At 36.0% G+C, this 72,089-nt stretch overlaps 1 protein-coding gene across 6 annotated transcripts; it reads left to right on the top strand.

Moving 5' to 3' along the window:
- The first annotated feature begins 453 nt into the window (after positions 1 to 453).
- On the top strand, positions 454 to 47,047 carry SREK1 (splicing regulatory glutamic acid and lysine rich protein 1). 6 transcript variants are annotated; one of them, XM_037801253.1, is made up of 15 exons: positions 663 to 748; positions 8,585 to 8,612; positions 8,690 to 8,718; positions 11,145 to 11,918; positions 13,884 to 14,007; positions 14,294 to 14,409; positions 18,634 to 18,798; positions 18,942 to 19,120; positions 20,335 to 20,465; positions 21,349 to 21,463; positions 25,654 to 25,773; positions 26,149 to 26,517; positions 29,452 to 29,547; positions 43,342 to 43,486; positions 44,543 to 47,047. In XM_037801253.1, the coding sequence occupies exons 6-15, from the start codon at positions 14,347 to 14,349 to the stop codon at positions 44,690 to 44,692; spliced, it is 1,533 nt and encodes a 510-aa protein (XP_037657181.1). In that variant the 5' UTR covers positions 663 to 748; positions 8,585 to 8,612; positions 8,690 to 8,718; positions 11,145 to 11,918; positions 13,884 to 14,007; positions 14,294 to 14,346; the 3' UTR covers positions 44,693 to 47,047. The 6 variants fall into 6 exon arrangements, with proteins under 6 accessions (XP_037657178.1, XP_037657177.1, XP_037657179.1 ...); XM_037801252.1 differs by having other exon boundaries at positions 11,145 to 14,007; XM_037801251.1 differs by lacking the exons at positions 11,145 to 11,918; positions 13,884 to 14,007 and adding an exon at positions 1,092 to 1,183 and having other exon boundaries at positions 618 to 748; positions 8,585 to 8,718.
- The last annotated feature ends 25,042 nt before the right edge of the window (positions 47,048 to 72,089 follow it).

Genomic DNA, 72,089 nt, shown 5'->3' on the forward strand with positions numbered 1-72,089 from the left:
GTACCTCCTTCCTTAATTCAATGTGAACCTACACGATTTGTAAAATTTTCCAAGCTCTTTCACGATTGGGATGCAGGCTTTTTTTTTTTTTAAACTATTTGGGAGGTGGGGGAGCTGCCTGTTTATAATAATGTGCTAAAGTTTGGTCGAGTATTTGAGTTGCTTGAGTCATTCCAGTCCCCACTAACAGGCCGCTTGGGTTCCCAGTCCGACATAAAGACCGGAAAGAGCTGGGACTCCCACGTTAATAGGAACACAAGAATTTGCTCGAGCTTTAGGGGTAAAAATTGATAAAAATTCTAACGGGGAGAACAGCAGTACGGATTAAATTAAAACTATCTCCCACGGCCCCAGTTACCCTGCAGCCCAAACCCACAACCGCGGAAGACCCGCCAAGTTTCCGAGGTGACGCTTCCGGCTGGCGTGGAGGAGCAGGAGAGTTGTGAAGCGGGTGGCTAGACCTGCCCAGTGCCGTGAATTCGCCACCGGGAGCGCGCTCGAGGCCGCGCGTCCTCCGTTTTCCAGGCTCCGTCGCTGACGCGTCGTGGACGTTTGGGGAGCGGAAAGGCAGCGGCAGCGGGATCGGAATGAACAGCGGCGGTGGCTTCGGTTTGGGCTTGGGCTTCGGCCTTACTCCTACGGCGGTGATTCAGGTGACGAATCTGTCGTCGGCGGTGACCAGCGAGCAGATGCGGACGCTTTTTTCCTTCCTAGGAGAAATCGAAGAGCTGCGGCTCTACCCTCCAGAGTAAGTGCTCGAGCTCGGTTGGGGGAGGGGTGCGGGCGCCATAGAGCCCTTAGGAACCAAGGCGTGGGGGGAGAGGAGCGCGGACGGGGGCGCGCGGTGTTCGTCACATGACTGCCTGGACTTACCTTGGTTCCCATATTTGATTAGGGCACTGTAGCCTGGGGCCCTGTGGTTTTGCTGTCATTGTTGGTCGGATTCTGGTGATGAACTTTTCCATGGAACCTTTACAGATGATTTAGAGGTTGCCTTTTTCGTGCCCCCGGGACTTGTGATGGTAGCTGCCAAGTCTTTGAATTCCGTGCTCACCCCCCCTATTTTTTTTTTTTTTTTTCCCGAACTTAAGATGGCCGCAGGTGGGCCTAGAATAGTCCTCATGGCGAACGACCGATGGCTTCTTTGCAATGTGAAAATCGCGGGGACTTCGCCTGAGAAACTGTACGTTTGTTAGGGTTTTAATATCAGGCCTTTATCTTTGACCAGAAAGCCTGCGGTTGATAGCAAGATGGAATTAGGGCTCTGTTTGTTCCCTAGGGTGTTCAGAAACTTAGCATCTTCTTGGTTTATCTAACCAAGCCCATCCATGCTCTTAAAGATCAAGTCTCTTCGCCCTTTTGGCAACATACTACGTTTTCCTCCTGGAGGGTTATACCTCTCAGGAAAGTATTAGTCGGTGCAGGATTATCCCTGCTGTATACTTTTAAAATCTAGATTTTAGCTGGCATTCAAAGGCTGCAGCTACTTCCCAAGTAGTGTAATTAGAAGGGATAAGATTTCCCTCGTACTGTATTATCTACTCAGAAAACTTGTAAGGGTTTTGAAGATTATTCACATTCTTACACGCGTAAATATTACTTAATTATATTAATATTTTTTAAGGTGGAGCTTAGAATCACAGTCTTCCGTATTTTGTTCGTTATGTCAAAATTCTTTGAAGGAAGGGGTAGTAGTTGCTCAAGTTTTCTCTTTTTTTTAATTTGCGTTTTATTTATTTGGTTTATTTCATAGTAATGCATCCAGACCTAATTTTCTTTAATTCTTTATTTTAAAGGATATCAGTGATACTGCATAGATACTGGTAAAAGTCAGTATTTAGATTTTTGAATTTTACTTTTTGAGTTTTTCTCTTTCTGCTTTGAAGTGTTCGTATGTACAGAAAAAGCTGAAAGAATAAAACATTGAACACCCTTGTTCCCTTCACCTGCATTCATTGGTTGCTTGCTTTCTGTCTCTTCACACTCCTACTCCCTCTGCCCATCCTTTTAAAAATAGTTGCAGACATCATGGCTCTTCATCCCTAAACACTTAAGCCTGTGTTTCTTAAGAACAAGGAAATTCTCCTATATAACCACAATACAGTTATCATATCCGGGAAATTTAACATTGATAAAATAATATGTAATAGGTAGTTCATATTTTAATTTTCCAAATTATTATAATAATGCTTTTTCTCTCTCCTTTTTTTTTGATTCAGAATATAATCAGAGGTCACCCATTGCATTTAGTTACATCATTTAATCTGGAGCAGAACCCTTTCACTTACTGTTTGTTTCATGACATTGAAATTTAGTCTTGAAGTTTTTTGTTTTGTAAAATGACCTATAATCTGGGTTTATCTGAATTGTTTCTTCGCAATTAGAAGGTAATACATTTTTGTCAAAATTACTGCGTAAGTTCACGCACATGAATGTTGATTGATTAGCAGTGGCATGTATAGCTTTGGATGTTTTGACCTTTGAAAATGCTTTCAGCCATCTCTTCATTTAAGCACTCAGAACATTTCTTAATAATTGAAAAGTATTTGGAGGAGTGTTATATCCTGCAAGAATTGGAATCAGCCAGTAAAATATTTTGTACACAAAGCTTTGTAAGTTAACCTTGCTTTTAGTTTTGTGATAGTAAGATATCTCAGAGATGGAAGAAATATATCATGGAATATTTTTCATTGCCATCATCATTCCACTTACATGGTTGAAATCTGGGTTTTGGGTGCAGTACACTGTCAGTTATTAACTGACACATAGTAATGTGCTATTTTTTGAAATGAAGTGTTCTTACCAGGTTGAAAGTCAAAGGGAAAAGAGTTATGCTCTTTGCTTAAACGTGTGGTGCATTAAAATGGAGTTAGGGTGCCACAAACTGTAATACACTTAGCAAAATTGTAACAGATTAAAACATATGGGCCAGGCAAAATCCTTAACCAGTTTTTCCCAAGTGCAATAGCAGTCTCCTTATCCTTTTTTTGTTTTTAAACAATATTGACATTCTTTATTAACATGTTTCCTGCTCTGTAATAAAGTGGTCATTATCTGATCCTTATATATGAAAGATATGTTTGCAAATTTGGGCTGAAATGGATAAAAATACAACAATAATAGTTGGATTAAGGATATAAATAATTGCAGTGTCTCATAAACAATATTTTATGATTAATCTTTGGAAACTTATTAGAAATTCTTTTGTTTTAGATTTGGCAATATATTTCTTTAATAGAATGTGAAAATAGTTTCTCATTAAAATTTTAAGGTTTTCATTGCTAATGTGAAAATTCAAATTTAATTCTTTTGACATGAGGCAGCGATTCATTTCGTTTTTCATTTTTAAAAATTAAGAATTTGTGTAAACATTCATTGTAAACATCAAGAATTCTTGTTTGTAATTTGTCATCCTTTTTGATGCTGTCACATACCAAAGAGAATTACTATCTTAACTTTTTGTACAATTGATGCATTTCAAATCGCCTAAAAACCTTTTTACAGAAGTAAGAAGTTTTTGTTATTTTTAAAGTAAATTTTTGTTAAAGTATAATGTGCATATAGAAAAGCACACAGATCATAAATGTTCAGCTTGATGAATTCTTAGAGAGTGAACAGATCCATGTAACCAGCACCCAGATGAATGTTATCTGCCACCCTAGAAATTACCCTGTGACCCCTTTCAGGTCACTAACCCCCAAAGGATAATCCTATCCTGATTTTAACACTGGAGATTTTGCCTTTGTTTTTTTTTTTGTTTTTTTTTTTTTTTTTTTTTTTTCCTTTGCTTGTGACTTTTCTTCACTTCTCTGGTCTTCAAAAGTACTAAGAAAGGTAAAATCTGTAAACTACTTATTTAAGTTTATTTAGTTAAAAAAATGAATATAACCGTTATAGCCACTTTATGAAAAAATAGAGGAAACAAAACACACCACCTATGATCCTACCATACTATCAAAACCTCTCCATTTCTATGTATTTCCCTCTAATCTTTTTCATATGTTTTATTTACGTATAATATAATCAAGACTCATATGTTAAGTTTCTGAACCTTTTTCCCCTAACCTGTAATAAAAGTTTTTCATAATACTGCATTTTATTTATAGTAGTATTTAAAGACTGTAATGTTTCTTAAGTATATTGTGTGTTTTTGAAATTCCGTTTGATATTTTGGTTGGATTTTTTGTTTTGTTTTTTTTTTTTGGTATTATAAACTAGTGGATTTCAGTCAGCAGCATATGGAAATGAGTATTTTTGATTTTCAATGATTGAAGGGCCTACTGGCATTTAGTTTGTGTCAGCAATTCATAAGAAAGTCTTACACAGGAAGAATTATGCCATCCAAAGTACCACTGCAGCCCCACTGAGCCACCCTCTTAAAAATAATGTCAGTATTTTTGTACATAAAACTCCCTTGATTTGGGTTGTATCCTTTTTGATACATTCTCAAAGGATGTATATTAATATAAAAACAAAATGTTGTATATATTATTACTAAATTGAGCTTCAAAATGGTTGTATAGTGGCATCATTGTGTTTAATGAAAAACAAAATAATCAACCAGTTAGGGTCCAGGAAATTTAACTGATGCTCAGAAAGTTGGTTCTGTGATTTCTGCATTGAACACACAGTAAGGAATTCTGTTTTTTTGTTTGTTTGTTTTTTGAAAAACAATTTTTTAAGGGTTTGTATTAAAAAAACAAAAATTGATTCAGCAAATGAGGTTGAAGTAAAATTTGCTGTATTTGGGTATTGCTACTTTTATGCAGAGGCATACATTTAGACCAAATGGAATATGAAGCCCCCGTTTTAAAAATTAAAACTATGGGTCAAAATTACATTTAAAAATGATAATCCCATTTAATTTTAAAAAAGTAAAACGATTTAATAGTTTAGATATACTAGAGATAAATACCTATATATAATATTTGGAAACTGATTTTGAAATGCTATTAATTTGTTTGCTGAGATACTTGTTATCTGCATTTAGGCTTGCCACTGTATTGTATTTTAGCTTATAATGTTCAAAGTGAAATAGTGTTACTGTGTCTCCTGAAAAGCTCAAATGTTTACATTTATTATAAAGTAAATTTAAGTTGATAATTACTGTCTGTTTAAAGAAGGAAAATCGGAGGTTAAGACTAAGAAAATTGCTTAAAGCCACAGAATGGTGTAGCTATTCCTGGTATCCGTATGCCCATAATAATGCTTTTTAGAACAGAACAGCATCTTTCATACAGTTCTTGTGCTTCTCAAATTTTGGTGGCATGTCTTAACATGTAGTTGCTTTACAAACCAGGCTCAGATTTCCTATTCCTGGGGATGTTTTAAATTTGAAATGAAGTGAGTTTCAGTGAGGGGCATTTGGAAATGTGTTGTTAGTTTTCAATGGTGATTATTTAGATTTTCATTCTTTCTCAAAAGGGTCTGTCAGTTTAGGAAATATATTTTCAGTGGTGGCTTTACTAGGCTCTTGAAGATTTCAGAGCCAAAAGAGAGTATTTGTGTTGCAATTGCTAGGACTAAGTGGTTCATTATAATCATAGATTTTTTTGGGTTGAAAAGGGTAGAAACAGTGCTATTCAGTCTAGCTCCAGAAAAGATATTTTTTACTGGGAAAAATGTAGGTTTCCCCTAAGTTAAAGGGTAAAGTCTCTTGTACAGCCAGACCTCATGGGAATGGGGGCTGGGAACCAGAAAGGTATCAGCAACCACGGTGACTGCTACTTTCTCTCAGAGGCCTTATTGTCAGCTCAGTTTGTTTCTATCTGCTTTATTTCACTGCTGATCTGCTCATCATCTGGCATATGGCCTAAATTCTGACTCTAAATGACTTTCCTGTCTGAGAGAAATCTAATTGTTCTTAGCTTATCGGTTCAAGTCTGGCTACCCAAATTATAGGTTGCTGGTTAGCTGGTGACATGGGTCCTTGTTTCAGGTGGCTGATCAGTTGTGGCTAGAAGCTTACAAGGACTGTTAAGGTTTTCACATAAGCAAACCATAATAAGGCCTGTGCTGAAGCTAAATAGGATGTAACTTGAGGAAAAGTAGGAATTACCGTTCAAAAAAAGAGGTAGAGGGGACATCATAGCCAAATAGAACGACATGTACAAAGAGACCCAGATATGTGGGGTATGTTTGGGGATCCACAAAATATTTAATGCCTGGATTTTGGGCTGCGTTTAGGTAATGAGGCGCCAACAGAAGGGTTCCTTTGAGGAGAGAAGTGGAATGACGTGATGAAATTTAGGATTTACAAAGATCACTCTGGCAGCTTTGTGGAAGACCATTAATAAGGTTGAGGTTGGAGGTAGTATGATTAGTAGGAGTTATTGTTACAGTAATCCTTGTGAGAAATGGTGAGGGCCTGAATTAAGGCATTGATAATGCAAATCATGAAAGAATGTGGCAGATATTTGGGAGGTAGTGTCAACAGGACTTAATGACCAGTTGGCTGAGGAAGATGGAGACGTCAAGGATGATATATATCAGTAAAGAGGGACCGGTTTTGCTTTGGAAACAACTCCCAAATCTCAGTAGTTTGACAGAATAGAAGGTTATTTCTTATATTATGTGCCCAGTGTAAGTTGACGAGGTTGCAGACTCTACTCATTATGGTCCCTTGCTCTGTGATGAAGCTGATGGATCAACTGCCTATTGCTTAAACCTTGCTGGTTGCTGTAGTAGAGGAAGAGCCAATCATTGTCTCTTAAAATGTCTGCCCAGTATTGAAAGTCAGTTCTGCTTTTATTTAATTGGCCAAAGTAAATTACATGACCACATCTAACTTCAAGGAACAGGGAAATGGAATTTTACTGTGTACTCAGAAGGAGACTTGGACATTTGGTGAACAGCACTAGTGACTCTAGCACTAGTGACTATCACACAAGTGATTCCCAAGTTTCTGACTTGGGTAATTTGATGGTGTCTTAAACTGACAGATGAAGTACAGGGCAAAAGGCAGGATTAGTGAGGAAGGAGGAGGATGAATTTTATTTTGGGTTTAATGGATGAAGGGTAGGGCCCCTGTGACAGTCAAGGTGTAATATTCCAGCAGGCATGTAGAAATGGGAGTATAGAGCTCAGGAGAGGCCTAAATTGGAGATTTGTTAATGTAAAGGTGGTGAGTTAAGTGTGGATGCAGATGTATTTACCTCAGTGACAATACATAAAGTACTTGGATTTAGATGTTCAGTAAGGTTAGATTGTTAGGGAGGGTTGGGGCAAAGCCTCAGTTGGGTGGCCTTAGGCAGAACTGAATCGTGTTGGGTTGGTGGCAGTGAGATAGAGTTTTATTTTTTTGCAACTTGAGCCTTACTTATTATGTTAATAATAATATAGTTTGAAGTTCCAATGTAAATATATTTTTGTTTTATTATCACAGTGTTTGGTTAATGGCATAAATGGGTATATTTAACCATTATTAATGTGATTATTCTGTGTTATTTAAAGATGGATTTGTTACTATATGCTGTGGTGTTACAGGGAAAGGTTTGGAATTTTGAAATTGACTAATATTTAGAGAATTAACAGTTAAATAGTATATTAAAATGACTTTAAAATTCTTGATCGGTTGAATGAGGAAGGTTGCAGGAGATTTGGAGTTAGACAATGAGACTTTAAATTCCATCTTTGCCATATACTAGTTCTGACACTGTGGTCAACTTCTATGATCTCTGTTTTGTAAACTAAAGTAAATTATTTTTGCAAGTCATGTATGATTTCTTTCAAGTGGTTTCTTCTTTTTTAGTGTGAAAAATCTTAGTGTTTTAAAGGATTGTACATTTATGTTGTATATTAGGTATATATTTAACTTTGGGTTTTTTTTCCTTGCTAAAAGCCCATTACAGACTTTCATTGAAAGTTATTATGGGCAGGTTGACAAAATGCTCACCGGGTCTATGAAGATAATATTTTTGGAATATAACAAGATGGATTCATATTATGGAAAAGTTGGTTTTCATCTGTGCTGTGTCTGGTTCCTTTTTGGTATAGGCCTGTTTTGATTGAATGGAATCAAGTAAGATTGGTAACACACACAGTGTAAAATTTTGTTTGTAACATCTTTTGTCTGGAAATCACATTGTTATCTATGGCATATGCATGAGGCCTTAATTCCATATTATTTGATTGTTTCTAAGACTGTTCTGAGGTCTTTAGTGATTTTAATGCCAGGAAAACACATTATTGAAGGGTAGGAAGTGGTTCGAAAGTTTGCGAAGTCTTGAAGATTGGGGCTTCTATAAAGGGATTTTGGTTGTTTATGATGATACATAACATGAACATCTTTGGGTAAAATCAGCTCTTTTTACATTGCACTTAGATTAAGAGCTGATAAATTTGAGTTTGAAGTTTTTATAAATAAGGCTATAGTCCTGCCTAGATTGCCTTCTGGTTTTATAGACAAATCACCATCAAATGATTAAGTTTTTCTATTTCGTGTCTTAATGATCCTTAACAACAAAAATTTCTTAAGTCTCAGTTACGTAAGATTATGTAAACATGTAAGGAATTTTACGTGAAAGTGACAAAACCAAGCAAATGTTTATTAGTTCAATTTTTTTTTTTTTTTTTTATCTTGCAGCAACGCACCTCTTGCTTTTTCCTCCAAAGTATGTTATGTTAAGTTTCGTGACCCGTCAAGTGTTGGTGTGGCCCAGCATCTAACTAACACGGTTTTTATTGACAGAGCTCTGATAGTTGTTCCTTGTGCCGAAGGTTGGTATCTCACTGTTTTTTCTATTGTTTTGATCTCTGTTCTGTCTGTTATTATCTTTGACATTTTCAGAAATTGGCAAGTAGTTAGTACTCTGTGTGTGTGTACATGTGTGTGAGAAAGCAATGAAATTTGGAGAAGGAAAGAATTTTTAACTAATATTAAATTATATTAAAATCATCAATTTGTTACTTTTGTATGTTGGCGATTTAATAGCTAAACATAAAAATTTCATGCATTATTTCACTTCTCTGGTTTGCTTTGGCATTCTGTTGTCAATTTGCAAATTATAGAGAAAGTTTTCTGAAATTAAAAAATTTAAGTTGGTTAGGGAAATTATAATATTAAATAAAGTGTACACATTCTGCCAAATTGGGTAAGTTGATGATATTTATGTTTATTAGAAAAATATTTATAATTTTCTAGTGTCCTCTTAAGGTAATTTGCCTTAATTGTTACTGTGTGACTATTATTTCATATTCAGTATAATTGTTTGCAAAGCAACTAGAATTTACTTTTTTTTCTTTTACTGGATTTTTTTGTGATTAAAAAAGATCATGGAAAGCAGTTACTCTAAAGCTTCCATCAAGGAAATAGTTGTTGAAGAAAGGCACAAGGCTAAAGGCCTTTTAGTTATTTGATAAACTTTATGCCTTTAACTACTTTTAAGAGCTAATGATTACTAATGTTTTTTAGTAATTTCTATTTACAGAGCCACTCAGATATAATAGGCTGTGCTGAGTTTGACAGTTCTGGTGTGTAATTAACTTTTCTTCAGAGCACTGACTGTAGCAAGTGTATGGGGATTATAAAATTGGGATATTATAATTTAAATGTCTTTAAAATATATTTTCTCTGGTGAATGGTGGTAACTGATTTACAACCTAAATGTTTTTCTGAAGCAATGAAATTTCATATGTGATGTTTTTAAACCTCTTTCAGAGGCCAGGTTAAAAGTTAAAGATAACAATGTATAAAAAACAGTTTGCTGCATTTTTAAGATTTTAGGCTTATTTCAGATTGCCTATTCTGGGATATCAAAAAACATTAAAATCAAATACAGTGAGTGCTATTTTGGTGTTTTTGAATTCCCAGACTAGAAAATTTTGGACTTTTTTAGATAAATTTGAAAGTACCTTTTGCATGCATGTAGTTAGGTAGGGTAGAAAAGGAAGAGTAAAAATGAATTAAAGTTGATTATCTGCTAAACATCCTATCTGCTGATCTGCAAGGGTGCAGTGAGCCCACAATTGGAGTATTAGGTGGGAAAGGATTTGGTTAATGGTTTAGTTCTGCATACTTGTACTGAAATTTCATACCAAGCATACTGCATGGGAGGAAAGAAATCAAGGAAGAAAATTTATTAAACTGGGACATTAATTGTATCATAAAATTATACCACCAGTGCACAGGATCTTGTATTATTTAGTTCATTACTGAATTGGAGGGAAGAATTTATCAGTTTCTTTTTATTGGAACTTTGCTGTCTTCCCGAAGAATTTTTTCATACACACACACACACACACACACAACTGGGAAGCCCTGACCCTGATTTTTCATAAATGTTCAAGGTATGGGCATGTAGAGGTCCCTTTTTTGTTTGCTTTACTTACTAGAGATGAATAAATGCACTCTGAATTATAGTTCTTGAACGTGAAAATATAAGTATATTTTTGTTGCAATTTATTAAATATTTTAGAACACTAACTTAGAAAATAGTTGGTATTAGACATTTAGAACACATTTTTCATGAGTTAAACTAAATACCTTAACAGAGATGAATTTATAGAACCTGAAGAATTTCACAGTGAGCTGTTAAAAATCTGATTATGCACTGCAAGCAAAGAAACAATTCATTATTTTACTGAAAAAGATAGCAAAGGAAGTCTGAAATAAACCAAAAGGAAAGAGTTCCAGTGGAGTGATTTCTCTATCAGATGTACTGTGGTGCTGCAAGCATTTTTCTATTAACTTCACTGCATTCTTTCCTTGATGCTATAGAAGCAGCATTAAGACAGAAATAAGAGAAACACGGAATAAGTTTTAAGAAAAGTTGTTTTCAGTTTCTTTCAAAGTTCTGTTTTAAGTGCACACAGTAATGTGAGAAGGTCCTAAGCTGTGAAAGTAATGTTTGATGTGTAACAGTTTCATACATATTAAGCATTAGCTATTGTTAATAAAATATGCCATTTCAAAATAAACTTTTGTTATACTCGTCCAAATGTGACCTTTTTTTTTTTTATTTGTTGCCTGCATCTCAGATTTCTTTTTATAAATGTTAACACTTAGAAAAAGATAAGGTCAAATGTAACAAGGGTGTCAGCCTAATCATCAGTCATAACTTTATGTCCACATTTTCTGGTAGTTGGATTTTGACTATTAATTTGGTTTTGTATGTTTTCTCTATGTGATATTTGTGCATTATTAGATGACTAGACTGGCCAAGGCAGACCTGTTACACTTGCCTGAGTTAGGCATTGTTTGCCATGCCACTAAACCTGCCGTCAAGTGAAATCTTCATTGGGGAAATGAGATCGGAGTCTGAACCGCAGAAGATGGACGCCCTGTCTCTGTTTTTTATTGTTTTATTTTAATTTCATTTCTTTTTCTTTATTTTGTCCCTTTTTTTGTTTTTTGTTTTTGTTTTTGTTTTGTTAAATCTCTTTCACTTTAACCTGTGAGCTGGTTTTCCAGTTCTTTGTAAATGGTATTTCATTAAGGTTCATAATATTGTGTTGCAAATTATATTGGGAGATTATTAGCAGAGCTACTTCGACCTTAAGATAAAATAAATTTTCATGAGGTAATTTAGGATTCAGTGTTGTAAAGCTCAGTGTGAGTCTTAATTGGTGTTTATAGATTGATCAGGTACATTTCGTTCTTGAAACACTGTATAAAACTGATTAAGAATCTTAACACTTTCTGATCTCAATGAAATATTTTTGTAGTTTTTTTTCCAAGTCTACGTCTCTGATACAAACAGCTCCCAAATTCCGTCATTTTCCCTAGAATTTTAGGCATACTAAATCATCAAGGAAAATAAGTAAATTTCTTATTGGGGTGGGGTTAGGAGAAAAGAAGAGGCTTTCACTTTTATGATGATTATTCATTATAGAAAAGAACTTATTTCCTTGACTTATGAAGACTTTGAGCTGCCTACGTCGGGAATGGATATTTCAGAAACTGTTGATTATTTATTTGCGTATGTGTTCTTTTGTTTGCTTGAATTTTTTGTCAAAAATTCTTCAGATGTTACTAGCTTCTAATGGATTCTGAGATTAGGACTTGTACTTTCATTCTGTGAGATATGTTTTTCCCCTTAGTTGTCTCTGAGAAGTATGGTTTGGGGAAAATGCCAAATGCTTATTTGTTTTATACTTGTATACTCTAGCATTTGGAAGGTAAATTGGATAGAACTCGTTTTTGAAAATTTTGCTATGGAACTTTTTTCTTGTTTAAAGTACCTTTCATGGTAATTAGATAAGAAAATAGTATTATGCTTACAGTTAGACTTATAGATTTATAATAATAGTCTATTACTACTGCGAGAGGGAGTCAGCCTACTGATACTTAAGCCAGAAGTGAAAGAATTTATAATATAAAGTAATCAACTTTTGGCCTGCATTAAATACCCCTTTTATTTGTGTAGTCTTTTTGCACTGTCTTCTATGGATAGTTTTGCTTATTAATTGACAAGTAATATTAAATTTGGGTCATTAGTAGATTGGAATTCTTAATTTCTTATTTAGCTACATAAATTAGGATGACAAAACATAAAATTTCCACCTAAAGACATCAGTTGATAAATCAAGATATGTTTAGGTTATAGAAACTTGTTATTTTAAAAATACCTGTTTATAACAGTTAAATCATATCTAATACCAATATAAATAGTGTAGTGTATATGTGGGTATACATAGATGTGCTAGTATTAGTAACTCATAAGCATAAAATAAATTGTTTTATCTTCAGTAAGGTCTTCCTACCTTTTGTCTATCTTAATGTTAAATCTGTGCTTCTGCAGAATTTACATTCATATAATAAAGTAACTTTGTTTTTGAAATTAGTAAATTAAAGTAGTATTAACTTAGATGCTGCAAAGCTTAGACAAATGTAGGGATTTGCTAAAGTTAATAAACTGATTTTCATTTGTTCCTATAAATAAGGCATAGCCATTATTTAAGGCACATTTTTAAATCCATCTTGAATTCTATCCATTTTTAGAGATATATTCAGATAATATTTAGAGGTCTATCCCTGCACTTAATGGTTGTTTTAAATAGGATTTTTACCACTAAAACCCAGCATATTGCTTTTGAAAATTTACTCCATATGCTATATTTCCTTTTAGCATGATTTTGTACACTATCTTAAGTCATTTTTAGAGAACTCATAAAGGAAATGTGTAGCCAACTGCCACATAAATATGAGTAGTTTTTCTAAAATGTTATATGTAGTTGACCTTTTAAGAAATTTTTTTTTTGTAGGACCAGGAAAAATGCCAGTTGCAGTCTTATCAAAATTAACTGACTAGAATTTAGAAATTAAGTATGTTAAATTGATGGCTTATTTCTGAGTAAATTTTTCGTATTTTAGATTGTGGGATTTCTTCTGAGTGTCTAAGAATGTTTTACTGCTGTTATTGCCATTTGGCAGTTAAAATGTTTATAAACATTTAAGCATTAACCACCCCTCTTCAGATAAGTGTATGTAAATCAGGCCTAAAAGTTAGTCTTTTAAGTTAAAGAAATATCCTACGACTAGGGAACTTTTCTGTTAGTTATTCTAAAAAATGTTTAGTGGACTCCCAGGCGTATCTTTGGAACTGAATTCTTTTCGGCATCTGTTATGTCATTGATGAGATGCCTTATTAACTGAATGGGTGTAGGCTTCCTTTTAAATGAAAGCTAATTGCATGAAGTAGATTTTTGTTTTTCTTCTGTACTTGGAATTAAATGAAATCTATTGGAGGGTTGTTAAAATTGTTTGCTCACAAGCAGGTAGTTTCAGTAACAGGATAGGGACACTCATGAGAAACAAATTTCAATTCGCACATATTTGTTTTTCTTTTTCTTTTTTTTGACTAATTTGGTTATTTGCCATTTCTGGGGATTAAACTTTAAAAAATGTTCTTCTTTTCTGTATCTGATGTTCTGTGTGCTATTAGTGATGCAGCCAACACGAACGGTTGTCATGTGTAACACAACTTTCGATCACCGCGAAAACACCGTCCTGGGAAAGCGTCCATGCTTGATATCGTTTGGTTCATGAACATTAAGTTTCCAGTACAGGTGACCCATAGCTCAAAGTGTTAAATAATTGTCTACATTATTCAATTTTTAAAATAATATTCCATTAATGAGATTGTTAGTTTTTGAAGTTTTGCTCACTTTTATTTTTCCTAGTAGAACAGGATAAAAGGAAAGACTTAAGTTCTTATTTATTTCTTTATACAGATCTAATAGATAGATTCATTTATTATTATTATTTTTTACTTACAAAGGTAATTTTAAAATCATAGTGTAAAGTTTGTGTGGTGTTTCTGCTTTTTGTAATGTTTGTAACTTGCCTCTGCAGGTAAAATCCCAGAGGAATCTAAAGCCCTCTCTTTACTGGCTCCTGCTCCAACCATGACAAGTCTGATGCCTGGTGCAGGGTTGCTTCCCATACCAACCCCAAATCCCTTGACTACAGTAAGTACTGTAAGCCCTCTTACAAAAGGGGTGTAATCAGTTGAGTAAAGATCTTAGAAAATTATTTCCATTTTGGATCTATTATTTTTTTAAATCAAGAGGCTTTGAAAACTAAATTATTTTCTTTGTTACCACTGACTCTCTTTTGGAATTACTCCGGAAGCAATTGGAGATTTATTTAAATTTGAGAAATGAAATAGATTATTACATCATAAATGAGGTATTGAAATACAGCACTTTAGAAAATATGTGGAATTGGAACATCTAGGTAACTGGATTTTCCAGTTCATCAGGACTGAATCCGTTTGAATGATCCACAGTGTTGGCTAATGGGGGAAAAACTATTTCAGAGAAACATTTTTCTGGCATTGGGAAAGTGTAACAAGGTAAAAACAAGACTAAATATGTTTTCGTTAACTATGAGGAATTAAATAGTAATTTAATGCCTTTGTGATTTCTATCTTTGTGGTGCTAAATAGGGAGTGAAACAATAAGCTTTATAATTGTTGTTTAGTTACACAAGTTATGAAAGTCATTTCTAAAACTTCAAAGTGCAAAATTTTAGGTTTTTAAATTTCTGCATGACACTGTTCTGCTGGAAACGTGTTGGATCCTTGGGAGAAATGCTTTGTCATTGAATATCTGATCATCAGTGAGGGCTTTCTGGAAATTTTATTCTGGGCATATTTTGGTATATTTTAATGTATTCCAGGATTGTCACCTTTTTCCCCCCTCCCCCAGAAAATAATATCTTGCTGTCTGAAAAATTTGAAGGGTTTATTACGCAACAGTATAACATTTTAAATACTTAATTTGTTGCCTTGAGAAGAAATTGTTTCTTCTTGATTTAGCTATAGGCATCTATTATAAAACTTTTTTAAAAATAAACTTTTTGTTTGGAAATAATTTCAAACTTACAGAAAAGTTGCAAAATAATACAAACCCCATACAGAGAATTCCAAGTACTTCTACCCCCCATATACCCAGATCCATCAATTTTTAACATTTTGTTACATTTGCCATATCAATAATCTATTTATCTGTCCAGCTCTCTATTTTTTAAACATTTGGGAGTAGATTGTATACATTAATGCTCCTTTAATGCATAATACTTCCGTGTACATATCCTAAGAACAGAGATATTCACTTATGTAACTACCTTAAGTTCAGTTATCAACTTCAGGAAATGTAAAATTGATACAAAGGTTGCAGTCTATATTCCAGTTTTTTTCGTATGTCCTAATAATGTCCCTTTGAGCCTTTTCTCCCTTGCTTGATCCCCTCCAGGTTCATTTATTGCATACAGTTGTTATTATTTCTTTAGTCTCTTTCTCTTTTAATTGTGCAAGCATGTATAAAACATGAACTTTCCAATCTCATCCACTCCCAAGCATGCAGTTCAGTGGGATTAAGTCACATTAACAGTGTTGTGCTACCTTATCCACCATCCATTACCAAAACTTTCCCATCACCCCAAACAAAAACCCTGCATTCCCTGTTCACCCCCTCCCGCTAAACTGTAGTCTCCTCTCTGTCTCTATAAATCTGCTTTTATTCTCGGTGTTTCATATAGGTGAAATCATACAATATTTGCCCTTTTGGGTCTGTTTTATCCCACTCAGCATGATGTCTTCAAGGTTCATCCATGTAGTAGCATGTATCAGAACTTCATTTCTTCTTATGACTGACTAATACTCCATTGTATGCTTATACCACATTTATATTCATTTATTTGTTGATCGGCACTTTGGTTGCTTCCACCTTTTGGCTATTGTGAATAACACTATGAATATTGGTTTACAAATATCTGTTTGAATCACTACTTTCAGTTCTTTAGGGTATGTACCTAGAAGTGGAATTCTGTGGTCATATGGTAGTTCTTTGTTTAATTTTTTGAGCAACTATTCCACTGCAGCTGCACCATTTTACTTTCCCACTAACAATGTACTAAGTTTCCTGTTTTCTCATATCCTCTCTAACACTTGTAATTTTCCGTTTTTTGGTAGTAGCCATTCTAGTGGGTGTGAAATGGTATCATGGTTTTGATTTGCATTTTCCTAATGGTTGATTATATTGAGCATTTTTTCATGTGCTTATTGGCCGTTTGTATATCTTCTTTGGAGAAATGTCTATTCAGGTCCTTTGCTTATTTTTCAATTGCGCTGTTTATTTTTTTGTTGTTGAGTTGTAAGAGTTCTTTATATATTCCAGATATTAAACTAAACCCTTATCATGCATATGGTTTCCAAATATTTTCTCCAATTTTATTTTGTTGATTGTCTTTTTTTCACTTTCTTGGTAATTCCTTTGCACAGAAGTTTTTAATTTTGATCAAGTCAACTTACCTGTTTTTTTTCTTTTGTTGCTTATGCTTTTGGTATAAAGTCTAGGAATCCATTGCCTAATACAAGGTCCTGAAGATATTTCCCTGTATTTTCTTCTAAGAATTTTATAGTTTTAGCTCTTATATTTAGATCTTTGATCTATTTTGAGTTACATTTTATATATAGTGTGAGGTAGGGGATCCACTTTCATTCTTTTATATATGGAAGTCCAGTTTTCCCAGCACCATTTGTTGAAGAGACTATTCTTTATTCTTTCCGTATTGAGTGGACTTGGCACATTTGTCAAAAGCATTTGACCGTAAAAGTTTAGATTTATTTCTGCCCACTCAATTCTGTTTCATTGGTCTGTATGTCTCTCCTTGCGCCAATACCACATGACAGCTGAAAATACCTGGAAAGGACTATTTAATCCTTTAAACCATGTAAAGCTAACCAACCATAAGAAATACATCTGTGACTTAGTTTTAACCATATGTGATAACTCTCTTGCACAGTAAAAAAACAAACAAACAAAAAAACTAATGTATGATCCTCTGTCATCTGCTTTAGACTGTAGAAGACATAGGTGTAGGAGACAAAGCGCTATGATTACAGAAGTAAACCTGGAGAAAGGCTAGGCTCAGGTTGGTAGCCTTGACTCATAGAGCTCTCTCATCCATTTTGAACTAAGATATTTTCCACAACTATATGATAACTTGGTGGTAATGAGCAACAAAGCTAAGATCTGTCAGTAGCAAGATACCATAGATTGTAATAAATACTGTGAAGGAAAAAAACAGAGTGATATAGTAGATAGTAAATGAGGCTTTATATAAGGTGAGGTGATGGAGGTGATGATTGACCTGATACTTGAAGGATTCAGCTGGCAGGCAGAAGATGGAGGAGAAACTTTTAGGTATACGAAATAGAAAGCCCTAAGGTGGGAAAAACTTGTGTTTAAGAAACAGAATGGAGGCAATATGGTTGAAGCATAGTGAATGAGGAAGAGGATGGTGTGTGTTTTGAGATGAGATTGGCACTGATTATGTAGGTCTTTTAGGCTGTGGAAAAGAGTTTAAATTTCTTAAGCTAATTAAAGCCATTGATGATTTAAGCAGGTGTATAACATGATTTGACATGTTTTAAAGAGGTCACGCTGGCTGCTGTGACAGGCATAAGTGAAAATGGTTTCATTTCTGAATAGTTTAAGTGGAAATGAAAGTGGTGGTGGTGTATTTTCCTTGAAGAACCTTTTCTTTAATTCTGAAAAATTTTCACTTTTTCAAATCCAGAGATCTATTTTAAGTTCACATTAAAAATTACATGTTCCTTAATGCTTGAACTAAAAACTCAATTTAGTAATGTTAATGTATTTTTCCTAACATAGTATAAGTAAGGGCTTAATGTTCGAAGATTTGTTTTCCTAGTAAGTTTGCCTTGATTTCAATTTCAGTCTATCCCTGGTGGCACCCTGCCTTTACCTGTTGACAGCTGAATGGCTTTGGGCAAATTATTTTAACTTCTCTGTCATTTTCTTTGTGAGATTGGCATAATAGTAATACTTAACTCTTCTGGTTGATTAAGTTAACTCAGCAAAAATCAGATGCTGTGATTATTGTTGACTATTAAGAATTCATTTATACAGTCAGTGTTCTTGAATGAACAAGGTGAGTTTTTAGTATCAAGTTTAAAAGTAGTTGAAATGTCCAGGCCATTAAGCAATGTATTTCTCATTATATTAAAAACTCATGTTGCCTCACTTTCTTAATAATTCAGATGTATGCATGGTTTAAAGTTAGGAGTGCCTGGTTGTCATTTGTTCAGTTGAGCAGTTATTTTCAAGATTAGAGAATGCTGTTTTTTGTTACTAGTAAAAGTATGTGTTCTGTTTTTTATATAGCTTGGTGTTTCACTTAGCAGTTTGGGAGCTATACCAGCAGCAGCTCTAGACCCCAACATTGCAACACTTGGAGAGATACCACAGCCACCACTTATGGGAAATGTGGATCCTTCCAAAATTGATGAAATTAGGAGAACGGTTTATGTTGGAAATTTGAATTCACAGGTAACTAACTTAAGAAGAAACTGAGCGATAGTAGCTCTTATTCTTTTTTATTTCTTAAAAATCATATTGGCTGATAAAGTAACATTTACTTGATTTTTATTTTTTTTAAAGAATATAATTTAAATGTCACTTTGTTTCCTCAGACAACGACAGCTGATCAGCTACTTGAATTTTTTAAACAAGTTGGAGAAGTGAAGTTTGTACGGATGGCAGGTGATGAGACTCAGCCAACTCGGTTTGCTTTTGTGGAATTTGCAGACCAAAATTCTGTACCAAGGGCCCTTGCTTTTAATGGAGTTATGTTTGGAGACAGGCCACTGAAGTAAGAAACCTAAATAAAGACATTTTAATGCTTTTGAAAAAACTTCAAAGAGTTTTTGATGTAATTAAGGCTTTTCCCCCCTTTTTAAATGATAATTGGCAATTTGTGGAAAGGAAGACTTTGTTAATTATAACTGATATACATGAGATGTTCATCATTTTAGCCTATAAACTCTTAAAATTTTATTTGAAGACATCTTATTTTTTCATTTTTAATTTTATAAGGTCTAATTTAATGTTAACATGTTATTTATATACCCTACACATAATGATTATAGATCTTTTTCCACAAACTTGAACGAGTCAGATTGATTTTGCATTATGACTTGAGGCTACCGGACCATTTAACATGTGGATTGAATTAGAATCCTGAAAGTCATAGGAACTTTAGTGAATTCAGTATCCTAGGAAGAACATAATATTAAGTACCTGGAAGTGTTTTGTAGCAAATATTTTGAGTTTTTAAGTTTGCTCACATCCTTGTTTACAAAGGGAAAAATTGATGTGGCCTCCCAGATATTCAAGATCAGAAATCCTTTTTCCCTCCCATTATTGAGGAAAACAGTTTTGTCTGACTGTAATAGTAATTGCCTTAGTTACGTAGTTTGATCAGAATTCTGCTCTTCAAAGGTAAATACCTGTGATTACTGGATGCTTGTCTTCAATGTGGAAGGAATAAAGTGAATCATCAAATCCATTTATGTTTATCAGTGAAACCACTCTTATCTAGTAGGAAAGAGTTTTATCAGATGCATTCCACATTCAGAATGTGTCTGATCCACCTGTGGTTCAGGGTTGATTAAAATGAAGCACATAATATACAGCTTCTCCTTCATCCTCCCAGCAGGCAGAGGTTAACAAAAATCTTAAAACCCAAAAGCAAGAATGATTCATTTTAATATTGGTGTCAAGATATTAATTTATTATAATTCTAAGCTGTGTGAGAGAACACTAGTATATTCTAATTGTTAAAGACATCAGCCAGGGTTCAGTTTTCCTGTTTTTCTTTGTTGTTGGTTTTGTTAGCAAGAGATGATGGGAGGTGGGAATCAGAAATTGATCATGGGTTTTTGGGTTGTTTTGGTTCTGTATATAGGTAGTTTGTTCATAATGTGCTTCAGAGATTTCGTAGGTTTATAAACGTGTGTCATGTAAACATTTGTTTTATGTTTGTAAAATGTGTGTATTTGTGATGTGCTAATATTTTTAATTTAGAATAAATCACTCCAACAATGCAATAGTAAAACCCCCTGAGATGACACCTCAGGCTGCAGCTAAGGAGTTAGAAGAAGTTATGAAGCGAGTACGAGAGGCTCAGTCATTTATCTCAGCAGCTATTGAACCAGGTAAGGCCTTAGAGTTGTTACATAGGCCATAGTTTAAAGGTCATAGAATGTTAGAACTGGAAGGAATTTTAGAAAGTATCTTGTTCAGTCCCTTCATTTTACAAATAAGAAGACTGAAATTCAAGAAAGAGTGAGTGACTTAATCATGTCAGAGAACTTCTTAGCACATTGTCTTTTCTTGTGATACTGGATTGAGACACATTAGCCTGAGTTAATCAGATGTTTATATTTTAATAGTAAAATCAGTACTCAAAACTAATTTGCTTAAAGCAAAATATAAATGTTACTGTGATGCTGAAAAAGAGTAAATATATTTAACATGTTGTTGTGAGTAAGCAGATTCACTTTCCTTCACAGATTTAGTTTTAAAAATAATCAAGAGAGCCCATGATTTATAGAAAAAATACAGATAGTCTGTTATAGAAAGGTAAAGGATCACCTATTCAAACTTTTGTGTTGCTAACTAAAATAATTTTAAAATCCAATCTAAAAAATGTTTAGGTAATGCATTGCATTTTGAGCAGAATTTTCTAAATTTAACCCAGAATTTAAGCTTCAACTTGAGCAAAATAAATGGAAAAAAGGCTTAAAATCAGTCATAGGAATTACAGACATGTTATAGTCGTACATTATGGCAGCAACAAAATATTACGAACAGCTGTTTATAATCATCTGGTTTATATGTACTGCTGCAGGGTGGCTGCACTCAACGAGTTTATGCAATGACTTTCTTGGATGTTTCTGAAGGATAATTGCACAGGAGGAGGATGTACAGAGAGTAGGCCCCTTGCACTATATGTGGTACATTCCACTTGTGCCTGATTATTAACTGGGATCTTTAATTGTTCTGAGCTTACACTGCAAAGTGGTTTTTTCCTCCCAGAGTCTGGAAAGAGCAATGAAAGAAAAGGCGGTCGATCTCGTTCCCACACTCGTTCAAAATCCAGGTCTAGCTCAAAATCCCATACCAGGCGGAAAAGATCACAGTCAAAACACAGGTGAGAATTTCTACTATCATGTAAATTTTTTGCAGTTTTGTATTTAAAATTGTTAAAGTTTTCAGAGTTTTTGTCAGGATAACAGATTTTAGAAATTTCAGCAGTTTACCTGAAAGGATGGTTACCAGTTAGGAATGAAATGTTGTCTACACTGCTACTTAGTTTTTAATATTTCAAATAATTTTTAGTTTTAAAGTTGGTTTTCTTTCTGAAAATATAATCTGATTCCTGCTTTTTCTAAAAATAAATTAGTTTTTGTTTTTTAAGCAATTACCTGTTTCCAGTACCCTGTGTCATATGGTCCTTGATACTCCTAGGGATAAGAGCCTCTTCTGCTTTTTTTTTAAGAACTGAAATCCAGGAGTAACTTGAAACTTCATCTATTTGTTGTATTGTGCTAATGCTCTGTTTCTGTTCTGTTTATCTTAGTTTTGAGCATACCTCTTTCATTTTAATTTTCTCTTTTTATCTGTCATTGCTTTGTGTTTACAAAGGGGGCCTCTAAATGTAAACCTGAACACCATCTTGGTTGGAAGTGCTCTAAAGTGATAAAAAATTCTGTTGTTTTCTTTAAGGTGTGGAAGAGGCTTTTGTTGAAATGTGAAAATTTATATAGTGGATCTTAATTGAATGTTATTTGTATATACATACTCATACGTCTAGAGAGAGGGAGATGGAGAGGGAAAGAGTGTGTGCTTGGGTGCATGTATGGGTATTGGGAGGGGTTACTAGAGAAGGAGGACGGTGTGAGGGGAGGAAGGGAAAGAACCAGTGTGCTGTACATTGAGCTTCATCAGCAAGCTCAATTCAGTCCATTCTGTGAGGATCAAGGAATGAGATAGGAACGCACAATGTTTTTTCTTTGACTCTAGTAAATTATACTTGTAGCTATTTACTGGTGTATACTTCTCTATTATTCTTAGTTTGAAATCTCCTTTGGGATGTGATTTTACTATCCCCATCAAGGTCTTTGTTCAGAATCAATTGCAGGCAGTTTTTTCATGTATAAGGGATAATAAGGCAGGGTAACAGAAGCAAGAATTGAAGAAGGAAAATGTTACAGAAGTGGCAGTGATACTTGACTATGGTTGACAGGATGTAGAAAGGTAGAGATCAAGGAAATGCAAAATTGGGCTGGAAAGTCTAGGGGAAAAAAGTAAAAGACCTGAATCTCATTTTGGATTCCTTACAAGAGCCATGCTTCAAATATAATATACCTTCATGCTTTTCTGTGGCTGCAAAACCAAAAACTTGATAATTAACATCATCATTTCCTTGATAATCTTTGTGAATCCATATGTGATTTTTGAATAACTTATTAACTTCAAAGTTTTTTTTTTTTATTTTTTTAAGTATGTTTGGATTTTCCCCCCTTTCCAAGGGCTGGAGGATGAGGGGTTAGTTCTAAATTGAAATTTGTTAATTTTATATGTGGGAATACTTTTCTTGTAGATCTGTGTAGCATTAGAAATTACTTGCTCTTGGTTTGTCAAAGTGGAAAAGATATCTGCGGGTGTGTGTTTGTTTTGGTCAGTATGTACTATTTTTATGTATGGAGTATTGAAGTGCACATGGCCTCTTCACATGGTTCATAAGCAAGTACAAAAGAGGACAAGTTCTGTTTAAAGGGGAAAAAAAATCCCTTCCCTAAAACATTTGACTTAGGAATCTTGAGTTGGAACCATCTATGAAGGAGCCCCTGGGAGTGGAGTTTGGGGGGTAGGGAAGTGGTGGTAGAAAGTCTTTCTTGGCTTTCCCTTTGCTGCTAGTGGGACTTGATTCCTGAGCCCTGGCTCTGACCCACTGACCTAGCAGGGGAGTGGGTTGCAGGAACTCTTGCTCTTGAAGGCCCATCCTCTTACCTTCTCAGCATCCTCAGTTGCTTTTGGGGTCCTCCACCCCCTCTTTTACTCTTACCTTCTTTTTTCCTTTTCTTAAGGTAAGAGGGAAGATGGTTTCTTAGCACCAAGACCTTGGCCAGGGCTAGGGAGATGTATTTCTATCTTGTCCAGGTAAATTTTGATATGTGTTTTTTCCAAAGAGACTGTTAGAAGTGGGTTGTACTATAATTGTTTTAAGTTAAAGAACCTTTTCCAAACACCATGGGAGCTATAAGACCTTTTATAATGTAATGGGAAACAACTGATTTATAAGTGAACTTTGATACAACATTGGTAAGTTGCCCTTTATTTGCAATTTAATTTTAAAATGTAATTTTGCAAATCATGCAAAAATGAGAAGAACTGCTAACAGTAACTCAAGTCAGCTTTATCTTTGTTTGGATTAGATTTGCTCTTGACTTGAAGCTTCTGGCATTCCTATTCAGAAAATTTGTAGGCTACTAGAGGGTGAAATAGAGACATGAAAATAGTGTCATTATTAGATATAAAATTACTGTTGGGCACTGACTTTCAAACTTTGAGAATCCATAGGGTAAATTGGAAGGCCAAGGATCAGGAATCTGCTTGTTTTATTATTTAATTTTGCTTATTAGGGGTTACGGTTAATTTTTTTAAAGGAATTTCTTTGCCAAATAAAGGTTGAAAACAACTGCTTTGAGGAAAATAAAATAATTATATTTTTATGAGTTTAGAACAGAAATCATATTAAGGCTTTTTATTAAGTACATAGAAACAAAGGCACTTTAAAAGATTACCTTTAGGTACGTATCTGTAAATGGACTAAAAATATTCTAAGTTTTGCAGTTCTGCCTTAATACTATTTGACCTGTATGTCTCTAAGGTTATTAGGGATAAAGATTTCAACAAAATATGAGTTTTCTTGGATTAAAAATGTGGTATGTAGGCAAATATATCATAATTAAAGATAAGTAGTTAAGTTGAAAATTATCTGTTGCAAAACAAATTTTGTCTAACTTTGAAAAATGTGTTTAAAAAACAGGATTTCATTATGAATTGAGAATTATCTGGAAATTTTTATGGTTTCATTGCTGCCACAAGCATGGTCATTTAACTAAGTTTCTTTTTATAGATATTTGAATTTTAACTTCATTCTTGAAAATATGATTATCAAGATGTTTTCCTTATATAAACCATACTTGTGGAAGTTCATTTGACCCTCCTTAGAATAAAGATATAATTTAAAGTTTACACTTAAGTTAATTGTTAATAATGGTGATGATAATATTGTGAGTTAAGGGTTTTGGGCATTTACTATGTGCCAGAGACTGCAGTAGGAAGTTTTACATACAGCATCTGATTTAATCCTCACAATCCTGGGAGATGTAGGTATGATTCTTACTTCACATTATAGATGAAGAAATGCAGTTTTAAAGAGGTTAAATAATTAGCCAGAGTTCTCACAGCTAGCGGGTGGCAGTGCTGAGCTTCATTCAGAGCTAGATTGACTCCAAAGCTGGTGAGTCTGATAACTGTTATTTAAGTTGTGTGCAGTCTGTTTTGTTATATGGTAGTAAGTAGTCACTAAGATACCTCATTATGAAAAAATCCACTTTATAAAAACAATTATTTCACTGGGGAAAGAGAGGGCCTAGGGATTTCAGAATTGAAATAACTTATTTTTCCTGCAAGATTTCCAATAAATAAAGGTTTCTTTTAATAGCTCTGTTTATAGTTGTAGTTATAAAATCAAGGCATTGCAAATCCAGCTTTGATTATATGTGGTTTTAACTCATTTGTAATGACTTATTTTATTCTCAAACTAGCCTGTCATTACTGCTGTGCTTCCTCGTGCATTATTCTTAATATGTTTGCTATGACAAAAGAGTAAATAGCCATTTATAGAAACTTTTGAACCATATCACCACTGCTTCCTGTCATTATGAGTTATAATCAGAGGCAGCCATATTACACACAAGACAGGCTCTCTTCATTTGAATTAGAGGCAGTTTATGGTATGAAAACTTGAGCTGTGGGAGAAATTTTCTATATTAATATGAAGCATGTAATAATTAGCAAAAGAAAAACCACACCTGAACCATCAACTTTAAGTCTTTCTCTGCTTCTTTGTTTTATGGCCAATGAAATATTGGTAATGTTTTCAATAAATTAATATAATCTAAAGCATCATATAGTAGAGAATTTTAAAATATTGATAAATATTGTTGTGATAGGTCTTTAAATTCTCTTATCGCTAATTTATTCCCTTAAATTTTTAAAAATTGAAATTCTAAGAATGAGGTTTGATGTTCTAACAATTCTTTTCTTTAGGAGTAGATCCCATAATAGGTCACGTTCAAGACAGAAAGACAGACGTAGATCTAAGAGCCCACATAAAAAACGCTCTAAATCTAGGGAGAGACGAAAGTCAAGGAGTCGTTCGCATTCACGGTGAGTTTTAGGGGGATTAAGGATAAGTTTGTCCCTGGCTTCATTTGTTAAAAATCTGTTGTGGTGTAGGTTTTTAATGAGAGAAATGAAACTTTTTTCTGATTGATTTGGTAATCTAGGATTAATACTGATTGCCATTGATTTGAATCTGATCGTCAGTATCAATCAGAATCAATAGTTCCAAACTACCTAATTCAGCCTAGTAATTGTTTTATTTAACAACTTCATGTACATATGAGTTATGTAGAAATTTCATATCTATGGCCATTATATATTGTTTTTTGTTGGTAATGGTTGAAGAGGGAGAAAGCCTTTTATTGGGGTTAGAATTATTTTAGTTGTGTATTTATTTTTTGCTTTTGTTTGTTTTTAAAGGGACAAGAGAAAAGACACTCGGGAAAAGATCAAGGAAAAGGAAAAAGTCAAAGAAAAAGATAAAGAAAAGGAAAGGGAAAAAGAGAGAGAGCGGGACAAGGAACGTGAAAAAGAAAAAGAACGGGGTAAAAACAAAGATAAAGACCGTGATAAAGAACGGGAAAAAGACAAGGAAAAGGACAGAGAGAGAGAGCGGGAAAAAGATCATGAAAAGGAGCGAGACAAAGAGAAGGAAAAGGAACAGGACAAAGAAAAGGAACGTGAGAAGGACAGATCCAAAGAGATAGATGAGAAAAGGAAGAAGGATAAAAAATCCAGAACACCACCCAGAGGTTATAATGCATCAAGAAGATCTCGTAGTTCTAGCAGGTTTGATAATATTTAAAATTTTTACCAGGGGATTTAGTTATGACAAAATCACAGCTTAAATTTTAACTGAGGAGAAAAAGATTATTCTGTACAAGTGGAATCCGTGTGATACTGACAAAAGTTTTCCCCTCACTACTGAGAATTGACATAGTATTTGAAACTATGAGGTTGAAGAGATGAAAACAGGCAAAATTATTTGAAAAATTTTGGCAACTCTTAGTAATTTAATATTTTACTGCTGTTTTTTCATTGATTTACTGATTGAATTGGAGAGTGGGATGGCAGGGACAGGTAATTTTATAAAAATATAAATGAATTGACCTTTTAGACTTCTTTGTTTCTTTGGAGTGTTGTAGTAAATTTTAATATCCAAAATGACTAAAGTTGAAGCGTTAGTAGTTTTTGCTAAGTTACTTTTTGCATCTCTGTTTTATTGAGTGCATGAAATTTAAATTTTGTTTCTTTTTTAATCTGCAGTTTTCTGTAGGAAAAGGAAATTATTAGGTACACTGCCACCAGGTGGCAGAAGGCTATTATAGTATCAGCTACAAGGACCTTCCTTTAAATAAAAGATTATCTAAACTCACATTGATTTTCCTAGATGATACCATGACTACAAATAAATGGGAATTCCTAATGTATGTTAAGCTATATCTTTAAAATATTTTAAAAATATATTTTAACCAGTTTTAAAGATACTTTAGAATGATTTTTCATATAAAAATAATTTCTGAGATGAGGATACAGTTGTCTTATTTTTTAACTTGTGTTTTAATAGTTTGTTCTTAATACTTGTCTTTGATTTGTTGATCAAAGATAATTGCAGGCATTTATTGTGTGCTTTATGCCAGATATTGTATCATAGCAGTTTTTCATGCCTAACCTCATTTAATCCTCACAATAAGCCCTTGAAAGGTCGATATTATCACTCTTCATATGTGAGGAAACTGAAGCTTAGAGGGAATTTTTTCATTTGTTCTGTACTCTAGTATCACAAGTATAGTAAGATTAAATTTGAGAATTCTCTAAAATAATGTGATACCTGCCTTTAAAACCTGCCTCAGAAGCATAAAGTTGAAATCAGAATATGCTAAAAAATGGAACTAAAAATAAACAGATCACTGTCATATTTTAGCGTCTTGAACAAAACTGAAAAATAATTTATCTCACTTGCCATGGGAAACATTTTAGCCTTGTGACGTCACCTTTACTTTTTAGTGATTTTATTGATTGTGTCACACATCCTTTTGTGTTTATGTGATTGTTTTAGGCATTGCTCTTCATAGCACCAAATGTTTTGATCCTTTTTTTTTTTAACTAGTAAAAGTTAAAACCATGGTTTAACTTAGGGTTCACTGTTTGTGCTGTGTAGTTCCATGCATTAAAAAAGTTTTTTTTTTTATTTTACTGTTAATCTGCTACCAACATTTCCCCTTTTAATCACATTCAGTAATATAATTTAGTGCTGTTAATTATAGTCACAGTATTGTGCCTACCACCATCCATTACCAAAACTTCCATTGTTCCAAATAGAAACTACATTTTTTAAGCCTAACTCCCTATTCCCTATTACCACCCTGTCCCCTGGTAACCTGTATTCTAGATTCTGACTCTCTGATTTTGCTTATTCTTTCATATCAGTGAGATCATATGATGTTTGTCCTTTGTGTCTGTCTGGCTTAATTTCACTCAACATGTCTTTAATGTTCATCCATATTGTAGCATGTATCAGAATTTTTCATTCCTTTTCATGGCTGATTAGTGTTCCATTGTATGTATAGAATATACCACATTTTGTTTATTCATTCATCAGTTGTTGAACACTTAAGTTGCATCCATTTTTTGGCCCTTGTGAATAATGCTGCTAGGAAGATTGGTGTGCAAATACCTGTTGAGTCCCTGCTTTGAGTTCTTATGGGTATATATCTACAAGCAGAATACTGATTCATATGGTAATTATGTACTTAAGTATTTGAAGAACCTCCAAACTGTCTTCCACAGTGGCTGCACCATTTTACTTTCCCACCAACAATAAATGAGTGTTCCTGTTTCCACATCCTCTCCAACACTTGAGATTTTCTGTTTTTTTTTTTTCGTAGTAGCCATTGTAGTGGGGGTGATATGGTATCTCATTGTTGTTTTGATTCGCATTTCCTTTATAGCTAACATGTCGAGCATCTTTTCATATGCATTTTGGCCATTTATATTTCCTCTTTGGAGAAATGTCTAAGGTTTTTTGCCTATTTTGTAAATGGGTTATTTGTCTTTTTATTGTTGAGTTGTAGGATTTCTTTATTCTGGGTATTAAACCCTTATCAGATACGTAGTTGGCAAATAATTTCTGTCTTTGAGTACGTTGTCTTTTCACTTTCATGATAAAGTCCTTTGATTGTGCACTCAGTTTTGAATTAATAAAGCAACATTTGTGAAATGGTAGGAAGTTGGAGGGAAAAACATTTTCTCTGTAAAATAATACTAATATAATGCTTTTAAAAGAGATATTCTAAATAACTGGTTCTAGAGAGTTCATATTGAACCAACTAACTTATTTTTTAGTTCTTGAAGAAAGCCTGTTATCTTATTGCAGAATAATCCACCATGGTGCAGCAAGGAGCTAGATGCATGAGAAAACATATTTACCCTGAGAGACTCTAAAACGTCATTATTATTTTTTCTTCCAAAGAAACTCTTGTTCAAATATACCAAATGAAAAGGAAGTCCTTTACCATTTCTAATATGAAATCATAGAGAACATTTTCATCATTCTGTACAATTTATGTTTCATAATTTTGATCTGTACCAGTATTAGATAGTAGAATGTGCTCATAAAAGATGTGAGTTTAAACTGATGTCTAAAGAGTACTATTCACTTGAGAGCATCAGGGACTTTTGCTTTTGTATATTTTTTAAAATAACATTATTTTTGGCTTTCAGGGAAAGGCGTAGGAGGAGGAGCAGGAGTTCTTCCAGATCACCAAGAACATCGAAAACCATAAAAAGGAAATCATCTAGGTCTCCATCTCCTAGGAGGTAGGTTGAAAGTGTGTACAAAATTAAAGAGGAGGCAGAAGATATAAAAATTAAAAAAAAAATTTTTCTCCTCTTCAGTATGTTTTCTAAACTTTTTGTTTTGAATGACTAATATGTCTGCATGTTTCAGAAGTCAAAACAATATAAAAAGTTTTATGTGGCAAAGTCTTAATTCCACCCCTGTGCCCATCTATTGTGTACCTATTAATGACTTCTTTCCTTTTTTTTTTTTTTGGTATATCCTTCCAGTGTTGTGTTGTATATGGATACAGCATAATTTGTAACTTTTATTTTTATGCTAACACTTAACCATACCAGAGCTCTTTCCATATTTATCATGGAAACTTCTTTACTCCTTTTTATATCTGTGTAGACTTTCATTGTATGATAGTACCTTGGTTTATTTAACCATCCAGCATTAAAATGGGTTTTCTAACAATGCTATAACGAATAACTTTGGACTGACATCATTTTGTAGTGTGCATGTTTATCTGTAGGATGAATTATTACAAATTATTACAAGTAGTATTGCTGAGTCAGAGAATGTGTTTGTAATTTTAATAGATACTTCTGAATTATACTCCATAGAGTTGGTGCCACTTTGCTCTCTAACTGGCTCTGTGTAAAGTGTCAGTTTTCCCAGCAGCCACAACAAATAATGTTATCAAAGCTGTAGTGTTGTCCATCTGATAGTTGCGATATATCAGTATAATTTTAGTTGCACTTTCCTTTTTTTAAATTCATTCTCATTGAGATACATTCACATACCCTACAGTCATCCACAGTATACAATCAGTTGTTCACAGTACCATCAAATAGTTGTACATTCATCATCAAAATCAATTTTGAACATTTTCATTATTCCAAAAAAGAAAATATATATATATATAAGTAAAGAAGAATACCTAAAATATCCCATCCCCTCTGTGCCCCCTAAACTGTCCATACACTGGATAAAGGGAGTATGAGCCACAAGGTTTTCACAATCATACAGTCACACCGTGTAAGCTACATAGTTAATACGGTCATCTTCAAAAATCAAGGCTACTGGGTTGCAGTTCAACAGTTTCAGGTATTTCCTTTTAGCTATTCCAATACACTAAAAACTAAAAAGAAATATCTATATAATGCATTAGAGTAACCTCCAGAAAGACCTCTCAATTCCATTTGAGATCTCTTAGCCACTGAAACTATTTTGTTTCATTTTCTCTTTCCCCCTTTGGTCAAGAAGACTTTCTCAGTCCCACAATGCTGGGTACAGGCTCATCCCCTGGAGTCATGTCCCATGTTGCCAGGGAGATTTACACCCCTGGGAATCATATCCCACGTAGAGGGGTAGGGCAGTGAGTTCACCTGCCAGCTGGGCTTACAGAGAGAGAGAGGCCACATCAGAGCAACAAAAGAGGTTCTCTGGGGGAGACTCTTAGGCACAATTTTAAGTAGGCATAGCCTGTCCTTTGCAGTAACAAGCTTTGATTCATAAGGGCAAGTCCCAAGATTGAGGGCTTGGCCTTCTAAATTTGTAGTTCCCAATGCTTGTGAGAGTATCAGTAATTCCCCAGGTGGAGTAGTTTAATATTTCTACATTTTTCCCCAGTCCCTCAGGGGGGCTTTGCAAATTCATTTTTATTCTCTGCCCAAATTACTTTGGGATGTATCAGGTTTTCATACTAATCTGTACAAACCAACCAGATCTCTCTTCCTGTTCAAAGTTCATGTATTACGGTGTTTAAGTAAACTGACCATACAAGTTAAATAGTATAGTGTGCTACAGAAAATATAGATTTTGCACCAAATAAACATCTCTTCCTTTTGTCTCACACAGAAGTTGAAGTTTTAAAACTCAATCAGTATCATCCTTTACCATTTGGTCTGATTTGCCTTAGTCCTAACCAGATCCACTTCATTCATATCTCTAATTGAAGTCTGAACTCCTTTTCAACTTTTTTAACAGTAGTTGCACTTTTCTTATGAGTGAAGTTCTATGAACTGTGTATATACTTTGCCCATGTTTCTCTTGGTTACTTTAAGAAAAAATTCTGGAAGCTTTTACTACATTAGGGAGATTATTCTTTAGTAATATGCTTGCAAATATCATTCCCAGTTCTTTTTGAGAATTGCTTATGATACTCCCAACCATTAATCTACTTTCTGTTTCTGTTTGTCTTTTCTGGACATTTCCTTTAAATGATCTTTTATGTCTTGCTTTTTTTCACTTAGTGTAATGTTTTCAAGCTTCATGTTTTAGCATGAATCAGTACTTCCTCTATCTGGCTGAAAAATGTTAATTTGTATGGATAAAATCATGTTTTATTTATCCATTAATTGGTTAATGGTCATTTGGGTGCTTTCTTCTTTTTGGTTATTATGAGTAACGGTGCTAGGAACATTCATGTACTAGTTTTTTTTTTGCGGATATATGCTTTCAGTTCTCTTGGTTATATACCTAGGATTGAAGTTGCCTTACAGTAAGTAACTGTTTAATTTTGGGGGGAACTGCCAAGTGGTTTTCCAAAGTGGTTACATCATTTTCCACTCCCACGAGCAATGTATGAGGGATCCAGTTTTTGTACATCCTGGCTAACGCTTGTTTTTTCTTTTTGTTTATATCCATCCGAGTGTGAAATGGTATCCCATTGTGATTTTGATTTGCATTTCCCAGTGACTGACATTGTGGAAGCATTTTTTCATGTGCTTATTTGCCACTTCTGTGTACTCTTTGGAGAAATGTCTATTCCAACTCTTTGCCCATTTAATAATTGAGTTATTGGTCTTTGTTATTGAGTCATAATAATTCTTTATTTTGGCTATTAGATTCTTGTCACTATATGTTCCAGTTTGCTAATGCTGCCGGAATGCAAAACTCCAGAAATGGATTGGCTTTTATAAAAGGGGGTTTATTTGTTTACACTGTTAAGTCTTAAGGCCAAAAATGTCCATCAACAAAGGGTACCTTCACTGGAGGATGGCCAGTGGCATCTGGAAAACCTCTGTTAGCTGGGAAGGCACATGGCTGGCATCTGCTCCAAGTTCTGGTTTCAAAATGGCTTTCTCCCAGGACGTTCCTCTCTAGGCTGCAGCTCCTGTTCAGAATGTCCCTCTCCGTTGCTCTTGGGGTGTTGGTCCTCTCTTATCTTCTCTGGAGCGAGTGTGCTTTCAACAGCAGTCTTCAAACTGTCTCTCATCTGCAGCTACTCTTTGAGCTTCTGTGCATTCTTCCAAGTGTGCCTCTTGACTGTAGCAAGCTCGCTACTTCTGTCTGAGTTTATATACAGCTCCAGTAATCAAGGCCCATGCTGAATGGGTGGGGCCATGCCTCTGTGGAAATTACCCAATCAGAGTTACCACCCACAGTTGGGTGGGGTGCATTTCCATGGAAACAACCTATCCAAATGTTACAACTTAATCCCCACTAATATGTCTGCCCCACAAGATTGCATCAAAGAATATGGCTTTTTCTGGGGGACATAATACATTCAGGCTGGCACACTATATGATTTGCAAATATTTTATCCATGGGTTGGTTTTATACTTTGTTGATAATGCCCTTTGAAACACAGAAGTTTTTAATTTTTATGAAATCCATCTTATCTTTTTTTTTTTTTTTTAAGTTTGCTTGGGCTTTTGGTGTCATATCTAAGCAACCATTTTCTAATACAGGGTCATGAATATATACTATGTTTTCTCTAAGAGTTTTATGGTTAATCCCTTATATTTACATTTTTCATCCATTTTGAGTTAATTTTTGTGTATGATGTGAGGGGGTTTCCAACTTCTTTCTCAAGTATATGGATGTATTTGCCCCAGCCCCATTTGTTAAAGACTATTCTTTCTTCTTTTACATCATCTGGCATTGTGTTTGAAATCAATTGACCATAAATGTAAAGGGTTATTTCTAGATTCTCAATTATTTCTAGATTCTCCACTGATCTATGTTTCAATCCTTAGGCCAGTACTACACTGTTTAGATTTCTTTAGCTTTGTAGTAAGTTTTGCAAATCAGTAAATTTGAGTCTTCCAATTTTACTCTTTATTCAGATTGTTTTGGTTATCTGAGTCCTTTTCATTTCCATTTGAATTTTAGAATCAGCTTGTTTATTTCTACAAAAAAGGCTATTGGCATTTTCATAGGGTGTGTGTTGAATCTGTAGATCAGTTTGGGGGGTATTGACATCTTAAGAAGAGTTTTCTAATACATGAACGTGTGATGTCTTTCCATTTATTTAGGTCTTTAATTATTTTCAACAATATTTTGTAGCTTTAGGTATGCAATTCTTAACACTTCTGTTAAATTTTATTTCTAAGAATTTTATTCTTTTTGATGCTATTGTAATGAAATTCTTAATTTTATTTGCAGATTATTCTTTACTGGTATATATAAATACAGTTAAAGATTATAACCTGCAACCTTGATGAAAACTTTTGTAAATTCTAAGAATTTTTTAGTGTATTCCTTAGGATATTCTATATATATATATATATATATATGTCATCTGCAGTGAGAGGTTGTTTTACTTAATTCTTTACAATTTGGATGCCTTTTCTTTCTAGCTGCCTGACTACCTTGGTTAGAATGTTAAATAGAAGTGGTGAGAGCGAATGTCTTTATCTTATTCCCGATTTTAGGGGGAAAACTTTCCATCTTTCACCTTTAAGTAGTAGGATGTTAGCCATGGGTTTTTTGTAAATGTCATTTATCAGGTTGAGGAAGTTTTCCTTTTATTCCTGTTTTGTTGACTATTTTTTATCATGAAAGGTTGTTGGATTTCATCAAATGCTTTGTTGTTTCTATTGACACGATTGTGTAGTTTTTGTTCTTTATTTTGTTACTATGGTGTATTCCATTGATTGATTTTCGTAAGTTGAACCAACCTTACATCCAAGGAATAAATCCCACTTGGTCATGATGTATTATCTTTTTTATATGTTGCTAGGTTTGGATTGTTGAACACTTTTGCATCTGTATTCATAAAGGATGTTGGCATGTCTTTTTTTTCTTGTTAAAAGAGTTTGGTTTTTTGAATCGGTAATACTGGTCTCAGATTGAGCTGGGAAGTGTTCCCTCCTCTTCTGATTTTTGGGAGTGTTTGTCAAGGATTGGTATTTATTCTTTTTTAAGTATTTGGTGGACTTCATCAGTGAAGCCATCTATCTGGTCCTGGGCTGTTCTTTGCTGGAAAGTTTTTGTTTGCTAATTCAATCTAATTCAATATCTTTACTTGTAAGTCTGTTCAGATTTTCTGTTTCTTATTTTGTCAGTTTTGGTAGTTTGTGACCTTACAGGAATCTGTTCATTGCATCTAGTTTGTTGGCTTACTCTTTTTCCTCTTATTCCCTTATAATCCTATTAAGTTCTGTAAGGTTGGTAATAATATCTCCTCTTATTCTCATTTTAGTAATTTGAGTTTTCTCTCTTTTCCTTCATCAGACTAGGTAAAGGTTTGCCCTTTTTTTTTTTTTTTGCCTTTTCTAAGAACCAACTTTTGACTTTGTTGGTTTTCTTGTTTCTCTTCTCTATTTCATTTGTTTCCATTTTAATCTTCATTATTTTCTACTTTCTCTGTGTTGTGTTTAGTCTTGTTTTTTAGTTTCTCTAGGAAGTAGGTTAATTTATTGATGTAAGATCTTTTTTAATATAGGCATTTACAGCTATAAATCCGCCCCCTGCACACTTTTTTCACTGTATCTCATAAGTTTTGCCAAATTGTGTTTTCATTTTTACTCATCTCAAAGTATTTCTAATTTCCGTTTGATTTTTAATTTGATCCATTGGTTATTTATGAATGTAGTGTTTAATATCCATATACGTGTGAATTTCCCAAATTTCCTTTTGTTATTTATTTCTGATTTCATTTCATTATGGTCAGAGAAAATTCTTTGTATGATTTCAGTTTCCCCTTTAAATTTGAGACTTATTTTATGGTCTAATGTAATCTCTCCTGCAGAATGTTTTACGGGTGTTAGAGAGAAATGTGTATTCTGTTCTTGTATAGAGTTTCTCTACATATCTAGTTGGTTTATAGTGTTGTCTATAAAAGAGAAGTCTTTTGTTGTTGTTATACTAGCTAATTGTTCTATCTGTTATTGAAGGTAGGGTATTAAAGTCTCTTGTTGAATTGTCTATTTCTCCAATTCTCTCCATTTTTTTCTTCATGTCTTTAGGGCTCTGTTTCATAAATGTTTATAATTGTTAAGTATTCTTTATGGATTGACCCTTTTTACATTATAAACTCTCCTTCATTTTAACAGTTTTGTCTGATAGTATATCCTCTTCAGGTCTCTTGCTTACTGTCTTTGCCTGATATGTCTTTCCATCCTTTTTTTTTCAACCTGTTTGTCTTTGAATCTAAAGTGTGTCTCTCGTAGACTGTGTTTAGTTGCATCTTGTTTTTTATCTAGTGTGCCAGTCTTTGCCTGTTGATTGAATTGTTTAATCTGTTTACATTTAATATAATTACTGATTGGGAAGGAGTTATGCCTGTCAATTTTTGGTGTTTGTTTTCTATACATTTTATGCTCTGTCCTTCCAATACTGCTTTCTTCTACTTTAAACAGATGTTTTCTAATGTACCATTGTAATTCCTTTTCATTTCTTTTACTGTAGTTTTTGAGTTGCTTTCTTAATGGCTGCCTTGGGGATCTCAATTAACATCTTACCCCGTAACAGTTCAGTTCAGATGAAAATCACCTTATTTCAGTAGTATACAAAACTTTGCTCCTAGATAGCTCCATTTTCTCTGCCTTTCTTCTTTTTGCTATTATTGCTATACAAATTACATCTTTAGACATTATTATGCCCTTTTACACAGATTTTTAATTATGCTCTATATAATTGTTTTTGAAATTAAGTAGGAGGGAAAAAAATTATAAACAAAATAGATTTAGACTTTTTTTTTTTTTTTTTTTTTTTTTAACATGTATCTTTGTAGTTAGCTTTACCAAATGCTGTTTACTTCCTGGGAATTTGAGTTATTATCTAGGGTCTATTCGTTAATGTCTGAGATTCCCTTTTTTTATTTATTTTTAATGTAATAAATTTTATTTTGAAATAAATTCAGTCTTACAGGAACAGTTGCAAAAACTTTATAAACCCCATGCATAGAACTCCATCATACCCCGACCCCCCTCCCCCGATACCCTGATCCACCACCTTTAACATCCTGTCACATCACCGTGTTTTTCTTTTCCTCCCTCTCTCCCTATCTGTCATCCATCATCTGTTGCTCTGTCCTCTGAACATATGAAAGCAAGCTGCACATATCTTTGAACAAACAGTGTAATGGGCAAGCACATTCTTTTATGCAATCTCATTAAGCTCAGCTAAGAAGTTCAAGAAATTCAACGTTGATATAAAGCTTACATTCTATATTTCCTTTTTTTTTTTTTTTCTCTTGTGTCCCATCTGTATCCCTTTGAGTCTCCTCTCCTCCATCCTCAGATCCCATCCAGGATCATCCTTGGCATTTAATTGCAATCTATTTAGACTGTCTTTTAAAAATTTTTTTTTTCAATTGTGGAAACATATATATAGCCTAAATCTTCCCATTCCACCCCCTCCCTAGCATTCCATTAGTGGGATTAATCACATTTAGAATGTTGCAATGCTATCACCTTCCCACCATCCATTTCTAGAAGTTTCCCTTCACCCCAAACAGAAACCCTACTCTCATCTCTTAACTCCCCATTGCCCCTTCCCCAACTTCTCAGAACCCCTACTCCACTTTTCATCTCTATGGTCATATTCTCTGATACTTTCTTTGTGTTTACCTTGGGGCTTAAATTTAACATCTTAAATCTATAACAGTCTTGTTTTTCTTTGATACCAACTTAACTTCCATATGACGCACTATGTTCCTATACTCCATCATTCCCCCACCTTTATGTAGTTCTTGTCAAAAATCACAAATTTTACATTGAGTCCAAAACCACTGATTTATCATTACACTTTATGTCTTTTAGATCCTGTAGGAAGTAAATAGTGGAGTTATAAATCAAAGATACAGTAGTATTGGTATTTATATTTGCCATGTGATCTTTACTAGAAATCTTTATTTCTTCCTGTAGTTTCAGTCAATTGTTTAGTGTCCCTTCCTTTCAGCCTGCTCAACTCCCTTTAGCATTTCTTGTAGGACTGATAACTGGTGATGAAGTCCCTCAGCTTTTGATTATCAGGGAATGTTTTCATCTCCCCGTCATTTTTATCCTCCAGGTGTTGGTGAATTCTCCAAGTCTCTGATGGTTATTGACTTCTATTTGTATTCCATTGTGGTCAGAGAATGTGCTTTGAACAAATTCATTTTTTTTTTTTTTTTTTAATTGAGACTTGTTTTTATGTCCCAGCGTACGGTCCATTCTGGAGAAAGATCTGTGATCACTAGAGAAGAATGTTTGTCCCAGTGACCTGGGATGTAATATTCTATATATGTCTGTTAAAATTCTCTATATCTCTCTCTCCTTTCTTTGTTTCTCTGTCGGTAGGGCTCCCTTTAGTATCTGAAGTAGGGCAGGTCTTTTATTGGCAAAATCTCTCAGCATTTGTTTGTGAAAAATTTAAGCTCTCCCTTGAATTTGAAGGAGAGTTTTGCTGGATAAAGTATTCTTGGTTGGAAATTTTTCTCTCTCAGAATTTTAAAGATGTCATGCCACTGCCTCATGCCTCCATGGTTGCTGCTGAGTAGTCACTACTTAGTCTTACGTTGTTTCCTTTGTATGTGGTGAATTGCTTTCCCCTTGCTGCTTTCAGAACTTGCTCCTTCTCTTCAGTATTTGAGAGTCTGATCAGAATATGTCTCGGAGTGGGTTTATTTGGATTTATTCTATTTGGAGTTCGCTGGGCATTTATGCTTTGTGAATTTTTATTGTGTAGAAGGTTTGGGAAGTTTTCCCCAACAATTTCTTTGAATGCTCTTTCTAGACCTTTACCCTTCTCTTCCCCTTCTGGGACACCAATGAGTCTTAAATTAGAATGTTTTATTTTATCTATCATATCCCTGAGATCCGTTTCAATTTTTTCAATTTTTTTCTCCATTCTTTCTTTTGTTCTTTCATTTTCCATTCTGTAGTCCTCAAGGAGGCTGAGTCATTGTTCAGCTTCCTAATCTTGTATTATGAGTATCCAGAGTCTTTTTAATTTGGCCAACAGTTTCTTTTGTTTCCAAAAGATCATCTTTTTATTTACTCTTGCTATTTCTTCTTTATGCTCTCCTAGGGTCTTCTTTATGTCTTTTATATCCTGTGCCATGCTCTTCTTCATGTCGTTTATATCCTGTGCCATGTTCTCGTTGCCTGTCTATAGTTCTTTGATTGATTGCGCCAAGTACTGTGTCTTCTGATCTTTTGATTTGGGTGTTTAGGTTTGGGTTCTCCATATCATCTGGTTTTATCATAAGCTTTAAGATTTTCTGTTGTTATTGGCCTCTTGGCATTTGCTTTACTTGATCTTTAGTTTGTCAGAATTGCAGCTTGGTGGCATACACTCTCTCCAACCAACCAGCAGATGGCGTCTGTGAGTCACCAATTCCCCTGAAGTCAGCTCTCCCCAACCCTGTCTTTGTGGTGTGTGGGGAATCTGACCCCCGTGGGGTCCCCTTGGTGCACTTAATTTGGGTCTGCTGTCGATGCCATCCGCCCCAAATGAGGGGCGTACATCTGAGCAGTTAGGGAGGAAGGGCAGCTTTAATAATCAAACCTCCCAGGTCCTCCCAGAGATTTAAGGCCGTTCTCTGCTGCTGACCCAAAAGTTCTTGGTATTGGCATAGGTTCCCTGGGATTTCCGAGTGGTTCCCCCTTCCCTTCTGTGCTCTTCCAGGACCTCTGCTGAGGGAGGGAGGGCTGTGCCACATCAGAGTACACGCCGGCCTCCAGGGAAGCCCTGGGACACCGGGCCGTGCAGGGGTGCTCCCAGCCCGCTTCAAAGATGGTTGAATGGGACACATTAACTTCCCCCTTCCGCACAGCTCCGCCCTCCCAGCTCTGGGACAGTCAGCTGTGGGTGTGTTCAAGGCCATTGTCCACGGCCGATATTGTGGCATGTGAGCGGTGCTGCGGGAAAGACTCCTGTCACACTGGGTTTCTTGGCATGACTCTGTGCTGTGGGTCTGCCCACCAGGGAGATGGCTGCAAGTCGTGCATTTTTTTCTCCTTTTTAGCCTATAATTCTTGACTGGTGTGAGGAGGTGTGGCCGTGTTCCCCCAGGCTCTGGGGTCTGGTTCTGAATGGAAAGGGCCCCACCCCTTTCCTCTTGGAGAAGATAGACCCCCTAGGGGGAGGTCATTAGCATTTCAGTGGTCTCTCTCTCTGCTTGTACTATCTCCACTCTTCTGTGAGTCACAGCACTGGGAACTGAAAATGGCTGGGGCTTTCTACACTGAGCCGAAAAAGAAACAGATAGTCCCCTTCAGACATAGTCCATGGCGACCCTCCAGCTCTCCAAGGTCAGTCATCACCCAAAGCCTCTATTTTTTGGGGATTCGTACCTGTAGTGAGCAGTTCACACTTGCTACTTAAAACCCCAGTTGGAGGTCAGCTGAGCTATATTCGCTTACTGGGAGAAAGCTTCTCTCTGGCACCATGAGGCTTTGCAGCTTGGGCTATGGGGCAGGGGTCTCACAACTTGGATCTGCAGGTTTTACTTACAGATTTTATGCTGTGATCTCAGGCATTCCTCCCAATTCAGGTTGGTGTATGATGAGTGGACAGTTTCGTTTGCCCCTCTGCAGTCATTCTGGATCATTCACTAGTTGTTTCTGGTTTTTTTCAGTTGTTCCAGGGGGACTACTTAGCTTCCACTCCTCTCTATGCTGCCATCTTCCCTCTCTCCCTGAGATTCCCTTTAGTATTTCTTATAAAGAAGAGAGTCCCTCAATGTTTTATTATCTGACAGTGTGCTTATTTATCCTTCATTATTGACAGATAGTTTTGCTGAATTTAGAATTCTTAGTTAACGATCTTTTTCTTTCACTTTGAAAATGTCATCCCACTGCCTTCTGGCCTCCATGGTTTCTGATGAGAAATCAGCTGTTAATCTGATCCCTTGTATGTGATGAGTCATTTATTTTGCTGCTCTCAAGATTCTTTTTGTCTTTATCTCTTAAAGTTTGATTATGATATGTCTTTTGTGTATCTTTGAGTTTATCCTTCTTGGACTTTGTTGAGAGTGTTGGATATGTAGACCAATGTGTTTTTAAAAATAATTTCTATCTTTATGCTTCCCTTTAGTTCTTTAGACATTATTTCCTTTAAGTCGAATGTCTCAACTTCCTCAGAGACTGTTTCTGTTGACTGCTTTTTTTCCTGTGCATGGATCATACTTAAATTTTTTGTATATATATCATAATTTTTTATGATAACCATATACCTTAAATAATATAATGTGAAAACTGGATATCACATTCTTCCTTATCCCCAGGGTTTGATGTTGTTGCTCTTTGTTATTGTTGTCATTTTCTTTAATGACTTTTCTAAACTAATTCCTAAAATTTGAATTCTGTTTATATGTGACGACTGAAGTCTCTGCGTAGTTAATTTAGTGGTTAACCAATAATTGGATAAAGATTTTCTTAAATGCCTGGAATTGATAATTTTGTCAACCTTTGCAGAGGTACTCAGTGTGCTTTTTGGGTGTACCTTTAGTAGTCAGCTAAGGGGTTTATAACTCTGCCTTTACTTCCTGCTTGCACAGCTACAGGTTTATAATCTTATAGTCTTAGGATTATATTGGAGCTTTTCAAAGCTCTCTATGGGCATCTTTTCTCAGATTTACCTTATACATTTTTTGATCAGCTTTTTTTGTGTGAAGTGTCTCAGGCAGCTGCAGTGTTAAACAATTGCTGTTCATTGTTCTTAACAAACATTCATAGGGAAAAAGCTGGGTGAGCTTTGATTCAGGTCAAATACAGACAAGCCCTGAGAGTGGGTTTTTCTAGGGAACTGTTGGATAGGTCAAATCATGACAGTTCTCTGAGAATGTTGCTTTAGGGGCAGCTCCAAACTCCTCTTTCCCCTTCAGTAGCAGTTACAGCTGATTGTTCCAGGGTGATTGTGGAACTTCTGATTTTCAAGGCCGCTGTGGAGTTTGGGAGAGAGGGATGGGAATAGGACAAGTTAAAAACACCACAGTGCTTGCTGTTAACAAGATACAGCTTGTTTTCTTGGATAAAGGCTTCCTGCATTGTTGTAAGCCTTTACTTAACATCCAGAGTTCTGTAATAGTTGGTTTTGACAATTTTTGTGAATGTTTTTGTACTTTTATAGAGGAGAGGAATTTTGGAGGTATTCCGCTGTTTTGCTGATGTTGTCTGCAATGGCTTTTTTTGCACTTTGCTTAATTTTACTTAAAGAATTCTGGAAATCACTTTGTATCAGTTAATAGAGATTTTCCTAATTTTATGTAGCATAGTATTCATTGTGGATATACTATGGTTAATTCAATTAATTCCTGTATACAGACATTTAGGTATTTTGCTATATATAGCAGTTGTAAATAATATCATAATGAATAACTGCACAAACCTTTTAATCATAGTGTTTGGGATTTATCTCAGTATATATTTCTTAAATGGAATTGTCTGCTCAAAGAAAATACTGATGTAGTTTTTGTAGCTATTGCCAATTGTCGATAAGGGTTCTACTAATTTGCATTCCCGTTAGTAGTACAAGAGATTGCTGTCACCCACAGCTTTGCTAATAGTGTTTTGTTTGGAATTTGAATTTTTCCCAGTTTGATAGGTGAGAAATGTTAACTCAGTGTGAGTTTAGTTGCATTTCTCTTATTATGAGAAATAACTGGATAATCAATTAGAGCAAGAAAGAATTGGGTCTATACCTTACTCTACATATAGAAATAAATCCAAAAGCATTAGAGAACTAAATTTTTTAAATGAAATCATACAAATGCTGTGTGAAAACATGGATGAATTTTCTTTATAACTTGGGCAAAGGGAAAGCTTTTCTAACCATAACAAATCCAGAAACAATAAAATTAATATTTAATATTAAATTAATTTATACCTTTTCATTTGTTGAGGACCATGTTTGTTCATATTTTTATCCGTTTTTATATTGTTCCCTTGGTTGTTTTTTTTCCCATTTTTTTTTTATTAGAGAGGTCGGTTTACAGAAAAATCATGCAGAGAGTACAAGAGTTCCTAGATACCCCTCACCAAACACACACACAGTTTACCATATTATATTAATTTTATTGTTTCTGGATTTTTTGTTATGGTTAGAAAAGCTTTCCCTTTGCCCAAGTTATAAAGAAATTCATCCATGTTTTCATACAGCATTTGTATGATTTCATTTAAAAAATTTAGATCTCTAATGCTTTTGGATTTATTTCTATACGTAGAGTAAGGTATAGACCCAATTCTTTCTTGTTCTAATTGATTATCCAGTTATTTCAAAACCTTTAATTAAAAAGTCTGGCTTTTCCCCAGTGATTTGAGAATGCCACCATTGTCTTAGTAATGTTCCATATGTACTTGGCTGTTTTTCTGATTTCTCTTTCTTTGTTTCCACTGGTTTATTATTTACAATACCAAGTTTTGTTTTATGTAAATACATGATGGCTTTTGTAAAAATGACTTGTTTATCTTAAAAAAGAAAAATTGGAGTAGGGAGTAAAGCAGATGAATTTATAGGACCCATTATGTTATTGGCTCAAACCAGCTTCCTAGTATGCTTATGTATAATGCATTAATTTAGATACTCTGTGTTAGATTAAGGACATCTTGACAAGAATATTATTGATCTTTAGGTTTTTTAGAAGTTAACGTAAATTATCAATATTCTTATAGCAGAAATAAGAAAGATAAAAGGAGAGAAAAAGAAAGGGACCACATCAGTGAAAGGAGAGAGAGAGAACGTTCAACCTCTACAAGAAAGAGTTCTAATGACAAAGATGGGAAGGAGAAGTTGGAGAAGAACAGCACTTCACTTAAAGTAAGCAGCATTGAGTGTGTAGGCTTTGAATAGTTAATAATTGAGATTATTATTCTTATTTGCATAGAAATATTTTTTGACAAAAAACTCCTTGAAGGCAACAGTATCTTGTGCTATATACATTGTTGGTATTTTGAAATATTTGTTAAATAGGTAATTTTTGGAACTTGATTTTTTTTTAAGGGAACAGATAAGAGCAATCAAAATTTAAACAATTTTTTTAGAGACTCATAGAATGACATACAATAAGACATTTCTTAGAATATCTATAAGTAATAAATAACAAAATGTAGTTGATTTTATGCTAACTTTTCCTAAATAAATTTAAAATTAGATTTGTTGAATTAGAGTAATTAGTGGAAAAACAAATTCCACCAAGAAATCATTTTTAGATAAGTAAGTACTTGCAAATTTTGTTAATTGTTATACTGGTAAAATATATTTGTATTTGAAAATTATTCCAACTAATAGCTCTGGAGCTTTCTTCTTATAGTTTTATTTAACTCTCATACTGATAGAGATTCATCATCATCATCAGTAATAGTGGAAACATTTATTGAGCATTTACTATGTGCCAGGCATTATTCTGTTTGTTCTCATTGATTTTTTTCCTTAATTTGATGGTAAAATTTGGATTGTTTTTGAACAATAGTAGTAGTAGTAACTTCCTTTCCCACATTCTCTGTATTTTTGCTGCTTTGGTGTCCAGATTACAAGTCTATTCTGGCAACTATTTTATAGTTTGGAAACTATTTTATACTTTCAGCAGACTCATCCCACTTTTTAAAGCCAGTCAGCAACATTTATTGGCCGCTTTCTTAGAATTTCTGTTCATCTGCTTTATTCAAATTGAATTTCCATGAATTATCTGTCTGTTATCAGAAGTTCAAAGGACAAATTGATATGTATTTGTATATTCTTAATGAAAAGGTAATAGAAAATACCCAGTTTTAGTAATTTACAAAAGATAAAGTAACATGTTTTATTCATAACCAAATGTAATCGCTGGCATCCTTTGAGGAAAATATTATACATATACTTTAATATTCATTGTAGGAAAAAGAGCACAATAAAGAACCAGATTCAAGTGTGGGCAAAGAAGTAGATGACAAAGATGCTCCAAGGACTGAGGAGAACAAAGTACAGCAGAATGGGAATTGCCAGCCAAATGAAGAAAATCTTTCTGCTAAAACAGAAGCAGTATAGGACAGACAAATGCACCTGTAATCTCAACGCTGGAATAAAATCCAAAGCTCTGAATTCTCTCAACAAGATGTAAACTCTGAAGAAATTCGGTTGAACATATAGGTCTAACAGCTTTTCCAGTTGTTAGGTGACTTTGTGGCCATCTTGTTACTGCATAAGAAAGTAAAGCATGGACATCATAAGAATAACAGATGTTACTCAGACTCCTCATCATCTAAAATCTGTGTGTTTCCATGGTGGCTGACACACTTGTCATGTGGTTTGTTAGTGTTTGCCAAGAACCATTGCAAATAAATGGAACATCAAAGATCCAAATTTGTACTATCCATCAAGACTGAAGATAAGCATTGGAGGCTCTTTTTAAAAACGCTAGTAATTGAATTTTGTATTGTTTTACCTTTTTTTTTTTTATTTTCTATATATACAGTTTGATGATGTGTTCAAAATCAGTGCAAATACATATAAACATCCTTGTAAGTACAAAGTATGTAAGAAGTTTTAACATTTACTTCACAGGATTTACAGTGATGTGTTAAATTCTCACTATTGTGTTTTCTTTTGCTCACTGTTTAGGAAGTGGTTTTTCTTTAAATAGTTTTACAGATTAAAATTGCTTAAATAAGTGGATTACAAAATAACTGACAATGCATGCTACTGTTATATTTAAAAAGGAAGAGCAACTGTGTTGAATACTAATAATAATGTGTTAGTATTCAGTGTTAGAATCATTAGGTCTCCCCACAAAGTGAGCATTTCTTTTTGAACTTTCATGACATTTCCAAGCTTATTATGAATAATATTGCAGTGTGTCTTGTCAACTATAGGTGGCAAAGGTGCCCTTATAAAAAGGAAACTGGGTTTTCAAAATGGGCTATGGGAGCACAAGCTGAAGCTTTAGTGCCTTCTAAAATGTGGTATACTGTTTTCTAGAATTTTATATGTACTAGTCATTCATATGGAATTTAGATGGATATTCCATTTACATCCACAGAGAAGTGTGAAAGTGGTATGTAAGAAGAGCTTCTTACTTAGTTCAACTAATAATTGAGAGGGAATTCCCATTTTCAAGTATGGCTTTAGAGCTTAAAACACAAATGCAGTTTGGGGACCATTAGTTTTATACTGTGATACACTGAAAATGAAGCATGTTTTTATTTTACTTAAATCAAAGGAAGCCCTTTAGTTGTCTATATTAGATGGCCTTAACTATTACCTCTCAATCATCTTCTCATAAATGATGTACAGAAATTATTCCCAAAGGGAGGACTGGGAGTATTCGTGAGGTTATTTGTTAATATGTTTAAGATATGTTTACTTGAGTTTAAAATATAGGTCATCTGTCATTCTTAGGCTCACTTTTTATGGAAAGTATGCAAGTAGTAAAATTACAACATTGCCAGTGTTTTTCCTTAAAATCTAACTCATGGTTTCAGAACTCTTTCCATTGTTAGATTTCCAAAAAAATAATACTTTTTAATTAGTATGTTATTTTAAAAAATCAAGTATAATTATTTTAATGCAACCTAATACAATCAAATTACTGAGTTGCCTTACCTCATGGGAAGAGTTACTTTTATGGATTAAAAAAGTCAAGTAGCATAAGTAACTTGGTTTCAACTTGATTTTTCTTTTAATGTTGAGACTGTTTAAACTAAACTTAAGTGTTTGGAAAATGGGAAGAATTGCCCTTATTGCAAGTAATGAAGCCTGGTTTGATTATGAAGCTGCTTAATCACTCTTCATGTGTTTAGATTGCTGTGTTTTTTTGTGTGTGTGTTTGTTTTTTCCTTTTTGTCACTGTGTACATTAAAATTTTGGAAAATGCTTTACTATGTAAAGTATAGATGGTCATTTTAATTATTCAGCCATGTACGGTTGGCTGGTAAGCAGCTTATTCTGATACAAGAATGCTTGTGTGCTTATGGTAAGATTGTGAAAGTGTGTGTCTTGCATCAACAGCTATTTTATTTATGATTTGTAAGTAGAATAGAGCAAATGTTTGAATCTGTTATTTTTAGTACCATTGCTTTAATAAAGCTAAGTATTTTAGAGGCAAGTATTTGTTTATGCATTTCAAAAAAGCATCGTAGTTTAATCCTACTCTGATTTTAGTTGGCATAGGATGTTTTGACATGGGGTGTGCATGTTTGTGTCGAGTCTATAAAACAATCCTTTAAAATTTGAGTGTTTTCTTGTCCTCTAGACTATTAAATGTTTCTTTTGTTAGTAGTTAACATATTTAGTTTGTTCTTGCTAATGTTTTTCCTGCTGGTGATATTTATTAGCTTTAAAATAATAGTACTAATCTTGAAAGACACTGATTTTTAAAAGTTGGCAATAAATAGGAATACAAGAGATCTGGAAAGTGAAATCAGATTATTACATGGGATTTGACATTCTCTTACATGGGCTTATAGAAATGAAATTTTAGGGTCTAGAGATACTGGTCTCTCTTGTGCGTTCTCTCCTCACTTGAAGAGCTGATGTTTCCTGTTGTTCATTATTTTCTTTCAAGGTATTTTGTTTTACTTAATAACTTTTTTTTCCATCCCAGGTAGGTGTTGTCAGGGAAACTTGAGGTAAAGTCACAAAGAGCCATTTTACACTTAATACCTTCTGTAAATTATCTTTTTTAGCTTTACTATGCAGAGAGTACACTTATTCCTTACAGTTGTTTTCATTACTCTAGTCCACTTGTGTTGATACTGTGGTTTTTACTGTTCATCAGTGCACACTGAACTGGTAATATAAAGTGGTCCTTCATAAGCTATCCAGTCATGTGTGACAAGTCTTATAAATCCTTAATTTCTGCAACTGCATTCTTAGTTATGATTTTTCACCTAATCTGATTACAATTGCAAACACTAGTCAGCTTGTGGTGTTCTGTGTTTAGAATTCTTTTATTGAAGAGGCTTAATATGTACTATGTTGGTCTTTAAAAGTGTCAGAGGCCTAAATTTTAATGTAAAAATTAAGATTGTCATTTATATTCAAAGTTTTTTTTTTTTGGGGGGGGGGTCCAAAGAATCATTTCTGTTGCTAATTTTCAGGACCCTCAGTCTTTCTCATATATATATATTGCTATATTTATCTTAAAACTAAAAAAAAAAAAAAGAATCTTGAGCCAAACCTGCTCTCAACTGAAGATATTTAAATTTATGGGTTACATGTTTAGTAATCTCATTTAAAAGTTTTCTTTCACTATTATAGAATTTGATTTTGACTTAAATCTGTGTTTAATTAGCAATTATAATGAATCCTTTTGCAGGATGCATTGAATAACTTTTAACGTTTCAATGAATCATTTATTTTCTTTAAAGGATAGTATCTGATTTTATAGGGTGGGTTCTGAAGTAGAGCCATTCCCACAAAGTAAAACAATTACAATGACCATACATGTTCCTTATGTATTTAAATATTTTTATTTTCACTACCTAATACTTAATATTTTCTCATGTTTATTTACTAATGTAATATTCACTTAAAATTGTTTATTTTCAAATTTCAAACATTAGTGCTCTTAATGGGCTAAATTATATTTCGAGAAACAGGAAATTAGTTATAAGTGTAATAAAATAATCTAAAATAAAGTTGACTTCCATATTTAATCTTGGGCTTATGGGTGAGTTTCTTTATTTTAATACACTTATTGGCAATTCTGCCTAAAGACTGATAATTTATTTATGATTTAGTCAGGTTGGATTTAGTAACTAACAACTAGATCTCTTTCCATTCTGTCCTAAGGTATTTTTGTAGTTTTCTAAGAATTAATTTTACAATTATTAGTTTATATCTGATATAACATTTCTTCTGGATATGTCAATTTTAAAAATAACTTTTAGTCTGTTGCCCAATTTCCTTTTAAACTTTTTATTTCGAAATACTTTCAAACTTCCAGGACAGTTACAAAAATAATAGAAACTCCAACATACCTCTCTAGCCCCCACATACCCAGGTCCACCGATTTTAATATTTTGCCACGTTTGCCCTGTCATTCTACCTGCCTACCTATCTATCCATTTTCTGAACATATGAGTGTAGGGTGTATGTATCATGCTCCTTAAATACATAATACTGTTTTGTACATTTCTTAAAAACAAAGATATTCGCTTATGTAATCATTGTAATTAAGTTACCAAGTTCAAGAAATTTAAATAAGGCCTACACTGTATTCCATTTTTTTCCTATGTCCCATTAATAATTTTTTTATCTTCATTTTATTGAGATATATTCACATACCCATTAATAATCTTTTGAGCCTTATCTCCTCCCTTGCTAGAGCCCATCTAAGCTCATGTATTTCATTTAATTGTCATCGTCTCTAGTTGCTCTTTTTGGGTATAGGGTATATGCTGTCTCAACCACTCCCAAGCATACCATTGAATGGGATTAAGCATGTTTACATATTGCGGTACAGTCACCACCTTCCATTACTAAAACTTGACCACCTCCTCAAACAAACCCTATACTCTTTATACATTAACTCCTCATTTTCTCTACTCCCTGCCTCTGACAGCTGGCACTGTATAATTTCTGTTTCTCTGAGCTTGCATATTCTCCGATATTTTGTCATTTACATGTTTTTTTTTAATTTAAAAATTATCAAAAAACATTTCCAAACAAAACATTTCCATGGTATTTAAATTTAACATTCCAAAGCTCTAAGAATCTCATTTGCTTTAATACCAATTTAACTTCAATAGTATATACAAACTATGTTCCTGTACCGCCCAGCCCTCTCACTTTTATGTACCTCTCATCAGTATTTAGATATTTATACATTATGAGTTGTAACATTATGCATTTTCCTACTTCCTGTAGGAAGTAAAGAGTTGAGTTAGAAACCAGAAGTACAATAGTGCTGGCATTCATATTTACCCATGTTGTTACCATCCCTGGAGATCCTCATTTCTTGATGTGGCTTTAGTCAATTGTCTAGCGTCCTTTCCTTTCAGCCTGCAGAACTCCCTTTAGCATCTCTTGTAGGGCTAGTCTAGTGGTGATGAGCTCTCAGGTTCTGTTTATCTGGGAATGTCTTAATTCATCCCTCACTTTTGAAAGACAGTCTAGCCAGATAAAGAACTCTTGGTTGGCAATTTTTTCACTTTTCAGCACTTTAAAATGTCATCTCACTGCCTTCTTGCCCCATGGTTTCTGATGAGAAATCGGCATTTAATCTTATTGAGGATCCCTTGTACATGACATGTTGCTTTTCTTTCAACTTTCAGAATTCTTTATCTTTGGCATTGAACAGTTTGATTCTACTATGCTATGGTGTGGGTCTGTTTGAATTTATCCTGTTTGGGGTTCTTTGAGACTCTTGGATGTATCCATGTCTCGTTAAATTTGGGAAGTTTTCAGCCATTATTTCCTTTAATAGTGTCACGCCCACAATGTGTATATTGGTATGCTTGATGGTGTACCACAGGTTACTCTGGTTCTGTTCACTTTCCATTCTTTACTCTTTTTACTCCTCAGACTGGGTTTCAGTTGTCTTCAGAGTTCTCTGATTGTATATTCTGCCAGTTCCATCTGCTGTTGGGAACTTTTAATTTCTGTTACTGTATTCTAAAGCTCTTGTTTGGCTCCTTTTCATAATTTCCATCTCTCTATTGATATTCTCTTTGTGTTTATCATTTTCCTGATTTCCTTTAGTTCTTTGTTCATGGTTTTCCTTTAGGTCTTTGAGCATATATAGGACCATTTTTTAAAAGTCTTTGTCAAGTATGTCATTGATGGTTTCTAATGCTTTTATCTCCTTTGCCTGGGCCATTGCTTCCTTTTTCCTTGTATGTTTTGTAACCTTTTGTTGAAACCTGGAAATTTTGATATTTTAATGTCTAACCACTGGAATTTAGTCACTGAGGCATCTGTTTCTAAGCTTGTATCCAGCTAGTATTATAACAGAACTTTTCCTTGATTACTGGGAGCTAATGGAAAAAAAAAGAAGAAAACGCCTTTGTCTGTCTTTGCTGATTAACCTGTGTAGGTGCTCTCTTTTAGGGTTTATCCATACACTAAGTTTAGAGAATACTCCCAGCCAAAGTGTAGGGGCTCCTCTGATTTTTCTGCATATGTATCTTGTCTTGGCATGTGTTTATGGCCTTAGGAGTTCCCCCATTTATATAGTTTCAAATGTCCCATCTTCCCTAGGGCACAGTTTCCTCACGGTCCTGGGCACAGCATTATGTGTCCTGCAGCCAGTGATCCCTTACTCCATATAGCATGACCACCTTCTCATGGTGTTCTGAGGGAGAGTTCCTTGAGTTGACTTCTACACACAGGGCTATATCTGCGACAGTGAGTCCTTCAGGCCACCACCAGACAGACTGGGCCAGACATACATCCTCCCAGTGTGTGCCCAAGGTTTACTCTGGTCTCTTCAGGGGTCCACACTTGGAATGCAGGCTGGCTGTGCACCACGCTGGTGAGGGGTTCAGGAGGGGCCAGCCAGACCACCATGGGATCCTACCATTTTTTTTAATTTATTTTGAAATAAATTCAAAGTTATAGGAACAGTTGCAAAAACAATACAAACCCCATACACAGAACTCCAGCATTCCCTGACCCCCCTCCCCTGATACCCCGATCCACTAACTTTAACATGTCACATCGCTATTTCTTTCCCTCCCTCCCTCACTCCCTCTCTTCCTCTCTCCCTATCTATCATCCATCATCTATTGCTCTGTCTTCTGAACATGAGAGCTAGCTGCACACATCCTTGAACAAACCCTGTAATTCACATATACAATTCCTATGAACAAGAACATTCTTTTATGCACTCCCGTTAAGTGCAGCTAAGAAGTACAAAAGATTCAACAATAATACAAAGCTTACATTCTGTATTTCCTTTTCCTTATGTCTCAACTGTGTCCCTTTGAGCCTCCTGTCCTCCATCCTCAGATCCCGTCCAGGGTCATCCTTGGCATTCAATTGTCATCTATTTAGACTGTATTTTTTTTTTTCCTCCATTGTGGAAACACATATACAGCCTAAATCTTCCCATTTCACCCCCTCCCTGGCCTTCCATTAGTGAGACTAATCACATTTAGAATGTTGTAATGCTATCACCTTCCCACCATCCATTACTAGAAATTTCCCTTCACCTCAAACAGCAACCCTACACTCGTTTCTTAACTCCCCATTGCCCCTTCCCCCATTTCTCTTAACCCATACTCTGCTTTTCATCTCTATGGTCATATTCTCTGATAATTTCTTTGTGTTTACTGTGGGGCTTAAATTCTTAAATCCATATCAATCTTGTTTTTCTTTGATACCAACTTAATTTCAGTAGGATACATAAACTATGTACCTATACTCCTCCATTCCCCCACCTTTATATAGTTCTTGTCAAAACTTACATATTTTACATTGAGTCAAAACCACTGATTTGTCATTAGTTTGTGTATTTTATGTCATGTAGGAAGTAAATAGTGGAGTTACAATTCAAAAATTATTGACTTCTATTTGTATTCCATTGTGATCACAGATTGTGCTTTGAATATGTTCAGTTTTGTTTTGTTTTGTTTTGTTTTTTAATGAGGCTTGTTTTATGTCCCAGCATATGGTCCATTCTGGAGAAAGATCTGTGATCACTAGAGAAAAATGAGTGTCCTGGTGATCTGGGATGTAAGGTTCTATATATGTCTGTTAAAATTCTCTATATCTCTTTCTCCTTTCTTTGTTTCTCTGTTGGTAGGGCTCCCTTTAGAATCTGAAGTAGGGCAGGTCTTTTATTGGCAAACTCTCTCAGCATTTGTTTGGCTGTGAAAAATTTAAGCTCTCCCTCAAATTTGAAGGAGAGTTTTGCCGGGTAAAGTATTCTTGGTTGGAAATTTTTCTCTCTCAGAATTTTAAATATGTCATGCCACTGCCTTCTTGCCTCCATGGTGGCCGCTGAGTAGTCACTACTTAGTCTTATGTTGTTTCCTTTGTATGTGGTGAATTGCTTTCCCCTTGCTGCTTTCAGAACTTGCTCCTTCTCTTCAGTATTTGAGAGTCTGATCAGAATATGTCTCGGAGTGTGTTTATTTGGATTTGTTCTATTTGGAGTTCACTGGGCATTTATGCTTTGCGTATTTATATTGTGTAGAAGGTTTGGGAATTTTACCCCAACAATTTCTTTGAATACTCTTTCTAGACCTTTACCCTTCTCTTCCCCTTCTGGGACACCAATGAGTCTTAAATTTGGACGTTTTATCTGTCATATCCCTGAGATCCTTTTCAATGTTTTCTATTTTTTTTCTCCATTCTTTCTTTTGTTCTTTCATTTTATGTTCTGTGGACCTCTAGGACACTGAGTCGTTGTTCACCGTCCTCTAATCTTGTATTATGAGTATCCAGAGTCTTTTTAATTTGGCCAGCAATTTCTTTTATTTCCATAAGATCTTCTGTTTTTTTATTTACTCTTGCAATTTCTTCTTTATGCTCTTCTAGGGTCTTCTTTATGTTCCTTTTATCCTGTTCCATGGTCTTCTTCATGTCTTTTATATCCTGTGCCATGTTTTTGTTCCTCAATTGTGATTGTTTCATTAATTGTGCCAAGTACTGTGTCTCTTCTGATATTTTGATTTGGGTGTTTGTGATCGGGTTCTCCATATCGTCTGGTTTTATCATATGTATTAAGATTTTCTGTTGTTTTGGCCTCTTGGCATTTGCTTTGCTTGAAAGGGTTCTTTCAAGTTGTAAAAAAAAAGTTACCAATGTAATTTTTCAGAAATGCAAGTTGGTGGCGTACACTTTCTCCAACTAACCAGCAGATGGCGTCTGCGAGTCACCTATACCCCTCAAGTCAGTTCTGCCCAACTCTGTGGTGTGTGGGGAAATGATTTTTTGTGGGGTTCAGTTGGTCAACTCAGTTTGGGTTTGTTGTTGAAGCTGTCTGCCCTGAATGTGGTACATGTGTCTGGGTGGTCAGGGAGGCAGGGTCACTTTAATATTCAAACCTCCCAGGTGTTCTCGGAGATTCAAGGCTGTTGCAAGAGTCTAAGCCTTCATTTCAGTTTTGCCCCAGATTTTCTCTGTTGCTGACCCACAAACCACCGGCATTAACATAGCTTCCCGGGTTTTCCGAGCTGGCCCCCCTTCTCAGCTGTGATCTTTCAGGACCTCTTCTGAGGGAAGGCTGTGCTATGTCACTAGCGCACGTCATCCCTCAAGGGAAGCCCTGGGCCGCCGGGCCGTGCAGGGGCACTCCCAGCCTGATGCAAAGATTAGCCTGTAATTCTTGACTGGTGTAAGATCTGAATGAAAGGCAGGTAGTAGAGCTGGGCCCCACCCCTTTCCTCTTAGAGAAGATAGACGCCCTAGGGGGAGGTCATTAACATTTCAATGGTCTCTCTCTGCCTGTGCCACACTCCTGTCTGGGTCACAGAACTGGGAGCTGAAAATGGCCGAGGCTTTCTCCACTGAGTCAAAAAAGGAATAGAGCTAGTCCGAGGCGACCCTCCAGCTCTCCAAAGTCAGTCATCACCCAAAGCCTCTGTCTACTTGTTGGGGATTCGTATCTCGTAGTGAGCAGTTCACACTCACTAATTAAAACCCCAGTTGGAGCTCAGCTGAGCTATATTTGCTTGCTGGGAGAAAGCTGCTCTCTGGCACCACAAGGCTTTGTAGCTCGGGCTGTGGGGGAGGGGTCTCCCAAATTGGAGCTGCAGTTTTTACTTACAGATTTTATGCGGTGATGTCGGCCATTCCTCCCAGTTCGGGTTGGTGTATGATGAGTGGACGGTCACGTTTGTCCCCCTGCAGTTATTCCGGATTATTTACTAGTTGTTTCTGGTTTTTTTTAGTTGTTCCTGGGGGACTACTTATCTTCCACTCCTCTCTATGCTGCCTTCTTAGATCCTCTCCCTACCACTATTAAGTGGCCTTTTCTTTGATTCAGTTCTCACTCTTACTGCAATCCTTTAACTGTTTTCAGGAGCTTTGAGAAAGATGTTTTTGCCAGTTTCTGCTGGTTGTTCAAAGCTTCTGTGGGGGGACGGAGCTCTGAAGTATCTCACTCTGCCATCTTGAATGGGATGGAGGCCTGTTACCTGATTTTTTTAAAATGCAGTGTTATTGAGATAAACTATATAATCCATCCAAAGTATCCAATCAGTGGCTCACAGTATCATATAACTGCATTCATTGCCACAATTTTCAAACATTTTCACCACTCCAAAATCTGTAATATAAACACCCCAACAATCCCATACCTCTTATCCCCCTCTATTATTTATATTTTTTGTCATTATTTTATTACTTATCTGCCCATACACTGGTTAAAGGGAATGTTGGTCACCAGGTTTTACTATCACTTAATAAAAGCTATATAGTTACACAATTATCATTAAGAATCAAGTCTTCTGGATAACCATTTAACAGATTCAGGTATTTCCTTCTAGCTATTCTAATACACCAGAAACCAAAAAGTAATATCAATATAATGTGTAAGAATAACTCTAGATTGACCTCTCGACTATTTGAGACCACTCAACCACCGAAGCCTTACTGTGATTCATCCCTTTTCACCCTTTGGTCAAGATGACATTCTCAATCTCACAATGCCAGGGCCAGGCTCATCCCCAGGAGTCCTGTCCCCCATGCCAGGGAGACCTGTACCCCTGGGGGAGATGTCCCACATAGGGGGGAGGGCAGCGAGTTCACTCACAGAGTTGGCCGAGAGAAAGATGTTGCCTGAGTTTTAAATTTACCTTAAATTTAAAAATTTAAATTTTTATTTAAATTTATCCAGTTAACATTTTAATTTTGAAAGTTGCCAACTTTGGGGATATTTCATATATTTTACTTCAAAGACTTATTTTCTCTGGGAATGGAATGGAATAATCCCATCATTCTTAATTATTTGCTAGACAGGTGATTTCTTAATGATGAATGTAAATTCAAACTCTTGAAAATCATCCTGAAGGAATTAGAATTGAAGAGATTGATTTTTACCTGTTTAAGGGTACTGGTTTCAGCAAACTGTTGGGGAATAACCCAAAGAATTCCCTGATGTCCACAAAAGATTAAATTTGAGTATGCTGTGTAGCTGTATAGATAGTTTAATAGTTAAATAAAAACCTTCTTAGAGGTATTTTTCCATTTCATCTTCTTTGTTGGCTTATTAGCTATAGTTCTTTTTTATTTTTAGTGGTTTTAAGGTTTATTGTGTATATACTTAATTTATTACAGTTTGTCAAATAATATTAAACCACTTCATGTATAGTACAACAAATGCACAATAATAATCTTTCATTTTCCCACCCCTGGCTTTGTGCTATTTTTCTCATACATTTTACTTATACATGTGTTAAAGTCCCCACAATATTTTATTTTTGGTTCGAATAGTCAACTATCTTTTTTGTTGTTGTTTAACTTATATTATGAATGACATGAAACACATAAAAGAAAATGTGAAATATATATGTCAGTTTAAATAATAATGATAATAAGCCAGGGAACATCCAGATATCAAACAAGCAAAGTAAGCAATAGGACATTACAAAACTTTTGACATTCCCTGCCCCAATTGTACTTGACTCCCCCCACCAACAGGTAGTCATTCATTCTGAAAGTTATCATTTCTTTGCCTTTTTTAATCATTTAAACACATCATGTATGTAACTCTAAATAGCATACTGTTCAATTTTACATGTTTTTTTTCACATTTTTGTTTTTTTATTATCCAAATTTCATAATAGTACATTATACAGGGCACTGTCCCCTTGATATATGCAAATAAACCTTGAGTTCCAATTGTTTTAGTCAACTATCTTTTTTTTTTTTTTTTGGCTTTTATAAAAAGGGGGTTTATTTGGCTATACAGTTACAGTCTTTTTTTTTTATCTTCATTTTATTGAGATATATTCACATACCACACAGTCATACAAAACAAATCACACTTTTGATTGTTCACAGTATCATTACATAGTAGTACATTCATCACCTAAATCAATCCCTGACACCTTCATTAGCACACACACAAAAATAACAAGAATAATAATTAGAGTGAAAAAGAGCAATTGAAGTAAAAAAGGACACTGGGTACCTTTGTCTGTTTGTTTCCTTCCCCTATTTTTCTACTCATCCATCCATAAACTAGACAAAGTGGAGGGTGGTCCTTATGGCTTTCCCAATCCCATTGTCACCCCTCATAAGCTACATTTTTATACAACTGTCTTCAAGATTCACGGGTTCTGGGTTGTAGTTTGATAGTTTCAGGTAACCACCACCAGCTACCCCAATTCTTTAGAACCTAAAAAGGGTTGTCTAAAGTGTGCGTAAGAGTGCCCACCAGAGTGACCTCTCGGCTCGTTTTGGAATCTCTCTGCTACTGAAGCTTATTTCATTTCCTTTCACATCCCCCTTTTGGTCAAGAAGATGTTCTCCGTCCCACGATGCCATGTCTACATTCCTCCCCGGGAGTCATATTCCACGTTGCCAGGGAGATTCACTCCCCTGGGTGTCTGATCCCACGTAGGGGGGAGGGCAGTGATTTCACCTTTCAAGTTGGCTTAGCTAGAGAGAGAGGGTCACATCTGAGCAACAAAGAGGCATTCGGGAAGAGGCTATTAGGCACAATTATAGGGAGGCCTAGCCTCTCCTTTGCAGCAACCGTCTTCCCAAGGGTAAAACCTATGGTAGAGGGCTCAACCCATCAAACCACCAGTCCCCTATGTCTGTGGTCATGTTAGCAACCATCGAGGTGGGGTAGGCAAATACCCCTGCATTCTCCACAGGCTCCTCAAGGGGGCACTACATCTTTTTTTTCTTGTTTTTCTTTTTTTTTTTTTAACTTTCCCTTCTTTTTTTTTTTTATCTTCATTTTATTGAGATATAGTCACATACCACGCAGTCATACAAAACAAATCGTACTTTCGATTGTTTACAGTACCATTACATAGTTGTACATTCATCACCTAAATCAATCCCTGACACCTTCATTAGCACACACACAAAAATAACAAGAATAATAATCAGAGTGAAAAAGAGCAATTGAAGTAAAAAAGAACACTGGGTACCTTTGTCTGTTTGTTTGTTTCCTTCCCCTATTTTTCTACTCATCCATCCATAAACTAGACAAAGTGAAGTGTGGTCCTTATGGCTTTCCCAATCCCATTGTCACCCCTCATAAGCTACATTTTTATACAACTGTCTTCGAGATTCATGGGTTCTGGGTTGTAGTTTGATAGTTTCAGGTATCCACCACCAGCTACCCCAATTCTTTGGAACCTAAAAAGGGTTGTCTAAAGTGTGCGTAAGAGTGCCCACCAGAGTGACCTCTCGGCTCCTTTTGGAATCTCTCTGCCACTGAAGCTTATTTCATTCCCTTTCACATCCCCCTTTTGGTCAAGCAGATGTTCTCCGTCCCATGATGCCGAGTCTACATTCCTCCCCGGGTGTCATATTCCACGTTGCCAGGGAGATTCACTCCCCTGGGTGTCTGATCCCACGTAGGGGGGACAGCAGTGATTTCACCTTTCAAGTTGGCTTAGCCAGAGAGAGAGGGCCACATCTGAGCAACAAAGAGGCATTCGGGAGGAGGCTCTTAGGCACAACCATAGGGAGGCCTAGCCTCTCCTTTGCAGCAACCGTCTTCCCAAGGGTAAAACTTATGGTAGAGGGCTCAACCCATCAAACCACCAGTCCTCTATATCTGTGGTCATGTTAGCAACCATCGAGGTTGGGTAGGTGAATACCCCTGCATTCTCCACAGGCTCCTCAAGGGGGCACTACATCTTTTTTTTTTCCTTGTTTTTCTTTTTTTTTTCTTAACTTTTGTTTCTTTTTTAAATCAACTGTATGAAAAAAAAGTTAAAAAGAAAACAAACGTACAATAAAAGAACATTTCAAAGAGACCATAACAATGGAGTAAGAAAAAGACAACTAACCTAAGATAACTGCTTAACTTCCAACATGTTCCTACTTTACCCTAAGAAAGTTACCTAATATAGCAACATTTCTGTGAACTTGTTCCTACTATATCCATCAGAAATTAACAGACCATAGTCATTCCTGGGCATTCCCAGAACGTTAAATAGCTTATCTGTTCTTCTTGGATTATTGTTCCCCCTTCCTTAATTGCTCTCTATTGCTAGTTCCCCTACATTCTACATTATAAACCATTTGTTTTACATTTTTCAAAGTTCACATTAGTGGTAGCATATAATATTTCTCTTTTTGTGCCTGGCTTATTTCACTCAGCATTATGTCTTCAAGGTTCATCCATGTTGTCATATGTTTCACAAGATCGTTTCTTCTTACTGCCGCGTAGTATTCCATCGTTTGTATATACCACATTTTATTTATCCACTCATCTGTTGAAGGACATTTGGGTTGTTTCCATCTCTTGGCAATTGTGAATAATGCTGCTATGAACATTGGCATGCAGATATCTGTTCGTGTCACTGCTTTCCGACCTTCCGGGTATATACCGAGAAGTGCAATCACTGGATCGAATGGTAAATCTATATCTAGTTTTCTAAGAAACTGCCAGACTGACTTCCAGAGTGGCTGAACCATTATACAGTCCCACCAACAATGAATAAGAGTTCCAATTTCTCCACATCCCCTCCAGCATTTGTAGTTTCCTGCTTGTTTAATGGCAGCCATTCTAATCGGTGTTAGATGGTATCTCATTGTGGTCTTAATTTGCATCTCTCTAATAGCTAGTGAAGCTGAACATTTTTTCATGTGTTTCTTGGCCATTTGTATTTCCTCTTCAGAGAACTGTCTTTTCATACCTTTTGCCCATTTTATAATTGGGCTGTCTGTACTATTGTCATTGAGTTGTAGGATTTCTTTATCTATGCAAGATATCAGTCTTTTGTCAGATACATGGTTTCCAAAAATTTTTTCCCATTGAGTTGGCTGCCTCTTTACCTTTTTGAGAAATTCCGTTGAGGTGCAGAAACTTCTAAGCTTGAGGAGTTCCCATTTATCTATTTTTTCTTTTGTTGCTTGTGCTTTGGGTGTAAAGTCTAGGAAGTGGCCGCCTAATACAAGGTCTTGAAGATGTTTTCCTACATTATCTTCTAGGAGTTTTATGGTACTTTCTTTGATATTGAGATCTTTGGTCCATTTTGAGTTAATTTTTGTGTAGCGTGTGATGTAGGGGTCCTCTTTCATTCTTTTGGATATGGATATCCAACTCTCCCAGCCCCATTTGTTGAAAAGACCATTATGACTCAGTTCAGTGACTTTGGGGGCCTTATCAAGGATCAGTCGGCCATAGATCTGAGGGTCTATCTCTGAATTCTCAATTCGATTCCATTGATTTATATGTCTATCTTTGTGCCAGTACCATGCTGTTTTGGCAACTGTGGCTTTATAATAAGCTTCAAAGTCAGGGAGTGTAAGTCCTCCCACTTCGTTTTTCTTTTTTAGAGTGTCTTTAGCAATTCGAGGCATCTTCCCTTTCCAAATAAATTTGATAACTAGCTTTTCCAAGTCTGCAAAGTAGGTTGTTGGAATTTTGATTGGGATTGCATTGAATCTGTAGATGAGTTTGGGTAGAATTGACACCTTAATGACATTTAGCCTTCCTATCCATGAACATGGAATATTTTTCCATCTTTTAAGGTCCCCTTCTATTTCTTTTAGTAGAATTATGTAGTTTTCTTTGTATAGGTCTTTTACATCTTTGGTTAAGTTTATTCCTAGGTACTTGATTTTTTTAGTTGCTATTGAAAATGGTATCTTTTTCTTGAGTGTCTCTTCAGTTTGTTCATTTCTAGCATATAGAAACATTACTGACTTATGTGCATTAATCTTGTATCCCGCTACTTTGCTAAATTTGTTTATTAGCTCTAGTAGTTGTATCGTCGATTTCTCATGGTTTTCTAGATATAAGATCATATCATCTGCCAACAAGGACAGTTTTACTTCTTCTTTTCCAATTTGGATGCCTTTTATTTCTTTGTCTTGCCGGATTGCCCTGGCTAGCACTTGCAGCACAATGTTGAATAACAGTGGTTACAGCGGGCATCCTTGTCTTGTTCCTGATCTTAGAGGAAAGGCTTTCAATCTCTCACCATTGAGTACTATGCTGGCTGTGGGTTTTTCATACATGCTCTTTATCATGTTGAGGAAGTTTCCTTCAATTCCTACCTTTTGAAGTGTTTTTATCAAAAACGGATGTTGGATTTTGTCAAATGCTTTTTCAGCATCTATTGAGATGATCAATTGATTTTTTCCCTTTTGACTTGTTAATGTGTTGTAATACATTGATTGATTTTCTTATGTTGAACCATCCTTGCATGCCTGGAATGAACCCCACTTGGTCATGGTGTATGATTTTTTTAATGTGTCTTTGGATTCGATTTGCAAGTATTTTGTTGAGGATTTTTGCATCTATATTCATTAGGGAGATTGGCCGGTAGTTTTTCCTTTTTTGTAACATCTTTGCCTGGTTTTGGTATTAGATTGATGTTAGCTTCATAAAATGAGTTAGGTAGTGTTCCATTTTCTTCAATGTTTTGAAAGAGTTTGAGTAAGATTGGTGTCAGTTCTTTCTGGAAAGTTTGGTAGAATTCCCCTGTGAAGCCATCTGGCCCTGGGCATTTATTTGTGGGAAGATTTTTGATGACTGATTGGATCTCTTTGCTTATGATGGGTTGGTTGAGGTCTTCTATTTCTTCTCTCTTCAGTCTAGGTTGTTCATATGTTTCCAGGAAATTGTCCATTTCCTCTATATTATCCAGTTTGTTGCCATACAGTTGTTCATAGTATCCTCTTATAATTTTTTTAATTTCTTCAGGATCTGCAGTTATGTCACCTTTTTCATTCATTATTTTGTTTATATGGGTCTTCTCTCTTTTTGATTTTGTCAGTCTAGCTAGGGGCTTGTCAATCTTGTTGATCTTCTCAAAGAACCAACTTTTGGTGATATTTATCCTCTCTATTGTTTTTTTGTTCTCTATGTTATTTATTTCTGCTTTAATCCTTGTTATTTCTTTTCTTGTACTTGGTTTAGGATTGGTTTGCTGTTCATTTTCTAGCTTCTTCAGTTGATCCATTAGTTCTTTGATTTTGGCTCTTTCTTCCTTTTTAATATATGTGTTTAGTGCTATAAATTTCCCCCTTAGCACTGCTTTTGCTGCATCCCATAGGTTTTGGTATGTTGTGTTCTCATTTTCATTCGTCTCTATATATTTAGCAATTTCTCTTGCTATTTCTTCTTTAACCCACTGATTGTTTAGGAGTGTGTTGTTTAACCTCCAGGTATTTGTGAATTTTCTAAGTCTCTGATGGTTATTGACTTCTAATTGTATTCCATTGTGGTCAGAGAATGTGCTTTGAATAATTTCAATCTTTTTAAATTTATTGAGGCTTGTTTTATGTCCAAGCATATGATCTATTCTGGAGAAAGTTCCATGAGCACTAGAAAAGTATGTGTATCCTGGTGATTTGGGATGTAATGTTCTGTATATGTCTGTTAAATCTAATTCATTTATCAGATTGTTTAGGTTTTCTATTTCCTTCTTGGTGTTCTGTCTTGCTGATCTATCTATAGGAGAGAGTGATGTGTTGAAGTCTCCCACAATTATTGTGGAAACATCAATTGCTTCCTTTAGTTTTGCCAGTGTTTCTCTCATGTATTTTGTGGCACCTTGATTGGGTGCATAGACATTTACGATTGTTATTTCTTCTTGTTGAATTGCCCCTTTTATTAGTATGTAGTGGCCTTCTTTGTCTCTCAAAACATCCCTGCATTTGAAGTCTATTTTATCTGAGATTAATATTGCTACACCTGCTTTCTTTTGGCTGTAGCTTGCATGAAATATTTTTTTCCATCCTTTCACTTTCAGTTTCTTTGTGTCCCTGTGTCTAAGATGAGTCTCTTGTATGCAACATATTGATGGTTCATTTTTTTTGATCCATTCTGTGAATCTATGTTTTTTAATTGGGGAGTTTAATCCATTTACATTCAACGTTATAACTGTGAAGTCATTTCTTGAATCAGCCATCTTATCCTTTGGTTTATGTTTGTCATATTTTTCCCCTCTGTCTTTTAATATCCTTTATTGTACCCATACCGAATGTCTTTAGTACTGAACCTTTCTCCAAGTCTCTCTGTCCTTTCTTTGTTTCTCTGTCTGTAGGGCTCCCTTGAGTATCTCCAGTAGGGCAGGTCTCTTGTTAGCAAATTCTCTCAGCATTTGTTTGTCTGTGAAAAATTTAAGCTCTCCCTCAAATTTGAAGGAGAGCTTTGCTGGATAAAGTATTCTTGGCTGGAAATTTTTCTCATTCAGAATTTTAAATATATTGTGCCACTGCCTTCTCGCCTCCATGGTGGCTGCTGAGTAGTCACTACTTAGTCTTATGCTGTTTCCTTTGTATGTGGTGAATTGCTTTTCTCTTGCTGCTTTCAGAACTTGCTCTTTCTCTTCCATGTTTGACAGTGTGATCAGTATATGTCTCGGAGTGGGTTTATTTGGATTTATTCTATTTGGAGTTCGCTGAGCATTTATGATTTGTGTATTTTTGTTGTTTAGAAGATTTGGGAAGTTTTCCCCAAGAATTTCTTTGAATACTCTTCCTAGACCTTTACCCTTTTCTTCCCCTTCTGGGACACCAATGAGTCTTATATTCGGATGTTTCATATTATCTATCATATCCCTGAGGTCCATTTCGATTTTTTCAATTTTTTTCCCCATTCTGTCTTTTATGGTTTTATTTTCCATTCTGTCATCTTCTAGGTCACTGATTCGTCATTCAACTTCCTCTAGTCTTGTACTATGAGTGTCCAGAATCTTTTTAATTTGGTCAACAGTTTCTTTAATTTCCGTAAGATCATCCATTTTTTTATTTAGTCTGGCAATGTCTTCTTTATGCTCTTCTAGGGTCTTCTTCATTTCCTTTGTCTCCCGTACTATGGTCTCATTGTTCATCTTTAGTTCTTTGAGTAGCTGCTCTAGGTGCTGTGTCTCTTCTGATTTTTTGATTTGGGTGCTTGGGCTTGGGTTATCCATATCGTCTGGTTTTTTCATATGCTTTATAATTTTCTGTTGTTTTTGGCCTCTTGGCATTTGCTGAACTTGTTAGGGTTCTTTTAGGATTTGTAGACCAATTGAAGTCCTTATCTCTAATTTATCAGATCTACAGCTTCGTGGAGTACACTTTCTCTAACTAACCAGCAGGTGGCGTCCACGAGCCACCTGTTTGCCACAAGCCAGTTCTCCCCTGCTTAGCCTTTTTGGTGAGTGGGGGAGTGAGTCTTGTGGGGTTCAATTGGTGTACCAAGCTTGCGTGTGTACTTGGTGTTGCCTGCCCTGTATATGAGGCGTGTTTCTGGGCAGTCAGGGAGGGGGGGTGGTCCTAACAATCCAATCTCCCTGGTGATCCTGGAGTTTTAAAGCTGCTGCAATAATCTAATCCTTCAGTTCAGTCCTGCCACAGTTTGTCTCTGCCACTGACCCACAAGTCCTTGGTATTGGCGTATGGCTCCTGAGACTTGCAAGTGGGCCCCTCTGCCAGGCTGTGCACTGCGGATCCTCTGTTGAGGAATGACTGTGCTATGTCACAGATGAGTGCCATCCCCCCAGGGCAGTTCTGGGCTGCTGGGCTGTGTAGGGAGGCTCCCAGTCTGCTGAAATGATGAGTGAATGGGGCTTTGTTAATTCACACTGCTCCACCTTCCCAACTCTGGGACAATCAGCTGAGGTTGCAGGGAAGGCTAATGTCCACACCCAGTTTTGTGGTGTGTGCCTGTTATTTGAAGCACTTCCGTCACCCTGGGTTGTCTGAGGCAGCTCTGGGCTATGGGGCTGGTGATGGGCAGGAGTGTTTCCTGTCCACCAGGATGATGGCTGTGAGTGGATACCCCCCTTTTCTTGGGAAGTTGTGGTGTTTAGTGAATTTTCTCAGCCACTGGATTATTGCCTTTTGTCTCAGAGCTCTCTTAGTTCTGCTCTTGACTTGACCTGCCCAAATTGCAAGTCTTTGAAGCCTTCTGTATTGGGCTTCTTAGAGTACTTGTTTTAGAAAAAGAAAAAAGGATTAAAAAGAAAAAAAGGGGGCCCTCCTCAGAGATCTAATGGGTTATTGAAATGCTAAGAGACAAAGCAACCAGGTCCATTAAAGAAAGGTCCACAGGGCAGAGAGATCAGCTTTTCTTTGGGATTTGCATATGCGCCTCAGGGCCTGAGCTCTGCCCTTCCCCTTTCTATGTTCACCAGAACTCCAAAAATCCTCCGCTTTTATTTTTGAGTTCGTCTTGCTGTTTTTTTGCTATGCCTGTCTCCTCTCTGCTGGGCTGGCTGCTCTCAGATTCTACGGTGTCTGGTCTCAGTCTATCTATGGTTGGAGTTTGGATCAGTAGAATGAGTTTCTGATAAGGGCTGCCACTGCAGTTCTCCCTTCTCCTTCCCAGAGCTGACAGCCCCTCCTGCCACGGGACTTAGCCTGGCAGGGAGGGGCGCGGGTCCCCTGGCCGCAAAAACTTGCAGATTTCGCTGATCTCAGCAGTTCCATGTTTTCATGAGTGTTGTATGAAGTATGCCCAAAGTCAGATTGCTCTGTGGTGTCCAGTCCACGCAGTTCCTGGCTTTCTACCTACTTTCCTGGAGGAGTAACTAAAACATACAGCTCACCAGTCCGCCATCTTGCCCCGCCTCTCTATCATCATTTTTTGATCTGTTTCTGTTAACTGATTTTTCTCTTCAAACTTGCTAATTTTTGTTTGGATGCCAGATATTGTGAATTTTACTTTTTTGAGTGCTGAATGATTTTGTATCCTATGTATGTTCTTGAGCTTTGTTCTGTGGCACAGTTATTTGAAACAGTTTCTTTCAAAGTTTGATTTTAAGTTTTATTAGGGAGGACCAGATCAGCCTTTCATCTAGGGCTAATTTTACCCCACTACTGAAGCATTACCTTCCTGAGTATTTAATGCCCTGGGAATTTTCTTTCCTCCTCCAGCCCCTTGATCTCCTCCAACCCAGATCCTGGGAAGACAGACTATTCCTAGCACTGAGTGAGGTTTAGAGATTCTTCCCTCTGATCATTTCAGATGTTTTTTTCCTGGGTCTGAGGTTCCTTCTTCACATGTATATGTTGATCATTACTCAGTTGAAGACACAATGTCCCTCTGCTGATCTTCAGAGCAATCTCTCTGCAGCTTTCTTCTTTCCAGGTTTCTGCCCTGCAATCTCTCTGGCCATTTTGGCCTCACCAGGCAGCCAAGTTTATTTCAACTCAGGAGACCACTGGATTCTGTTTTTGTTCATCCTCTCTCTACTGCCTGGAGAAAGTCTCCAGGCAGTAAGCTGGGGAAATTATAGGGCTCATCTCATTTGTTCATCAGGGATCACTGCTGATAATCTATCTAACTCACTCCAAAAAAAAAAAAAAAAAGGACTATGTAGACACATTGCTAAGGTCCTTCTAGAGCCTTGGAACAGACCAGTGCAAGTGAGGGGTGTTGAAGATTAAACTTTATTAGCTTCACAGTAAATTAGTCTTTGTTTCTTATTTAAGAAAAGAGGAAGGATGAGAGGTAGCGTAATGGAGACTTCAGTCCACCCAGATAGACTGTTCTCCAGTGCAACGTGGTCATTGACAACCACTGAAGAAGTTACAGTATTCATAAGGACTGATCTTAGTATTCATAAGAACTCATTTGCTTAAAGGTTCAGGGAAGCCATTCAGCTGGCAGCCTGGTATAAAAACCCAGACTCTAAATAGGGGGTGACATCATCAACATGGTGATGTAAACAGCTACTGAAAACTTCTCTCCAGAGATTTAATGAAAAAAAAAAAAAGGACAATTCTGAATTATTCAAAATTCTGAAGGAGTATGTAGACTGGAGTAAGACCATGCAAATGCTGAATTAAAGAAAGAGAAGAAATATCAGGTAGGAATTTTCTGTCCCAGACCAGCTTGTGGTCTCCCCTCCCCATCACTCAGTCTCCATGCGGGAAAAGTACAGAAATGGCAGATGGGACCCCTCCCATTGTGGGCACAGATTTTAATATCTCACAGCAGTGAAAAATACCATCACTGTTTGAAGACCTGGTGGACAGGGGAGGCCATTTCAAGGCCCAGATGAGTGAGGGACAAAGAGACTCAGAAAACACAGACAGAGACATGTTTCCAGCCCTGGGTCTGAAAACCCTGTCACCACCCTTGAGGGAAGCAGCAGCCGGGGGTCAGCTCCAAGGCAGATCAGCCTCTGAGGACGAGTAAGTTACCAAACAGTGCCGTCTGCTGGACAGTCCAGAAAGTACAAGGACCCTTTCTTAAGGAACATAGGAACTGGTCTATATGCCCTGAATGGAAACCCAGTCCTGTTTCAGCTGAGAAATAGGGAAGACCCAATGTTAAAGTAGGGACCCAAGACAAACCCAGATCTTGCTAGCCAGTGGAAAACACAGCACCACTGGAAGCCAGCAGATTTGTATTACCACACAAGGTACTTGCTGGGGTGCCCAGTGCCTACCTCCCAAACATGTGGCAGGCCACGGTGGGCTCCTGATTTTGAGGGGAAGACTGCGGAGCAGAGCCAATCTGACAACTAGCCAGGGAGAGAAACAAAGAAAAGATAGAGATCAAAGTCAACCAACAAGAAAATCTTAGGCAAAAGAAAGAAAACAACCTCCAGAATAAACCAATCAAGAAAATCAGTGCCTAGACACCGACAGAAAATCACAAGCCACATCAGGAAATGGGAAGATATGGCACAGTCAAAGGAAGAAACTAACATTTCAACTGAGATTTAGGAGTTGAAACAACTAATTATAGATGTTCAAACAAATATTTTAAATCTGTGAAGTGAGAGAGAATGTGACAAAAGAGATAAAGGATATAAAGAAGACACTGGGTGATCATAAGGAAGAATTCATAAGCTTGAATAAACAAATGGCAACTTATGGGAATGAAAAGCACAATAGAAGAGATGAAAAACACATAGGTGACATACAACAGCAGACTTGGAGAGGCAGAAGAAAGGATCAGTGAGATGGAGGACAGGACACCTGAAATCTTATACACAAAGGAACAGATAGGGAAAAGAATGGAAAAATATGAGCAGGGTCTCAGGGAACTGAAGGACAACATGAAGCACATGAATATACATGTTATAGTTGTCCCAGAAGGAGAAGAGAAAGGAAAAGGGGCAGAAGGAATAGAGGAAATAATCAATGGAAATTTCCCAACTCCTATGAAAGACATCAAATTTAAAGTCCTAGAAACATAGTATACCCCAAACAGAATTGATCCAAATAGACTACTCCAAGACACTTACTAATCAGATTTTCAAATATCAAACACAGAGAATTCTGAAAGCAGCAAGAAAAAAGCAATCCATCACATACAAGGCAAGCTTGATAAGACTAAGTGCAAATCTCAGCAGAAACCATGGAGGTGAGAAGGCAGTGATATGACATATTCAAGATACTGAAAGAGAAAAACTGCCAACCAAGAATCCTGTATCTGGCAAAACTCTCCTTCAAAATGAGGGAGAGTTTAAAATATTTACCAATGAACAGATACTGAGAGAGTTCATGAACAGGAGACCTTCTCTATAGGAAATACTAAAGGGAGTGCTACAGACAAATAGGAAAAGACAGGAGACAGAGGTTTGAAGAAGAGTGTAGAAATGAAGATATCGGAAGACAGAGGGTAGAGATTGGACATTTGATGTTGAAGGAGTATAGAATGTTCCAGAAGATTGATTGTGTAGATCTAGAAATGGATAGCATAGGACTGTGTGATGGTAGCACAGTATTGTAAGTACACTGAAAACGGATGACTGTGAATACGGTTGAAAGAGGAAGTTTAGGGGTCTGTATGACACCGGAAGGAAAGATAGAAGATAAAGATTGGAACTGTATAACTTAGTGAAACTTAGAGTAGTCAATGTGTGTGCTTAAATGTACAAATATAAGAATGGTTTTGCATGAGGGAGCAGCAAGAAGGAATGAAGTTATGATGTATGCAGTGAAGTGAATGGACGATGAGGACAGTAGGTTGAGTGAAATAAACCAAAAATGAAAAGACAAACATTATAATGCCTCACTAATATAGACTATTAACAATGTGTAAACTCTTGAGAATTGAATCTGGGAACATGGGCTATAAAGGAAAGGCTTATTAAAGGTTCCTAGATTGTAAGCTCTTATAGCAGTCACATTTATTCATGATTTGTAACAGTTTTTTCTAAATTTTGAGATTCTGAGCTGTTTATGTGTGACATGGTCAGTCCTTGGAGCTCCAGGTGTCTATGTGGACCTGGGCTCAGAGCCAGAGTTTGGGAGTTGTGTGTCAGCATTTCCCCATTAATCAACTGCTAAAGAGACTGAAAAGGAGATCAGACTTTGATTGGAGATATAAATGAAATGGACTTGGTTGATGTGCCAATTTGAGTGTATTGTGTCTCCCAAATACCATTATCTTTGATGTAATCTTGTGCGGGCAGATGTTATCAGTGTTGATTAGATTGTAATTCTTTGAGCGTTTCTTTGGAATGTGCCCCACCCAGCTGTGGGTGATGACTCTGATTGGATAATTTCCATGGAGATGTTGCTCCACCCATTCGGGGTGGGTCTGAGTTAATCAGTGGAGCCATATAAATGAGCTGACTTAACAGAAGGAACTCAGTGCAGTGCAGCTGTGAGTGACATTTTGAAGAGGAACTACAGCCAAGAGGGACACTTTGAAGAAAGCACAGGAGCTGCAGATGAGAGACAGTTTGAAGACGGCCATTGAAAGCAGACTCTTGCTCCAGAGAAGCTGAGAGAGGACAAATACCCCAAGTGCAACTAAGAGTGACATTTTTGAGGAACTACAGCCTAGAGAGGAACATCTTGGGAGAAAGCCATTCTGAAACCAGAACTTTGGAGCAGATGCCAGCCACATGACTTCCCAGCTAACAGGTTTTCTGGACACCATTGGCCATCCTCCAGTGAAGATACCCTTTGTTGATGGACATTTTATGGCCTTAAGACTGTAACTTTGTAACCAAATAAACCCTCTTTTATAAAAGCCAATCCATTTTTGGTGTTTTGCATTCTGGCAGCATTAGCAAACTAGAACAGTTGAGATTGGGGTAGATCCGACTAAAGGGTACAAGATGATACTAATTGTGTTTTAAAACTTTGACTTCCATGTGGGACCAAAGGAAGAGATGGTTATATGGTGCAAAATCTGTATTTTTGGTAGCATGCTGTATAATTTAATTTGTATGGTCAGTTTACTTAAATGCCATAATTACATGTAATCTTGACTACGGAATGAGACCTTATTGTTTGTACAGGTTAGCATGAAGCCCCGATACAACCCAGAGTAATTTGGGCAGAGAATAAAAAGTATTTACAAGGCCCCCTTAGGGACTGTGGAAAAATGTGGAAATATTAAACTTCCCCAGCTGGGGAATTCCTGATATTCTTTCAAGCATTGGATACCATCAGCTTCGTGGGCTGAGACCTCAATCTTGGAGCCTGCCCTTATAAAGCTTGGTACTGCAAAGGAGAGGCTAATCCTACTCATAATTGTGCCTAGGAGTCACCCCCAGAGGGCCTGCTTTGTTGCTCAGATGTGGCCTCTCTCTCTAAGCCAACTCAGCGGGTAAGCTCACCTCCCTCCCCACTACATGGGACATGACTCCCAGGGGTGTAAATCTCCCTAGCAATGTGGACTGGGACTCCCAGGAATAAGACTGGACCCTGCATTGTGTGATTAAGAGAAACTTGTGGACCAAAATGAGGAGGAGAATTGAAACAAAATAAAGTTTCAATGACTGAGAGATTTCAAATGGAGTTGAGGTCATTCTGGGGGCAACTCTTATGTGTTATATAGCTATCCCTTTTTGGTTTTTAGTTTATTAGACTAGTTAGAAGGAAATATCTGAAATTGTTGAATTGCAGTCCAGTATCCTTGATTCTTGAAGGCAGTTGTATAACTATATAGCTTATATGGTGTGACCATGTGATTGTGAAAACCTTATGGCTCACAGTCCCTTTACCCAGTATATGGACAAATGAGTAGAAAAAATGGGGACAAAAAGTAAATGAATAATGTGGAGGAGGGGGATAAGGGGCGTATTGGGTGTTCTTTTTACTTTTATTTTTATTCTTATTTTTATTTTTTGGAGTAATGAAAATGTTCAAAAATTGACTGTGGTTATGAATGCACACTATATGATGATACTGGGGACAATTTTTTACACTTTGGATGATTGTATGATATGTGAATATATTTCAATTAAAAAAAAGTAAGTGGGGGGAGAAGGGGTATGGGATGCTTTGAGTGTTCTCTTTTCCTTTTATTTTTATTCTTATTTTCATTTTTATTTTTTGGAGTGATGAAAATGTCCAAAAATTTATTGTGCTGTTGAATGCACAACTATATGATGAAACGGTGAACAATTGTACACTTTGGATGATTTTATGGTACGTGAATATATTTCAGTAAAATTACATTTAAAAAAACTGAAAAAAAAAAAAAATCCAGTGAATCTGCTGGTGCTTTAAGGATTGGGCAGTTGGCATCCAGGTGGCTTGGGAGTAGATTGATGTGGGGTATCCATCCAGGAAGTTGCCCACCTGGCATGGAAACAGTGTCACTTTGCAGTACCACACAAGCTGAATCTGTGTTGTATGTCTATATGTTTTTTTGTTTGCTAACTACAAGTTCCTATTAATTGTGTTGTGTAAGGGCAACCTCTTATCAGAAACTTGAATGGAGGTTAAACTGAGATATACCCTGTGCCGGTTTGAATGTATTATGTCCCCCAGAAAAAGCCATATTCTTTGATGCAATCTTGTGGGGCAGACATATTAGTAGGGATAAAGTTGGAACGTTTAGATTAGGTTGTTTGCATGGAAATGCGCCCCACCCAACTGTAGGTGATAATTCTGATGAGATAATTTCCATGGAGGCATGGCCCCACCCATTCAGGGTAGGCCTTGATCATTGGAGCAATATAAATGAGCTGACAGACAGAGGGAACTCAGTGCAGCTGAGAGTGACATTTTGAAGAGGAGCTACAGCCAAGAGGGACACTTTGAAGAAAGCACAGGAGCTGCAGATGAGAGACAGTTTGAGGACGTCCATTGAAAGCAGACTCTTGCTCCAGAGAATCTAAGAGAGGAAAAACACTCCAAGAGCAACTAAGGGTGACATTTTTTAGGAACTGCAGCCCAGAAAGGAATGTCCTGGGAGAAAGCCATTTTAAAACTAGAACTTTGGAGCAGATGCCAGCCACATGCGTTCCTAGCTAACAGAGGTTTTCTGGACACCATTGGCCATCCTTCAGTGAAGGTACCCGATTGCTGATGTGCTACCTCGGACACTTTATGGCCTTAAGACTGTAACTGTGTAACCAAATAAACCCCCTTTTATAAAAGCCAATCCATCTCTGCTGTTTTGCATTCTGGCAGCATTAACAAACCAGAACATACCCTAATCAGG

This window comes from Choloepus didactylus, chromosome 13 (genome assembly GCF_015220235.1).
Source record: "Choloepus didactylus isolate mChoDid1 chromosome 13, mChoDid1.pri, whole genome shotgun sequence".
Classification (NCBI taxonomy): domain Eukaryota; kingdom Metazoa; phylum Chordata; class Mammalia; order Pilosa; family Megalonychidae; genus Choloepus; species Choloepus didactylus.

Excerpts from the sequence above, each read along its gene's own strand:
- SREK1 (XM_037801249.1), top strand. The coding sequence starts at position 588 with ATGAACAGCGGCGGTGGCTTCGGTTTGGGCTTGGGCTTCGGCCTTACT. Across the intron at positions 14,410-18,633 it reads CCCCAAATCCCTTGACTACA|CTTGGTGTTTCACTTAGCAG; the intron begins GTAAGTACTGTA and ends TTTTTTATATAG. Across the intron at positions 29,548-43,341 it reads AGGTCTCCATCTCCTAGGAG|CAGAAATAAGAAAGATAAAA; the intron begins GTAGGTTGAAAG and ends ATATTCTTATAG.